General features: G+C 35.8%; 3 protein-coding genes across 4 annotated transcripts in view; all 3 read left to right on the forward strand.

Moving 5' to 3' along the window:
• Positions 1–3,198: 3,198 nt before the first annotated feature.
• On the forward strand, positions 3,199–13,479 carry LUM (lumican). The gene is made up of 3 exons (XM_005147936.4): positions 3,199–3,615; positions 6,533–7,429; positions 12,504–13,479. The coding sequence occupies exons 2-3, from the start codon at positions 6,553–6,555 to the stop codon at positions 12,656–12,658; spliced, it is 1,032 nt and encodes a 343-aa protein (XP_005147993.1). The 5' UTR covers positions 3,199–3,615; positions 6,533–6,552; the 3' UTR covers positions 12,659–13,479.
• Positions 13,480–24,792: 11,313 nt separating this feature from the next.
• Positions 24,793–31,979, forward strand: KERA (keratocan). Of its 2 annotated transcripts, none has more exons than XM_031047959.2 (3): positions 24,793–24,851; positions 26,359–27,251; positions 31,782–31,979. In XM_031047959.2, the coding sequence occupies exons 2-3, from the start codon at positions 26,366–26,368 to the stop codon at positions 31,952–31,954; spliced, it is 1,059 nt and encodes a 352-aa protein (XP_030903819.2). In that variant the 5' UTR covers positions 24,793–24,851; positions 26,359–26,365; the 3' UTR covers positions 31,955–31,979. The 2 variants fall into 2 exon arrangements, with proteins under 2 accessions (XP_030903819.2, XP_033919007.1); XM_034063116.1 differs by lacking the exon at positions 24,793–24,851 and adding an exon at positions 24,909–25,067.
• A 21,676-nt stretch (positions 31,980–53,655) lies between these two features.
• The window catches only part of EPYC (epiphycan), a 25,447-nt gene continuing 7,013 nt past the window's right edge, over positions 53,656–72,089 (forward strand). The window contains exons 1-3 of the mRNA XM_005147934.3: positions 53,656–53,674; positions 55,756–55,931; positions 70,164–70,317. Coding sequence (XP_005147991.1) covers positions 55,764–55,931; positions 70,164–70,317 — 322 coding nt within the window. The 5' untranslated portion in view covers positions 53,656–53,674; positions 55,756–55,763. The remainder of the gene's footprint in view (positions 53,675–55,755; positions 55,932–70,163; positions 70,318–72,089) is intronic.

Here is a 72,089-nt window from a genome sequence, read left to right on the forward strand (position 1 = left end):
TAGTTGATGTAGATAATATCTGTTAGATTTTAGTAACTTAAATATTTTTTGAAAAAGGGGATTAAAAGCAAAAAAAAGATTGGTAAGAGTTTCCATTCCTTCAGCGTATAAGTTATAAAGAAGGTTTTTTTACAGGAGAGAAAAAGCAGAAAGGGTGTCACTTCTGAGTGAAGAGAGAAAACTGATGCTGTAACTTGACAATATCTGAATTCTAGAACTGGTGACTACAAAGTGATATACAGATGCAGCAATCTCTGCTTTCATATATTTTCACTGTAGCCTATCAGACTTCTTGGCCATCTCCAGCCATGAAAATAGGAATCAGCAACAGCAGAGGTTTAGACTGGATATAAGGAAGAAATTCTTTACTGTTAGGGTGATGAGGCACTGGAATGGGTTGCCCAGGGAGGTGGTGAATGCTCCATCTCTGGCAGTGTTCAAGGCCAGGTTGGATGAAGCCTTGGATGACATGGTTTAGTGTGAGGTGTCCCTGCCCATGGCAGGGGGGTTGGAACTAGATGATCTTGAGGTCCTTTCCAACCCTAACCGTTTTATGATTCTATGATTCTAAGAAAGGAGCTTTGAAACAAATAAAATGAATATTTCTGTTCATGTCTCACAAGCTGAAGGAAACTAGACATGAATAGGTCTTGATCACATTTTACATCAAATAAAAATGAATAAATAAGTAATAGGAAGAAAATTAGTTTTAGATAAAACATACTGAGATGGCTTCATTGGGAGCATAGCTGCCATAAAGGTAAAATATCAACTACCAGGTGTGAAGCATATTCATAACCAGCTTTCAACTTAGATGTCATAGGTGAATTTACATAGTATTTTGTGTACTCCTTGGAAACTAGCCAGACTATGTTCTCATGCTGTTTAATGACTTTTGAGAGCTACAAAAAAAAAAAAACCACACACACACACAAAAAAAAAAAAAAAGAAATAAAGCCAGAAAGATGAAATCACCTACTTGCTTTCCTACTTTTTGCTGCAGAAGAAGCCATACCTCCCTTTATCGGGCTCCAGTTCCTACCTGATCTCCCATACAGAGGTTTAGGAAGTAAGTGCTTCATGATTCAGAACAATAAGATCAGTAAAGCATATACAATTATGCTGAAGGGACAGTATTAACAGAGTGGAAAGATTAAAAAAAAACTTGTTAAAAAAGGGAAAAAATCTATTGTTTAATATTTTATCTTTGGAAGACATGTTTCTTCATCTCAACTATGCAATTCTTCTAGCTAATTTAAAACATTTAGCAACACAAGAATATTATGAATGAAAAAGTCTCAGCTGAAATTTATGTGACCCAAACATTTACCATATGTCAATTGCAAAAAAAAAACCCCTTCTGTTTAATAATATTTTTCTACAATTTATAAATATATGCATGCTTTGTAATTCTGTTAATATGAGAAAAAGGGTATATATTGGACCTACAGAAATCAGTGTAATAAAAAACTGCTGAATAAATATAACAGTGCCAAAAACACATTAAGCCTGCACTATCCTGTATTTGCAGCCACTGTGTAGTTACACTGTAAATATAAATCTACATCTATTACTAAAAGATCAAAATATGTATTAATTTATTACAACGTTGAGCTTGTCCTTCAAAACAAATCTTTATTGAGAGAAAACACAATGAATGTTTTTTACAGGGAATTTTAAATTTCTCTTTACAAACTTCGTGCTCCATTGCTCAGCTTGCTGCACCCTTCTTCAACAGGGCAAACCTCAGTACTTCCTTAATGGGAAAATACTTAAAAATATCTACTTTATCCCAGTTGATCTTTTGCTGAATGCTTCTGCTTGTTGTCCCATTTGTCAAAGCTACAGTTCAGCCCTTCCTTGGTCTGCGGAAACTAATGAAGGATTTTTCAGATAAGAATCATACTGTGCATGAGAAACTCCATCTGGTCTCTAGTTGTCCACAGCCAGAACAACAACAGCTTTGTCCACTTCTACATGTCTAGTTCTGATACCACACACACTTCTTCACCTACTTAACTTAATTCACCATCATAATCCCAGTGTTTCACATTCACTTATTCGCATCATTCGGTAGTTATAACCTGTCATCAGTGTGTTTTCTAATGTGTAAATGGTTCTCCCATGATAGGAATAATGTCAGAACATCAAAAGAGTAGTTTTCACTCCCTATGGGCTGCACTGGTATTTAGCACTCTTGTCTTGAGAAACTGCTGTGTTATTGCAGAAGCACAGGTCTGTAACTGTTTGGTGCCTTTCCTGTTCTCTGTGAAGGGCAGTGAGTTATGCCAGGCCTTTCCCTGCTCCCAGTAACCTGCACTGACATGGAGGCCCAAATGCATCAGCAGCAGATTTTGGAGGAAGCTCACATCCAGGCTCCTCTTCTTCAGGAAGCTGCTAGGCTTCTCCAGCCCAGCCACATGCTGTACCACAACTTTTCATAGATAGCCAGTAGATAACAAAGAAACTTAACCTGCCACCAGAACTAAACTTAAATACAGTTAAACAGACAGGACACTCTAAAATGGCTTTCACATGCTTTCTATATGTACATTTCACATTTGTCCCCATCCAACTTTATAAGAAAGAGCTTGCCTCCCATAAAAAAGGAAGACATCCACCATATAGAGATAAGGGAAGGTTCTCATGGAAGTATTAAGACTCACTTTAAACAGTTACTTAGTGCATTATTTTTGGCATTGCCTGGTGAAAATAACATCTTATCCAAGCCTTAAGATGCATTCTTGAACTACATCCATGGAATAAGAGACAGACAACATAAAGCTGAGTAGTTCCAGATTCTGAAAAGCGGGAGAAAGCTGTAAGTGCAAAAATGAACAAATGTATAAAGTGAGTTTACAGTAACTGCTGAAAAGCTGTTTCTGGGATGTGTTTTTATTAAGCAAACATACATTAAGTCATCAAAGAAAATCTCCAGACCAAATAAATTCCAATGTTTTGCAGAAGAAACTTTAAACTCAGTATTTAGCACTGTGGAAAAGGTTATAATTTAAAGATAATCCTGCATTTCTGGTTCTGATCATTAAGCTAAAAATTTTGTTAAGAATGCTTTACTGTGGACATAAGACAGTTAAAGAAAAAGGCAGAAAAAATGAATGAGTCACTTGGCTGAAGAAGCCCAGCAGCATTGAGGTCTGAGTGCTATTTGTTAGTTCATGTCTAGCAGCATAAAATAAGTTGGAAAACAAAAGTCTGTTTGTAATTCATTTTACAATCTAAAATGTTTTCCCTCTAAAATACAAAAAAATCTTGTATAAGGTTATGGTTAGTGGTCTAAACTTTCTCAGGTTTGTGAAACACTGATCATTCTTTCATCCCACAGGAATAACAGATGGGTTGTCCTTGTACAAAATATGGTATCCACCTGCACTTCATTAGAGAGCTGCATTTTTGTACATGCCACACCACAAGATCACCATGATGACATAGCAGCTTCAGAGAACAGCGTGACTAGGGCTTTTTTTTTTTTCTCTTGTAACACAGAGGGTCTGGCAGACTTGTACCTCCTGACACTGTTTACAGCATATATTGGTCGATACAGTCCCTTATTGCATCTGCTCTGGGAATTGAGGAAAGCAGCTTCAAGGCAGTAAGGTAAGTGCTGCTGCATGTTTTAACTGTAATATTCAGCTATTTAAAAGTGGCTGTAATGGGAACGTGAAAGCATGTGAGGATAAGTTTGCCAATTTGTAAATTGAACACAAATCAACAGTTGCTTAGTGGATTCACTTTCTCTGTTTCCTTAAAACCTCACATATTTTGTGCATCAGCATTGGACTGTTGCACTTTTTTTACAGTCTGTTTGCTCAGTTTCAAAAGAGGAGTTGATGTACAGTCCAAAGACATTTTTAAGAATACTCACTGCTCATTTATTCATTCATGATTTGTTAAATCATTTTGTTTCATATAAAAAACAAAAGGTATCCTGATATTTAAATAATTAACCAAGTAAACAATGAGAAGAAAGTGATAGGTATTTTGAAATTTTGTGTTAAACTTAAAGCACATTTTAAGCACACTATTGAAAAATTAAATTAAGGTATATTTACCTTATGGCTGATTGAATGATATATTCATTTTTATTTTGTTTCACAACAACTTTAGCATTAAAGTGGCAAAGAGTAGCTCCAAAATAGTTTGAATAGTTTGTCTATATTCTAGTAAGCATTTCCCACAATCAGGGATTTGTCATTTAGTATATTTTGGCAAGTTGCCTGAGCAACTTCAAAAATATTTTCACAGGTATTTTACAGCATAACTGGTCAGAGCAAACAGAGGCAATTAGTTCAAGCATGTTTATGTTACAAGAGAAATGCCTAAGAATGTGTTGTGATTTTATCTTTTGGATTCATGCAGTTCAATGCAACAAACAACTGTGTGTACCAAATCTCTTTACCTTTTACACTTCTGACACAGAAACCCTTAGATACATGAATGAGAAATCCACAAATAAAACAAGTTAACCATGCTACGTATGTACTTTACTGTACTCTTTTATGTTACTCATATGCAGTTACACTACAGAATTGTCACCCACATTTTCAAATGTTGCTGATAAAATAATTCAAAACACTTGATATTTAGCTTTTTTAATTTCTTCCAGTGTTCTGCAGAGCAGTTAAACATTGTATGTTGCTTAAAGAAGTGTCAGCCTATGATATCGATAATAAATTTTAGCATTAAAAATATAATTTGAAACTAGAATAACAATAGAATTTGAATTTAAAATAGGGTGTTTATGCTACTTTATCAGGAAGACTATAAAATGATTCAGATGTCTAAAAATGTTATTGTGAGGCCAGAGTGTAGTCTAAGATGTTCATTACATTGTACTTTGAATACAGAAGCAGTAGTCCCCCACCCTTAATGTTTAGTACCTAAGGACCAGGTTTTGAGCTGAATTGTGTCACTGTAGTGCCTTTGCTTACAGCAGAGCTGTACTTAGTTATACCAGCAGGGGACTGAAGGTTGAGTTTGCATGTTCTCATGCAGCAGTGAAGAACAGACAAAGGAAATTATGTTGATAAATCATATTTCAATGATCACTATATTCTTTGCTTTGTGATGTAATGGGAGCACCACCATGGTAAAGGTATATCCCTGTTATTTAGGGAGCAACAGCTCAATATTCAGCAAAGTGACTTTGTGGGTAATTGACTGGAGATAGCATGAGAACATATTTCAGAAATGTTGTGCTGTATTGTATGAGATCAATAGGCCCTGCCCACAGGTACCTCAGTTGAAATTATTAGCTAACCAGAATGTGATGTGGCTTTTAGCAAGTCAATAAAAGCAAGAAAATTTAGAATTGAGGAAGACTATCTAGCTATGGTCCTGCATTTTACCACTATGTACTCTGTGTAACACTGAACAATGACAATAGCAAGACAAACTTACCCTGCTGGAAGATTGCCCAGACCTGAGATTAGTGTCTGCTGGTCTGTTTACAGGCTTTGCATGCTTTCTGAAATTACTTGAGAATAAGAAGGTTCTAAAGATTTTCCTAATCCTCTCACTCTTGAAACAGTAGTTTTCAACACAACAGCTATCTAGGTAGTAAGAAGTAAAAGAAAGGTTTTTTTGCATCTTGTGGAGTATCTGATGAGAAATGCCCTTAAAAAGCAAGGTGAGATGGCTCACACTGGATCATAGCAAAACATCTCCAAGGGCAGTGAACATTCTTTTACTGTGATGTGAACTGGAAGACCAACTGCATGAAGCCAGAGCTTTATGGCTCTATTGAATGAAAATGGTTCTGCAATAATGATCAATACATTTATTGTTGCATATAGAGTTTGCAAGAACACTTACACTATCTCAAATTCAGTAATTTCAGATCTGTGGTAAATAGAGTATACTCATGCACACATAGGCAGTGCTGATTGTTTGACATGTCCAGGAGAGTATGCTATGCATTATTATTAGTTTGTTCTTTAAGTGAATATGAAAATGAGCACACCATGCTTTACTGGATGTGATCCATGAGAAGATATTTCAAGCTACAGGCATCTTAATAGCACACTGTACAGTACAACATTACCCTCAGTTTGTAACTTCCCTAGCTTTTTAAAACTTCGCTAATTTCACCAAATATTATTTTTATATGAAGCAATTTAGTACAGTAGGAATGCTTGATACAATCTAAATGGCAGAACTGCCTCTGACCATGACCTTCAGAAAAACTCTTCTGTGCCAAGTTTAAAAGGCTTGGATTTTATCATCGTTCTTGTGGCTTAATGAATGAATTCAGGAAGTTGTAAAAAACAGTTTACTTACAACAGCAGAATGGCCTGTAGTTTTTCATTACAAAAGCAGATTATAACAAGACAGGGAATGTAAGTTTATAGTAGTAACAATGTAATATTAACAAACTAATATATTTTTTCCTTAATAGTTTTAGACAGGAAGTCTTAATTCATTTTTATTTGTAATATTTACTTGGTAAAATATCAAATATCGCTGAAAGAGGAAAATAAATAAAGGTTTTTTTTTTATTTCCTTTTCCATACAGGTACAAGAAGCATTGCAAAGATGACTTTAAACTCCTTACCCATCTTTCTGTTATTGATTAGTGGCATTTTTTGCCAATATGACTATGGTCCTGCAGATGATTATGGTTATGATCCTTTTGGGCCATCTGCAGCAGTCTGTGCCCCAGAATGTAATTGTCCACTAAGCTACCCTACTGCCATGTATTGTGACAATCTTAAACTGAAAACCATTCCAATTGTACCAAGTGGAATAAAATACCTTTATCTTCGAAACAATATGATTGAGGGCATTGAAGAGAATACATTTGATAATGTAACAGACCTACAGTGGCTGATCCTAGACCACAACCATTTGGAAAATTCAAAAATTAAGGGAAGAGTCTTCTCTAAACTAAAGAATCTGAAAAAACTTCACATTAACTACAACAATTTGACTGAAGCTGTTGGACCACTTCCCAAAACTCTGGATGACCTGCAGTTAAGTCACAACAAGATCACAAAAGTCAATCCTGGTGCACTTGAGGGGCTAGTGAATCTGACTGTCATTCACCTCCAGAACAACCAACTGAAAGCAGATTCTATTTCTGGAGCTTTTAAAGGCCTGAATTCACTTTTGTATCTTGACTTAAGCTTCAATCGACTTACAAAGCTACCAACAGGACTGCCTCACTCCTTACTCATGCTGTATTTTGATAATAACCAGATCGCAAATGTTCCTGATGAATACTTCCAAGGTTTTAAAGCCCTGCAATATTTACGGTTATCCCACAATAAGTTAACAGATTCTGGAATACCAGGCAATGTCTTCAACATCACCTCATTGGTTGAGTTGGATCTCTCCTTCAATCAGCTGAAGAGCATTCCAACTGTCAGTGAGAACCTCGAAAACTTCTACCTCCAAGTCAACAAAATTAACAGTGAGTTAAAATTGAGTATTTTCATTAGCATTTGCCACAGTCTAGACACCAATGATCAATGCAAGTATCTAAAAAGGTAGATCAAACAGTCTGAAGAAATGGTACTGGTTAGATTATTTAGTACACTGACATTTCTCTGTTGTCCACATTAATGTTAAAAGAAAGAGGCTAAGCTGTTTAAATTATCCTTAAAGAGAGAAATTTCTGTCCTTGTACTACTGTGTGTATTGGGCAAAATCCCGTGTAAATTGGAGTAAATCCATAGAAGACAATGGGGTTTTATTATACAACTGAGCAAAAAAATCTAGGAAAAGATTGATCAGTGTGGAAGAGGTTCAGGATTAATAAGTCAGCAAAAAGAGACATATATCAGCGGCACATCTGACTGTGGCATGTGTAACCTTTCAGGAGGCTGATCAAGAAAGTGCTGAAGGGAGGAAAGAGGGAGAAGACAAATTCATAAGTTATCAGGCACAAGGCACAGTGAAAAAGATACAACAAAGTAGCTGCTTTTCTCTTTCCTCTCTTCTCTCACACAGAATTGCTCCAAATCCATCTTGAAATCCAAAGACCTTCCTGGTTTTTTTTTCTTTTCTTTCCCATTTCACACATGGTATCATCAGGTGGCAAGCTTTTTTCCAGCTGTGATGTGAAAAATGTTTCTCCTGAAGTCAATAAATGTCACACCTTGCGTGAGATCATGGAGATTTTTACTGAGATGAATTTTACAAGGTTGTCTTTATCCTGAGGTGGAAAGAAGGTGTTGGAGAGTGGCAGAGGCCTCAACATCATGTCAGAAGCACTCCAGCTGCACCTGTGTCAGTGGTGGTCTCTGATAAAGAGGCAGATCTGTCAGACATAGCAGTGTTTCTGCAGGAGGACTTACATTATCATGCTAGCTGTCATAAAGCAAACCATAAACCCCTCTCTTCTGTTTGCCTGGTTACACCTATCAAGGTTTTAGAATGTCATTGTTAGCTATTCCATGCACAGCTAACTCCTGTAGCCTTTAAAAGACAAATGCTTTAGTGTAGCTCATACTAGAGAGAGGGCAAGATCTTTCAAAAGGTTTTGTATTTACTGAGCTTCACATTTTCTTCAGTGTTATGATTCTTTTTTTTTCCTATTATATCTCAATCCCTTGTTTTGCTGAGGGAAAAAAAAAAAAAAAGAAAGTATTTCTCACCTAAGGCAACCATACACAGTGACCTGAAGAACTCTATCAGATACTCCTTCTCCCCTAAAAGAGCTAACAATGATGTTTAATTTCTCATGGGATATGTAAGGCAACTTTACGTACTTAGAGTAGTTGGTCTGAGCCTCCTGCAAGATACACACGTATTGAAGTTTGCTTTCCATTCACATTTTCAGGGGCTTCCAGGTCAAAGACTGAGACAGCAATTTAATTTTGCAATGAAAGCCATACTTCCAGAGTAGTGGTGAGCAGCAGAGCGTGTACACCAGCTATTGCTGCACCATCATTGCTACCCTACGGACTCACGCAAGCTAGCATAAGACCATGAAAGGTTTATAAAAGCCTTTGATTTTTCCATACCTCAAACCTGAAATGTAACTTCAAATAGAATCTCCCTTTTTAAATATTTCTTATTAGTACTAATTTAAGGATGGAATTTTCTGTTTAATAACAATAGTGGTTTGCTACCGTGTTTTAAGATGATAGGATTATGCACAGACACACGTACACACACACATACAAATACACACACAGAGTCTCATTTTACAGACTCCTCAAGGTAAAAAGAAACTCTGTAGGATGGAAAAAAGTGTAGGAATCAAAGAGAATCAGTGGTACAAGAGCATCAAAGGCAGACTTTACCATATTTCAGTTGTAATTGTAGGGGATTAAGAAGAGAGTTGTTGCTTCCACATGAAACCCCAGCAAGAAAACACCATGTGAATGAAGGATAACAAGGGGGAATGTGAAAATGTTCCACAGAACAGTTAAGAGGCCATGTATTCTGCTCCAGTCCATTGCCTGGATCAGTACCTATACCATAAATCATACTTATTCTAAACCAGGGTTAGTTATGGAGGTTCTTTGTGGTTTTTCATCTGGCTCACTCCACCAGCCCAAAAAGGATTATTTTTACAAAGGCCTGTGAAAAAATGACTAACGTATGATTATTGTGGGACCACAAAACAGCAAAGACGACTATGGAACATGGAACTTCAGATCCCATTGGGATTGCACACTGTATTGCACACCTGAAAAAGGAAACTTTGCAGTTAATCTTCCTCTCAGCTAAAGGCTACTTACACTGCTGGTGTAAAAGAGGCAGAGTCTCACGTAGCATATAGTAAAGAATTAATTCTGAGATATGTGTTTCTATACTCCCATTTTGTTCTATAGTCATGGAAGAGAGAGAAGAGGGGAGGAGAGGAGATGCCTTTTCGTGTTTCCCCCCACACACACACCAGATATTTCAAATATTCAGGTAGCTTGTTAGAATATCTGAATTTCTTATGGCAAGAGACACTTTTCGTAAGAAAGTAATTGTTCAGATGAAAAATCCAGTTTTCATTCAATCCTTCTTATCCTCAGTGTCTAGCTCATGCAGGAATTCTGTGTTGGGAAAATATGAATGCTACACTAGTGGGAAAATTCCAGTTACACTGTCTCTGAACCCGGATATTAGAAAATCAGGAAGAGATTTTAACACCTGCAACATTACTAAGTGTAATAAAAGAGGAACTAAACTACTGACATATTTTATGCAACCATGTTGTAGTCTCACAGACTGCAGTTTCCATACAGACCGTGTAAGTACAGTACATTAAGTGCATTTGCCAGATCCACTTATTTCCTGCAAGTAGAGACTGAAATTAGAAAACAAACATTTTTAATACGCTTCTAACAACTGAAAATTATATGGGCTATGTAAAAATTTAATCCCTAAATGAAAACAGTGCGCATGAAATACTGGAGTCAAATCCCTCTAAAGTCTATGATAGAGTTCTTTTGAATTCTGTGAGGACTAGATCCATATTCACTTCCAAAGTGGTTTCAGTCTCAAAAATAATCAGCACAGGTTAGTATTTGGGGAACACAGAAAAGTTCTGTCATTTACAGGCACAAAGTTTACATCCTTTGAGTGGTTAAACGTCTACCCAACTTCTATAAACATACCTTGGTTTGCAACCAAATGCTAGCATTTTTGCTGAAAAGTAACAATATGTTAAAAAAAAAGTTTTTAATGCCTAATTTCAATGAAAATTTACTTGCAAGGTGTTGTTGAATTATAAGAAAAATGAGAAGAAAAAAAATCTAAATAAGAATTTGCATTTATTTTAATATCTATAAATTACACTCCAACAATCTTCAGAAAACTGGATCTAAATAGTTAATGGTATAGCCAGTAAGCCAAACAAACAAGTTCAAAGTCACAGGAACTTATGTTTTCACTTAACAAAATTCCACATGGATCTAATCCTATAAACACTTCTCAGATTATTTGATCCTAACTCACAAGAATCATCAGTTCACTTCAGCTGGTACATTCTGAATCTGAAGAGTAATTATTATAATTATTGTAATATGGACTGCACCATAAATGTGCATTAAGGATACATTTTATCTCTCACCCTTCCAAAAGAAGACTGTACAATATACAAACCCTAGGAAGTTGTTATGATTTGCTTTAATCAAATTGGTGATCAAGTTCTAACATTTGAAATACATTTCCTTAATCCCTACTCAAAACAACTTACTTTGTGAAAGATACAATCGTTACCCATTCTTCAAATTGATAACTCACTGTCCAAAAAATTACCTAAGCTCTCATACTTTACAAAGCTGCCTGTACAGATGGGCATAAATTTTTACTTAGTTTTCACAAACCATATTTCATTAACGATAGTAGATTATTGTAGTGCCTGAAAGTATCCAACTGAATTTAAAGTGGAGATATAAATATACTTCCTCCACTTCCTTTAATACTACAATATGAAGCAGGTCATCACATTTTCTTAGATACATGAAATAGTTATACAGAAAAGATATACGAGATGGTGCTTTCAAAACTCCATGAATGCCCTATGATTAGTAGCTAAAATGGCATTAGATTTTGAGAACACTACCTTGGTTTCTCAGAATTTATGAGGGCTAGTCATTTGCAACATAAAAACAACTGAAGATATGAAATCTGGCTACATACTGGTGAATGGGTTCATTAAAGGACTCCCTGTAAAATCTTTTCTATGATGTGAATTCAACGGATGTCAATGGCCTGAAGAGGAAGTCTCTCACACTGCTTCTTTAATAGTGATGGAGCTTTACAATAGACTAATCTTCTGTGACTCAAAGGAAGCACAGGTGACAATGAAGGATCATCTTTGTAGAGTTACACAATGTGGTATGTAGGACACATCAAGTTTATTCACATATATTCTCTGTTGAGAATAGATCTCTGCATGATACAGGTGTATAATATGTATATTATATATGTTTATGCAAGCTGAGTACAGAACTTTTCTACTTCATGCAATTTCTAGCTTACAGTTAATGCTGCTCATAAGTTATAAGACAATTTTACATTCAAGACTGGTCTGTTGTTGTGTGAATAAAATAAAGCTTCAACTGAATAAAGGCTACATATATCACTACATATAAGTTATGATAAATACTTTTATACATTTTTTTTTACATTTATACTCAACTTCCAATACTGATGTTCTGGAAAAGTTCAACTGTACAATTTAAATAGAAAATTCTTCCCTATGCCAGCCTCAAATTTCATTTTGAAAGTAGTAAATTGAAATGACACATCCAAAATAATATTTGACAAAAACACCAATCAAACATAGCACTTGAAAAACTCATTCTTGAAATTCTGACCTCTCACAGCTAATGGAAAGAACCTCTCCTAACAGAAGGCCCTCAAGTTCCAGTAAACTCATGGAGAATTACATCAATGGACATGCAAAATATTGAAAAATATTTTAATAAATTAAGGTCACATTCCCCAAATAATGTAAAAAAGTAGAAAAATAGTGAGTTTACCATAGTTGTCCTCCTTATTAATGCTTTCTCTTATTCATGTCCCTTTTGTTTCAGAGTTCCCATTGAGCAGCTTCTGTAAGGTTGTTGGGCCAACAACCTATTCCAAGATCACACATTTGCGCTTGGATGGAAACAATATCACTCGGGCTGACCTGCCACAAGAGATGTACAACTGCCTCAGGGTGGCTGCTGAGATATCACTGGAGTGAGATGGCTGGGAACATCCAGATCCCTTCTAGGGGGAGTAACTACAGGAATTACATCATAATAGCTCTTTAAAATTATGATATGCCTTTAAAATGTGTCAATCTGCATATTATCCATGCTGTTTGTTAATATTTAGCATGCACTTGGCAACCTTAAGGAAATGTGTGCATATTTTTACAAATGGTTTTATTTAGGAAACACAAGAATAACCAAATGTGGTGTAAAATGTGCCTCCATCTGGATAGGCAAGCTGATGGCAAGCATTCAGCTTCATTGAAATTGATGTTCATGCATGCAGTATATGCCAGCTGGTAGCAGGCTTACATGAAATCAGGTGGGTTTAATCAGAGTGCTAAGCTGTATGGGCTAGCCTGTGTAAATACAAGATTCTTCTCCAACCGGCCCAACTTTCTTAATTATTCAGTTTTTCATACTGCTATAAATCACAAAGGAAAAAAAAAATAAGTTAACAATCTAAGAACAATTTGTGAAAATATGTTTTCAGAGACCATGAATATTAAATTAATGAAATATGTGAAAGATAACAGGGAAACATTTTTCAGGTTAAAAGTTTTTTTAGTCTTCTTTTTGTCATAGTTTCATTTAAACTTTCATGGTAAGATTTTTATCCATTACTGGTACAATTGTTATGTTGAAATAATTCATATATACGACTATTTTTATTCAATTATTTGCATGCTACTTTTAACTAGACTGTAGAAAAAAAAACATAGCAAATTCAGGTTAAGACAAGATAAACTAAGCTATTCTATTATTATTAAAATTTATTGTAAGGTTAAATAAATTTTTTTCTCTACTTTCAGGTTTCAAAATATTTGTAAACATATAATTTAACATACTCCACTGCACTTGTGTCTGCCTTTTGGTTGATGCTTTATGGAGTTTGCAGTATGGGAGTCACAACACTATGAAATAGTGTGGGTTAATTTCTCAGTATTGCCAAACAGAGAATGAAGTCTCCAGAAGCCACAAGCAATGAGTAAAATGCAACCCTAGCTACTCATGATAGAGAGATGGTAGTATATTCTATCTGGGAATGGATAGTCCAAATATTGTCAGCATCCTGGAACACACAGTAAAATAAATGTGCTAGTAACTGAGAGACATACATGGTTTGCTTGCAAACACAGATCATCCCACAGGTACTATTTTCCTTTCAACTACTAGACTATTAAACCCTCAAACAGAAACTCTTCTAGTTCTTATTGCAAAACCAGAAACAAACACCTCTGAATAAAAAAGCAAAACCCCACACCAAAAAATTTAGTTGGCACATTGCGGATTCCATATGTTTAGAATCAATACACAGTTCACAGAAAAACCTGGGACTGAAAAGAAGAGATGTAGGAGACAATAGAAATATTTCCCTCTTGTTTTTTTTGTTATTTTGGAATTCTTAAGTGTTATTTCTTTTATTATCCAGATACAGGAATGACTGAAAGTAACCTTTGTAAGTAAGCCAGAATTTTTATAGAAGAATAAAGTCTAAATCTGGAGCTTCCTGAACACATCAGGGTGGGAATCATTATGGAGTAGTATTTTAGGGATTGTAATATAGGAGAAGAAGAAATAAGTTCATGCAAAAAAAAACAACAACCAAAAAAACATAAAAACCATAAAAAGATATGGGAAAAAAATTATATTGAATTGTGCCACCACACAGCTGTGATCTAGCAAGCAGGACATAAATGTATTGTTTGCAGCTTGTTTCAGCAAACCAGTTATCTTTATGCAAAATAAAAGAACATGAATAGTGAAACTGAGAACAGTCCACCTCAGGATAGACTAAAACTTGCTGATGAGTGTGTTTTCTACATACCTGTATGTTGCAAATAAAACACCCACAGATATTCGCAAGGCATTTTGAAGTTCTGCTCAAGAGACATAGTGGAAGGAAGCCCTCTGTGAGAATATCCGAAAGTACCAATGATCTCTCTCTGAAACTGGGAAACTTGCACCTTAGAGTGAACACTTGGGCAGCTGAGAGAATATGGTATTTGGCAATGCAATTTTCATCTTGAACACCTCTTTCCTGTAGTTCAGAAATTCCCAGTTAGCTGGGGAGAGATAACAATGCACAGCTTGCTCTTCACACTCTGAAAAAAATATGAGGTCCTTCTGGTAAAAAAACTGGGACTCTGTAAATGTGCTTTCAGGAGCCACAGAAACATGGGTTTCTACTTCTGAAGTAATGAAACGGTCTAAACCATTGTAAAGTCTACATTCCCAGTCTCTACATATCTTACAAAACAAATAGGCAGCAATATACATGCATCTTTTTTTCTCAGTTTATGAAAGCTACATGAATTGTTTTCTAGGCACTAGGCAGAAAGGCAAGTGCTTGGGAATATTTAACAGAGCTTGACCCTGGGAAATTCATATCACTGCAGCTTCCAATTTCTGCTCTTCATGGAAAGGAGGTGATTGAATTTGGTTAGAAAGCCCTCAGTATTCTGCATACTGAAAAACATGATGCATATATGCCTGCTCCCACCTAACCTGATCATATTATAAAATAGTTACATGTACAGGTGCAAACATTGCTTAAATGTAGGCAGACATGAACAGATAATAACACAGCTGCAGTAGGATGGAGACAGCTGAGAGGGTAAATTAGCCTGAACTAAACTCTGTTTAGGGCTACATAATGTGCAGTCTACAGTATAGCTGTGCAACCTCTTTACAATATATTTCCCTCTTCCTTTCAGGTCAAAATGTATAAATTTGCCATGGCATGTTCATGGGAAATCTCATATGGAGGAGTTGACAAAAATCAAAATCTTTTGGAAAGACTTGAGTTTGAAAGTAGACATTAAAAGGAAAGTTTGCTACTAGTGTAATGAAAAGCAGTATTACAACAATATACAAATTAAACAGACAAAAAATTTGTGTCAAATTTCAGGAACTGGTCTGCAAGCATGTTCCACAGCCATTCACAGAGTCACCTTTCATACAAGTTTTGTCTGCTTTAAAAGACATTTTCTTATTAGATTAAATTACAGACTTTCGCTAGAAGGAACAAGCAGGAACTTGTGAATTTCTGGACATACACTGGAAGTAAAAATCCTATGTGTCCTCCACTGCTTTATAAAGTCCAGCATAGTCTAATGAATCAAGAAAGGAGTGAGCTGTGGTTGATCACAGCTGTACTTCTAGTGCAAGGAACCTAACAGGGTCCATTGCTACTCTCAAATCTTCAGTTTTACTGAAAGGTGGTAAATAGTAGTTGTTTAGTAAAAACCAACAAAAAAAACCCCCACAAACAACAAACCCTGGAACAAGAAGATAAAAAATCATTAAGACAGGCAGACTGAATTGTTATACATACAGCTGTGACATGCATAGACCAAGGACAGTAGAGAAAGAGAAGATAGAAAGCAAAATTAAGTTCAGTGGAGAGCCACTAAGATGCAAGGCTGCAAGTAGTTCTCTTTAGAAAGGGTTTTAGAGAGAACATTCCCCAGCCTTCTCTTTTCCAGGCTATGCCAAGTCACTTCCCTTAGTCTTTCTGAATATATCGTATGCCATGATTTGTTTCAGACTTCTACTGCCTAAAAAGCTCTGTAGAAAAAGGAGCCACATTCAGGGGTGAAAGGACAACAAGGCAAAGGAAAAGTCCCCAAAAGAGAAATTCAGTCTGGTCATACAAAGTAATTCCTCACAATGAGCATGTAAAACAATGACACAGATTACCCTATAGATTGCAACATTGGAAATTTTCAGAACTTGCAATGCCAGTGCCCTGAGGAGCTGAGCTGGCTTTGAAGTTAACCATATTTTAGGAGAAGGTTGAACTAAATGACCTTCAGGTGTTCCTTCAAACTTATTTATGATTTCTGTGAACCTGTGGTTCTAAGAATACTAGTAACCAGTAAGGGACAATATAAATTTTAATTTTAATAACCAGTTCTACAGCTAAAGAATTTTGAAGTGAATTCATGTGTAAAAATTATTGTTTCAGATTCCAGTCCATAATTCAGACTCCCATGATACTCACAAAATCATAACTTAGCTAATATTTGGATATAGATTCCATAGGTAAAAACTGCGGAAACTTTCCTTCAATGCCCAGATGTCTGCAGCTGGATTGTGCAAATCTGCTCCCATTTTGAAATGTGAGAGCTACTGAGTGAAATCAGAGATCCATCCCATCTAACTGCCCCATGTGGGACAGCACAAGACAAATATGCTTAGATGTCTACACAAAATAAGGGAAACAGTCTATTGCAGTGGGCAGAGTGCTAGTGGAGGACATTTTGGTCCTGAAGATTTTGCAGATTCAGATATGGATAAAAGATTCAATCTGTAAAAAAATAACCTAATCAGTAGACTATATAGCTTTAATGGGTAATAGCTCTTAAATTCTTTCTATTTAGTGTGAACAGTTCAACATCATTTAGCACAGAGAAAGAAAAGCGGTATTAACTCTGTGCTTCCAGACATTCACCTTGAATGTAGGAATGTCAGGTTCAAGTTTCTGGGCAAATGATTGCTTCATCATGCAAAGCAAAACAGCTTTAAAAGAAGAGGCTGGAGCACTTTAACTCTGTTCTCTGCAGCATCTGAGGCAAAATTGTGCATGTGGGCTAGATAGGAAATAATTATGCACCTATCTCCACATGCTAAAATCAGAAGGATCCCACCAGACCTCTCTGAAAGGTAACCTGCCTGAAGGTCTCAAATGAGTACAGAGGTAAGGGTGAATTGCTCAAGGCTGTGCTCACTGAATCGCATGAACACTGCACTGAAGAATTCAGTTCTAGATGTTTTTGTTTTGGTTTTTTTTGTTGTTTTTTTGTCAGCCCTGGATCCCTCCAACAATGTGTATGAAAGTATAGACATATAATCAGGAGCATGCGATTTCAGTTGGCAGCAGCGTACCTGAGAAGCTATATATACTCTTCGGTATTATAAACTATGATTCTTTGTGGATGTTATCTTTCTTTTCAGATTTGAAATCTTAATCTGCAGATCAGAAAACACAGCATTTATAACAAGCCTTGATGACCTGAATAATTATTATTTAACTACAATCCCCCTTATGCAGTACCTCTGTGGTACAGCATACCTTTTCATTCTGAAATTGTTAAACAGAAAATGAAGTCTTAATTAGAAGCTTGTGAAGAAATGAGGTAAATACATGAAGGAAGAAATGTTATTTATAGTTCAGATGATAGTGTGGAAGCATAGGGATTTGGTCAAATGCAACCAAATTCTGAACCAAGGAATTTTGGAAAAAGTGCTACTGCTCTGGTAAAAGAAAGAAAATCAAACCCACCTCAAAAGATATAAAGGATTGCAGAGTTTTTAATTCCTCCAGGAAAGCAATCTTTAGAGACATTTTGAACAATAGTGTCTAAACCCACTGTTTAAGATGTTTAAAAATATTTTAAATATTCATGAAAGGAATCCCACATTATTTAATATGGTTTATAAGCGCTGCCTATACCTTCTGTCAGATCTGATTGTAACAGTGAAACCACTATAAGGTTATTCTTATTAGCATATAGACCGTGCTTTTATAGTTGCAGAGAGATCCCTACTATAGTATCTCAGGTGGGAAAAATCATCCAAATGTTTTCTCAGAATCATGGCCTGAAAGTGTGGAGTTTTTTTTGTTCGTGAATGCTGGTGACAGAAACAAATGAAGTCTGGGATATCAATGTGAATTGTAGCACATTTCTTTTCCAGAAAACATAACTAGCTGCTTAATATTATAGATTTTACAGGCTTTAGCCTTACATTTTTCTCTCCTTCATCTGTGAATCAAAACCTCGTGCATCTCATATCTGTTGAGGAGCTGCTTGCCAGGTCTACCTCTGGGCATAGCTGAACTGCCTGCAAGGCAGATAATATGCATTTTCTTAATAGATAGATGGACTCCTTACTGGGGTTGATGTATCAGCACTCAGCAGAGAAAGATATTCGTATATCATTGGCCTGGAGAGCTTCCATGTCAAGAGTTCTATGCTGGTACAGATGTTGTGGCTCCTGTTATCTTTCCTACTCAATCAGTTCTATCAACTTTCCAGTACCTCCTTGTTCATCCATCTCACTCTGTAGTCTGGTTTCCAAACTAGATAAACACATGTTTCCTGAACTTCACATTTGAAATTCAACATTACAATCATTTTGTTATCAAAAAAAAAAAAAAAAAAGAACCAAAAAAAAAAAACAGTAAAATTAATAAGGTCTCAAAATTATGTGCAAGGTCATGTAGTTTTCAAGAAGAGCTTGTGATACCATGTGTAAAAATTAGACATTTCTATTAAGGTTCCTAAGTTTGGGTAAGAAAAATAACTCCCTGCAGTGTTTTCATTCCCACCCTAGATTCAAAAGGATGACAGCTATGTTGTCCCTAATGAAAACCACAGCCCTGAAATGAGGTGCATACTATTTACAGAATGTAGAAAGGAGCTGGACATTCATCTCTAGGATTCACAACAGCCACCACGATAAACAAGGAATCCTTTAAGTTAAGCTTAGGCAATGCAGAAGCACAGCCCTATCTAGAGTTTAAGGCTTCTGGAGTGCTTCATGGTAACTGGAAAGGGATGGATGCATGAATTCTCCCTGGAGCTGGGTTCCAGAGCTTCCTTGAAGAAAAAGGTGGTGTCAGTTAGCACCAAAGTGCTGGGTATTGAGGACTTTCATCTGTAGTATAGTTTCAATATGCTCCATCTGAAAGGATAATTAGTGACTGGAGTATTCATGGTCAGTGAGATTCTAGCTTCAAGTCAGGACTCTGGAAGAAAACTTGAGTGCTTTGGGAAATACAAACTCTCAAAAATCATGACCAACATGACAATTTAAGAAAACAAAATCACAAATTCTAATGCTTAATTTCAATATATTCCAGGAGTGTCTGCATTAAAAGATAGACTAAACCCGCTACAATTAATGGAAAATAAAATATGGGCTGAGTTTTCATATATGCTATTTGGCTTTTCTTTTTAAATAGTAAAAAATCACCTGAACTTCTAATTTGGCAGAATCACTATAGCAGAACTTATTATAGGGGACTAAAATATTCTTTTTAGTTATGTTGTGGGAATACTTTTTTATGAAACCCTTGTCTTGTATTTTAGAGGACAGATCTTTCTACAAGTCTAAGCTTCTTGGAATTTATCATCCTATTGTGGGAATCTAAAATACAGCAGAATTAAAATATTTTTGGACTTTAAAAACAGAAATAAAATAAGGGAACAAAAGTAACATTAACACTTCACAGCCTGTTTGTATGCTATCTTAGAATACTTAAACCACGATTTTTTACTTTTCAAAGCTATGTATTTACATAATGGGCATCAAATGACTAATTCATATTCTAACTTACAATTAGTTGCCTGGAAAATATTAATCATCTAAATATCAGGTGCAAGAACCCAATCTATGTGTTTATTTGATAAATAAATGCATGTGTGTAATTAATAAATGCATGTCAGCTATTTAATTTAAAATATGTTTGGTTATACATCTAGCATTTTAAAATTGGGGTCCCTGTGTATTACAATATTTTTTTCAGTGTTGAAATTGTTGAAAGCATTAAAACAAATTCAGGGAAGAGATAGTCAGACACATTTACATAGTAGGTATATTAAACCTAGCTAGCCAAGATAAATATGAGATCTTGGCACTGTGTTGTGGAACCTTTATGGTGTCACACTGGTAGTGAGCTCAAAATAGAGAAATGAAAGAGACAGCCAAAAGGTTCCTTAATGAAGCATATTCAGGAGAACGGTATATTCCCCATAAAATCTGAGTCCTTTTCTATAGTTATTCTGTTCTGAAATATTTTGGTCTGCAAGGGTCTCTTCAAGCTGAGTGATTTTTACAAGGGAGTGAAGGTGTGCAGAAAGCAAACTGACAGAATCTTACTTCTGGACTTTTAGAAAAGAGTCTCATCACCCTAAACCCTATAGAAAAAAAGACCTCAGATGACATTTACATTTCAGAAATCAAACCAGCCCAACTATTTTCCAGGGTTTCTTTGAGCAATATCTCCTGGTCTTACCTGAAAGCTCCCCAGGTAAATTCACTATGCTTTAGCTGCCTGTGTATGCAGCTATTTGAGTAAGAGATGCAATTTCTCCTACTGAGTAGTCTAGGCAGGCAATTCTAGGGTTTTAGGAGAGGTTCAGAGTTCCTGCTCCTAAGTCTGTTTTGTTTTTTCACCAGGAATGATGTAGACTAAGATCCATCCATAAGGGAAGAATCTGGAACATCTGTGTTGGCCCTTTTGATCTGTCTGTACTGTCCTTTAGACTAGCCTGAAGGGATCTGAAGCTCATCTGTTTTATTTTAGACTCTTTGGACTTGCTCACCTTTTATGGCCTCTTTTTAAAAAGCAGTAGCAGATATTAGTCTTTAGTATATATCACTGGCTGGTGACCAGAGACCTGTTTGTAAACAGAAGTTTTGGTTTTGTGAGTCTGAGTAAAACTCAGAACTTTTTCCTCTCTATTTCATGCAGCAATGCCAAACAGAGAGAGATCATTGTTGCATGACAGTCAGAAGCAAAAGGGGCACACTGAACCCTGAGTAAATATTAACACCTGCTTTAAATGGTCTGCATGGCTGCCCAGAGGTGCCAGTAGAGTATACGGCTAGGGTTAGGTACATAACCTGGAATTACTCTCTTCTTCAGGTTTTGAAGCATCAAAATGTTACCTTTTCTGTAGTCACCATGAAATGGATTTAAGTGTATATTTTAGATAAACTGATTGTTCTTTGGATCAAGACATCTAGCATTTCACTAAAGTAGCACACTAATTGGGCACACTGGACTGCAGCCTTTACTAAATGGAGCAATCCACAGGGCCAATGAATCAGTCCTGCTTGTAGTATACTCCTGGGTTTGCTGGTGATGAACTATACACGTGCTTGATGGTTAACAGACCTTGCCTTGTGTTAAATCTGAGACATATGGCAGCCATTACTGAAAGAAAACAGTGCATTTTTTCACCGTCAGCAACTTCAATGCTGAAAGAGAACAACAGCTCTTACAGCACTCCCAGTTGTCCACATCTCCTCCCAATGAGTCTTTCTAGTCTTTCTCTTCAGCCATTCTAGTCCTAAACTTGTGGGCTGTTCTAATCTCAAGCATGAACATCAGTCTGCTCAAGGAGATGTTACCACCCTCTGTGGTTCTTGGTGCTTCTTAGATTTTGATATTTTTTTTTTCCTAATACATATTCTTGTATTACACTAATTGACAGCGTGGATTGCCAGGAGACATATGGAGCAAAAATCCTGTAACAGCTTGAGTTATCTTCCTCAAACTAGACTACTCTTAACAGTATCTTTTAAAAGGTCTCCAAAATTCAGAGAGGGCTTTCACAGTATTTTTACTGTAATAATTTTTCTACTTCCTTTTATTTTTATGCAAATACCTTGCATACCATTACTTTTTGGGAGATTGCTCATGGTCTCAGGAGAAGTTTATGTTTCAATGATATTTGCTTTTGACTGCCGAGCTTCACAAGCTAAAAATTACCTCATTACTCAAAATTCCTAATCTTCTCTTACTGAAATAATTAAAAGAAATAAAGCCCTGGCAAGTGTTTCAGGTTGGATACTCAAAACAAAAACCTCCCAAACCACTAGTCACTTTTTTAAAATCCTGGCTGTGGTCTTTATTAGCCTGTAAAACTTTATCACCATCTATTGCACCCTTTAAATAATAAAAAGTACACCAAATCATGGAGGACTGAACAAAACAAATGCATGACTGAGTATATGTCTATAATATTAAAGGTTTTGTGGAAAGCAAACCTTTCTGCAAAGTCTACTTGGGCACCCAAGCAACCACTTGTTTCTGCAGAGATCTTTTCAAAGTTTTTGAGTGTATGTAAGAATACATGTTAGAGTAATTGCATTGCTTTTTCCTGATTTTTAAGACATTTCTTGTCATTTTTTTTTGGTCTTTGTTTACATCAGGAGAAATGAAAACTCACATTATTGAGAAAGCCTTAACAAATGTTTTTGTTGTTTTCTTTTCCTAGTGAAGAACTGCTTCTTTGAATGGGATGACAGGCTACGTGCTTGATAAGGATACCTGTCCTGTAAATCCACAAAGGGTAGACTGTGGTGTGCCTCTCTCTTGCTGGAGCGTAGTACATACAAAAAATCCCACTGCCTATCACAAGGTGACTTCTGTGTTAATATAATAAACATCTGAACATGATTAGAAGGCTAAAGGGTAACTTCAGACCTCCATGAAGCAGAAGATAAATCACCCTTTTTTTTTTTGTTAAAAGTGCAACATCTGGCAACTTGCATTTAAGTGTGTCACAACATATCTACCACTAGAACTCTCCATTTTAAATCCTTCAATGTAACATCTGTGAATGTTTCAGCTCATTCTTTAATGGTAAACAGACCTGAGTGCCTCCATATTTCCTCTACACATGCTGAAAAATTAGTATAGATGCAAAACAGTTTTACATTGCACTGCCTGGCTTTTACAAGAATCATAGATGCACTTTTCATGGTGAAGCCTCCTTAAATTGCTTACAATTTAACACACAAGTATTTTAACCTTCATAAAGGGGTGCCTCTGTCTCTTCCCACCTCTCTTCTGCTGACTCCAGCTGAAAAGCCTCTTCATTGATGTGTGGTACCACATCTTCTGTAGGAGGTCAAAGAAAAAGTTTTAAGCCCTAGGTGTTTAGAGTCACACAATGGAAAGGTTGATACATCACATCTAATTTTTACGCTTATAATTAGTACATCTGTTTAAAGCTAGAACCTTTATTTTTAGATATAAATTAATTTAATCTAATTTAATTCTTTTGAGTATTCAGTTTAGTATTCATGAAGGAATCAGTTTTAAACCTGACTTATATGACAGCTCTAATAATCTCTAAGAAATGTTGAAGGGTCTATAGTTCTAGAAGAATGAAACACCTACTTAAGCACTGGGGTTTTTAAGCACACACTTAACCAATGTAAAAATTACTGGTACTATATATTTCCTAAATAAAACCCAAAGTAGTACAAATATACACTTATCAAAAAAAATATTATGACTTATTTAACATTAGACTTGCTGAAGTCAGTGAAAGTTGCCCATGTACTTAAGGATTGCTTTGCTTCTTTTGATTACTTATCCTTTTGTTTATTTCTAAAATTCTTCTGAGATATTTTTAGGTTAGGAAGCAAAATATTAAACATCACAAAATACGCGGATAGAGATTTTTATTCCTAAAATAAGTTAGACAAAACTGAATTAAAATAATTATATAATTTAGTTTTAAAACTCATATAAACTCATAAAAGGTACCAAGACATATTTTATGTTTTCAATATCTTCATTAGCTTTTTTCCTTAAAACACTTAGTCCATTGTTCTGACTTTGAACATGGCTAGTTTTCCTGATATTAAGTTGTAGCTTTAAGTTTGGATTAAAAAAGAAAACAAAATTCCTCCAAAATACTTAACATGAGAAATATGTGTCTTTGCCTTGAATAGCAAGTTGGCTGGAAAGGGTTTACTTTAGATCAATGATAAGCCAAGTTCATTAATTTGTGCCTTGGTAATTAAAACCAGACCTTACTGCAGGAGGCACTGGAGAGTATGAGAACTTTGTAGAAATTTATGTAAATCTCTCCCAAGAAAAAGGAAAACATATGGTTTAATTTCTTAATGGAAAAAGTTTATTAAAAAATTCTTAGCAAATGCTTTTGCTATCTCCTTCTCCTAATCAAGAATTGTCTTTAAATGCCATGGCAGCATCTGCATTTGATAAAAATCAAATAAAATATTTCCGTAGAAACAGATGGCACTGTTTTTAATTCTTTGTGGCCAGTTCAGATATTACGAAAATGAATTATGATGTAAGTGAGCTTTGCATGTAAAGTATTTTCTGACAAAAGTTTTGAATAAAGGTACATTTTGTGTTACCTGTTTCATCTAGACTAGTTTATCTCATCAGCTAAACTGTAAAAAACAGATATCTTCAGCTCTGTGGCTGCTTATTATTAAAGTCAGGTTTTCCTGTCTTTTCCTGCCTAGGTGCTGAGGTGCCTTAGTTATTTTAGGGGTTAAAAGCTGTAGCCACTGATGCGTATATATTAGGCTGTATTCATAGAACACAGCTTGTAGCCTGACTCAAGCTATTACAGTCTAAGAACAGTGACCAATAGAAAGAAACGAAGAACCAAGAAAGCTGAGGTAAGCCCAGACTCTGAAGCAATGTCAAATTAGAAACAACAGCTAATAAGGTGTATATGGTAATACATCTGGGAATACTAGCATGTGTGTCAAGCTTCATATGCTATTAATACTTGGGAGGACAGGAAGCTAACATAGAGGTTAGTAGCCAAAAAGCTGCAAATTTACAGTGATTTCTAACTGGCTTCAGATAGCTTCAGGAACTTGACTAACAAGGTAAATTACTTTATATTCCTTTTTTAAAATGCTATTAAAGTTATGAATATTTACATAGCAAGAAGGTGCCTTTTCATTGTGTAAATTGGAGATGTTATTCTTTAGAAACATTTTATTTGTCCTTTTTTGGAATGTTTCCAGATAGCAATTTCTGAGGCTAGATCTGTAGGATATTGCACTTGTTACTGCTAATAATAATGTTGAAAACTATAAAGTGAGTACATATATGCATCAACTTAAATGAGCTTTTAACTTTACTGGTTCATTAATCCTTTTAATAATTTTTTTTTTTTTGCCAGAACTAAACTCCTAATTTTGACTAGAAATTTCAGCTATCAGTCTCTTGCCTCTGCATTGCAAAATGCTTGCTAATCTTCATCAGGAAGCAAGCAGGTTAACAGAGTTTGTGAAATACTAGGTTTGTGCTGTACAAATATTACTTTCTGGAGTAAATTATCATTGATTATTCTGTTCAGCCTTTAAGGGTAGAACAAGCTAAACAAAGCAAATAATTAAGTAAGTAAAAGAGATACAAGATGCATGAGTGCATATGATATAATTTAGCTAGGACTTACTTTTTGTGTCATTTAGATCAGGCATTTGTTTTGGCTGTTTGCTTTAGAGAAATAAATTTGTAACTTCGGATATGAGAGTGAATGCAGGAGGAGAATGGATTACTCAAACATATTCCCTCTAAGCTTTTTAAGACCATGTCCAACAAACAGCTGTTAAAACAGTCTTTGATCTTTCACTTCTCTGTGATGAGAAAGGACCCTGGAAAATCTGATCCAGATGACATTAGAATTTGAAAGGAAAAACAGAAAAGAGCATATGATTAATTTTAAAAGAAGAAACACTGAGTATAATGGTATTTATATCATCATGGTATTGATAGCTTTACTGAAGAAGGTACATTATATAGAGTAATGTATAGCTCTATACAGGAAAAACAAATTTATAAGAAACACTGATTTAGTGTCAGGAAAATGATCCTTGCTTTCATGTTCTTTGAAATGACATTTGCATGAATATCAGTTAAACTGGAAGCCAATGTGGAGTCTAAGTTGAATCAGGAAAATGTTCTTCAACATATAGTACTGAAATTTGTATACCTCTTATATTCTTAATCAGTTTTTTTTCTTAGCATACTATAGGTAATATCCCAGAGGACAGAATTTGGTTGTTTACAAAGTACTATTTTCTATTTAATACTGGTTTGTTAATCTAATCTAGCATGCTGTTAGAGAGTTCTGTTGAGAGTTGGCTAACTGTTTTTTTTTTCCCTTCCAAGGCAAATAATGACTCTAAAAGTCTGTACAAGCCTTTTGATTTTATTTTTATTCAATTCTGTGTGGACTCGAACTGTGAGACAAGTTTATGATGAGCTGGACCCTGAGCACTGGTCTCACTACACTTCTGAGTGTCCACGAGAGTGCTTTTGTCCTCCTAGTTTCCCCAATGCATTATATTGTGATAACAAAGGACTTAAAGAAATACCTCCAATCCCAGCAAGAATTTGGTACCTCTATCTTCAAAACAATCTAATTGAAACAATTTCAGAGAAGTCTTTTGTGAATGCCACTTATCTGAGATGGATAAATCTGAACAAGAATAAGATCACCAACAGTGGAATTGAGAGTGGTGTACTGAGCAAGCTGAAAAGGCTGCTTTACTTATTCCTTGAAGATAATGAATTGGAAGAAGTGCCTGCCCCATTACCAGTGGGCCTGGAACAGCTAAGACTGGCTAGAAACAGAATCTCCAGAATCCCAGAAGGAGCCTTCAGCAACTTGGAAAACCTTACTATGTTAGATCTGCACCAGAACAGTTTGTTGGACAGCGCTCTTCAAAGCAACACATTCCAAGGACTCAACAATCTCATGCAACTCAACATAGCAAAAAATTCACTCAAGAAAATGCCTTTAAGCATCCCAGCTAACACACTACAGTTGTTTTTGGACAACAACTCCATTGAAGTGATACCAGAAAACTACTTCAGTGCAATACCCAAAGTGACTTTCCTCAGGCTGAACTACAATAAATTATCTGATGATGGTATTCCCCCAAATGGGTTTAATGTTTCATCTATCCTAGATCTACAGCTGTCTCACAACCAGCTCACTAAAATTCCACCAATCAATGCTCATCTAGAGCACCTTCACCTTGATCACAACAGAATCAAAAGTAAGTGTGTATTGTCAATGTGGGATCCTACCAAGACAGATATTTTAAAATGTTTATATAATCACAAAAAGTGCTCTTTGAAATAAAAAGTTAAAATGTGCTGTAGATTATAGGAAGAAGACAAAGAGGACCTCCCACAGTCCAGTTTTCACGTCGGGTCTAAAATATGACAACCAAATACGTGCATGGAAGTAATACCATATGTAAAAAATGTTAATATGCATACAGATAAACCACTTTGCAAGCAGATCAGAAATATGTGGGGATTAAGGAGAATTTGTGCATTCACATTTCATTGTATACATGCCAGTAACCATTTTATAGAAACAAATTAATTATGCACAGAAGAGCTAGGAACAAATAAGCAAGCAACAACAACTAAAAAGTGGGTGCAACAAATGAGGATGTTCAATCCACGTTTGTATTGACTGTTAGATTTTCAAAGTTCCTGAGCACCTCAGGGTCTCCATTAAACTTACAGAACTGCTGTATGCTCAGTTTTGAGTATGTGTCTGTCCACCTAAAGTAGTAGGGAGATTAATGTGATGCACACTTAGAGAGAATACAATGTTGTCTGTAGTCAACAAAATCTATTTTAAATATGAATAATTAGAATGTGGATATTGAATATTTTAGGCTTGAATATCTTCCTCATATTTTGCTTACTGTGCATAGAATGCTGGATTTTTCATGAAAAATGTACCCATGAGCATAAATCAGAGTAGTTTTCCACAAGTCTCATATTCCTTAATTAGTTTACCACTTTTCAAAATTAATCACTAACTTAAGCACAATACTCCTCTTAATTAAAAAAATTATGGTTTTTGTTAATAACTACATATAAAGTAGTACAGAAACATTTTAAAAGGCAATCTGACACCTTAAATGAAATACAGATATTATGTAATTTACATTTTACCACATAACATATTTGTTCAAGAGGTAAGTGATAATGACACCGTCTCCATGAGACACTGCTCTAATAAACAATATCTCAAAGGGCCATCAGGACTGCAAACAAGGAATGTAATTTCATCAGGCAAGAGTAATAAGATGTGGCATTAATTCTGCAGATTGGTTTTATCTTCTTAAACCCTGGAAGTTGTTGATCAGTCATACTTTAAGATAACCAACATAAATGATTTGAGATAAATAACTGTAAAATCCTAGGCCTGGTTTCTCTACAAAGGAGTCCTCCTAAGAGCTTACTTTTATGTGTGCAGAACAAGCCCTTTTTACAGTGCTAATTGTCAGATACCCCTACACACCTGCCAATTGCTGCTTTATTTTCTCTTGGTGGTTCACAGTTACACTGCTGACACTGATCTAGGACAACAAAAGTTCTATGTTAATTGCATTTGCCTGCTTTAAAATCAGTTCTTCACATAAGTCCAAGGCCTTATTCCTCCAGAAAAAAAAAATATATATATATAGATATAAGGCAATATCTTGAAGTCCAGTGAAATCAGTGATAGCCTCATCACTGGTCTCAGTGGAACCAAGGTTTCTTCTGTGGTCTCTACCCTAAGGATCTCAATGTGCAGAGTTAAAAAAACAAAAAGCAAACTTAAAATTTGGAAGCAAAATTAACATAAGCTTTAAATTATTTATGGCTACAACTCAACACACTTGCTGCATCTCATTTTTTTTTTAACATTTCTTCTTAAGCAGGAGGGTGAAGGCAATCCATCTACATGTTTACAATTCACCCTACTTATTTATTTATGAGATACACAGATGAGACTATAGGGAGATGTCAAATAATGAAAAAGGGAGTGTTAGAGGAAACAAAAAGAGAAGGCATGAAACGATGTGGAAAGTGAGCAAAGGTAAGCAGGTGGTATTACAGTGCTATCAAAGGAGTGGTAAAAGGAAGCAAGCAGTAACTTCCCCTAGAGGAACACTGAAAGTTTGAGGTATGTCTTCTGAGATAATACTATACTATTCTACAGAAAGGGAAAAGTCATTGGGAGAAGTAGCAGTGCCAGTCTGTCAGAATCCATTATAGGACATTGAAAAGAAATTTAAAGGTTACAGATCCTGACTTACTGTCAGACCTCTGCATTATTGGATGGTACTACCTTCTTTGCTAGAAAAACCCAGAAAGATAAAGATTTCCTGACTGTTCTGTGGCTGCTGCACTCAAATATTATGTGACAAGGAGGAGTCCAACTATTTGAGGTGGACTACAGTAAGTGCAGCTAGATGTTGCAAGAATAGAACAGAAATGCCCTCCCCCTCGTATGTCAGAATGTATTTACCTTCTTGATGAACTTACTTTCTGAATGTTTCTAAATTATGACTTTTATTGGAAAAGAAACAATATCTTCTGTGGTTCTTCAGCAGACATGCTGTTAGTCATTAACGAGAATCTCTTCTGCAGTTTTCCCCTTCAGCAGCTCAAGTCTGAGTTTTAGCTATTACACCATTTAACAGTACTGTTGACAACAGGTGGAATTCATCTTATTTGAATTAATGATCCTAGATTTTTACATCTAGTTTGGGTTAGTGATACAGACTATCTATTCAACCCATCTTAAGGAGATGGGAATCACCATTTGGAAGTGTTCATCTCTCTCCAGAGTTTATAAAAAGAGTCTAAATGGTTTACTTATACTGACATTTACCCTCTACATAGATCAGTCTAAGTAGGGTGAATTGTAAACATGTAGATAGGTTTCCCTGACCCTCCTGCTTAAGCAAAATATAGCAGTCTACTTATCAACAGGATAGCAAGGGAAGAGCAGAGTGGGAGGCTTTCACTCATCTGGTAGTTTGGGTAGGATTCACTGTTCATGGGAAGAGAATAATAACCCAAAGTACTTTATACCACACATCATCAGGAAGTAACTTCTTCATAGGTGGCCTGTGGTTACATAACTGCTTCCTCACTTTAAGATTGGAGTAATTAACCCAGTGAAAACTAGTGCAGCGGGATAGCTTTTTGGTCAGAGAACACAGAGCTTTAGAACACATCTTGTCCCCTAAGGAGAGTAATACTGACCTGAAGAGGCAGATATTGAGTCACTTATAAAATTTTAATAACTGCTTTAATAATAAAACCTCACTCTCTAACTTCCTGCTTCACACATAAAAATAAGTTGTAGTTTGCTTCTTCCAAGAATATAAAATAGTTTACAAACACTAAACAAGTTTCACAACATAGACAAAGACATTTTGATATCATGGATATAATGAATGTTTTAGGTCTTGGCCAACTTGATGCATATATCTAGTTTCCATGACAAAGATAAAGTCCATTTCCAAGGTTTTTCAAGCATCTTGTCAGTTTTTCAAAATAGGATGGCTTTTTAATGTTGAGAAAAAATAAATCAACCCAACCCAAATGAAACCAATCAAACAAAAACTAAAATCATGGCAGTTTTTATTTATCAACAGTTAACTAATTTGTAGTATTGTAATCAAAAACTGTATGCATATTATAATTTCTAAATATATGGGGAGAAATTTTTTTGTAAAAATCTTTTTGTAAAAACTTTTCTTTTTATGAGCTTAAAAAAAACAAACCAAAGCTGTGCTAAAAAAAAAAATCTGTTATGCACACTTTATTCATGCACCCACTTTTTGCAGGTGGTCTGGACCCAACAAGATCCTCAGGCAGTCAGACCAATAAATAAATGTCATGATTTTGTCAAGGGGATCTGACATCTTTCATAATAAAGCACCACTCTAGTGTTTTGTAGAACAAGGCCATTTTAAGGCTGGAATAGGGCAGCAGCAGCCTCACTAAGACAAAATATGGGAAGAACTTTAGGCAACTGACAGTGCAGAAGTAACTTAAGGGACACCATGTAAAGAACACAATCTATTCAACTCTTATAAAATGGGTAACAATTTAAGTCATAGTTTCAAATTTTATCTGAATTGTAACAAGCTTTGTGTTATTTATAAAGTATTTTAAGGACTTGTTGGCTTACAGATTAGGAAGAAAAATATCCCACTGCACTCATTATATTCTCACAGTTAAACCAACTGTACTGAAGAATTTGAGAGAACAGGAAAGCACAGATATTAAAAGTTTCAGACATTATATAAAAAGCTCCTCTGATTCAATATTGTTATTATTTTGAATGCAAGATATTCAGTGGAGAATATTATCTGCTAAAATTAATGCATTGTAATTACAGTAAGATGTTCAAAATCCCTCAGCATTAACCTTGTTTTGCTCTTTCTGAGAGCAGAGAGCTATTTCTCAATGAATAGTTACTCAGTAGTTGTCTAAATTAGTCTCTTTTCTCTCCAAGGTAAAACTATTCATCCAGCAGCCTTCATTCGCCATTGCAGTATGTTAAATACTGTGATTCAATGATCTAGATTGCACTATGCTAAGATGCTCTCCTGCTTTATCAAAAAAGCAATTTGTTATTGGTTCAGTATTTTCCAACTCTGATAGGAGAATTTGTCTCCCTTACAAATATCATTGGAAGCCTGTTTTATTTGTTTTCTTAATGCACTTTATCATCATGAGCCTTTCCCATGAAAATTACCTAACATGATCTACATTTTCAGGTGTCAATGGTACTCAAATATGCCCAGTCTCAATTGCTATAGCAGAAGACCATGGTTTTTATGGCAACATCCCTCGCCTCCGATACCTTCGCCTGGATGGTAATGAAATTCAACCTCCAATCCCACTGGACATCATGATATGCTTCCAACTACTTCAAGCTGTTGTCATATAAAGTTATCACAGTGTCAGTCTTGTACTGTAAGAGTGCTAAGATACAAGATACAAGTTTTGCTGGAATTAAACTCATCAAGAAGTAACAGCTTTATTTTGACTTTAACATTTTCCCTTGCTCTTACCTTTTCTACAACTGGAAAGATAGTTCTTTCAGAAAAGATTTTGGATGTACATGAAATATGTGCTTAATGCTTTACCTAAGAATTCCTAATGCAATTATATTGAAAGTCGTCTGCTCAAGACCCCAGATATTCCAAAGCGAATTCTTGTCTACTCCATCTTTTTTGTGAAATGTTACACTATTCTGTTAATATCATTGTTACAGACAAATTCTATTTCCTCATTTTCTTACATAGTAACTAACACAATGAATTTGTGTTACACTTGGCTAAATACATATGCTAGAAATTCATGAGTTGCATGACTACTACTTATCAGAATTGCCACTGTCTTTTTTAAGATAGTGACTGATGGAGAATACCCACTTAATATGTTAATAACTCATAGATTGTTGTCATCTTATGAAGAATGATACTTTTAAGGCATAAGTATGTGAGGCTCAGAGTCCAGAGCAATATACCGAATATATATATTGTTGTATGAATTCATTCAGTGTATGGTTTCAGAATTGCAATACACGTATCAAAACTTAAATCCAGGGACAAGGGAACATGAGATAAAATCTTGGTTTATCAAAGTGGCAATTTTCAGCTCTTTCATTCTTCAGTATTTAATTTCTAATTTTGACATAATTTCTTCCTATAGCTTTGTGATAGTCATTGAATATTTGGTTTATTTTAGTTTCCATAGGTATAAAACCAAGAACAGTAATGATTACATATTTTGCAGACTAGGTACTTTACAACAGTTGGAATGGCTACTTAATATAATGGTCATAAAGAGAAAATTAAAAAATTAAGAAGTACATCTCCTCCCAGTTATTTACCGAACGGGTCATATCTCTGCAAAGGAATTGTATCAGTTTAACCAAATGTAATGAACTCAGGGCAGTATTTAGCTATCTGCTGACTCATACACATGCAAGTAATAACTGCATTTTAGAAAAGTCCAGGTATTTAGAATACAACACATTCACAATTCACTAACAAGGGCAATATCAGCAGGCATCTTTCTATGAAAACTATTTTTTTTGTGGGTTTGTTTTTGTTTTGTTTTTTTTGTTTTGTTTTTTTTTTTCTATTTTTATAGAGTAACATTGGTATTTCAGAGCAGAACTTGAATATTAGAATCAACTATTCACTGGGAGAGTATGACATTTCTGATAGCACAACAGACTATCCATCAGTCATACTATTTTAGTCTTCTCATATTTGTAGATAGAAGCAATTAGTTGGTCTTTGATAGCTTGTATCTATTTTTGACATTTTAAGACTGGCCTCAGTAGCAAGCATTTATAGACTGCGCATGTAGTAAAATTTTTCTTTGAAGATGAAACATTTTCTTAAACATAGATTTTTAAAAGGGTTGAGAACTTTAATTGCTAATATTCAATCTCTTTCACCTGAAAAATCAGGCCTTACTCTGTTCCACTGCACTTGTAGGATTAAGCCAGTATAGAAACCCAGCATAGAAATAACCCACTTAGAACTCCTATCACAAAAACATTTATTTTTGCAGCTCTTTTTATGTGATTGCTGAGAAAATGCTGCCTTTTTAACAAAATATTTTCTGTACCTCTGTGTTCACCGTATATGAAAAAATACAGATTTTAAAAGTCTCTATAATATGAATGTGTGTTTACCTGTATTCTTTACTCAATAATAGCATAGTAATTATTTTTTTGAGAAAAAAACCCAACTAACAATGTTACTAATTAAATTATAACAATAATCATGCTTGTATTTGGAAATCAAATTCTTTAAAAAAAGAACAAATATACATACTACAAAGTGAATATTTACAGGCATATATGCATATTATTAACATTATTTGCAGTTCTAAGTGTATAGCAAAGTGTCTTGACATTCCAGCGAAAGATTATGACCCTTTTAGACATTATATAAATATTAAAACAGAAAAACCTTCCCCAAAGAGATGTCAAGCTTATATATGAAAAGTGGTGATATGCAAAATCATATAGGAACACTGGAGCATCAATGTTCTCAATTTTCTGGATAGGGGCATTATATGATGAAATTAAGGGCATATAATCTGATGAGATCACTTTTAACAGTTATTTTCCACCAGCTGACCTTACAGTAATGGATTTTTCCAATCCACTGTAGGGTGAAGAGCCTCATAAATTAGTTCTTCAAAGGTCACTACCATCTTTGGACACATGCAAGTCGATGCTTAAGACTTGTCCCTGTCAAATCCCAGTTAATCTGAGTGAAGACAAAAATTCATGATACATCATTGGACAAACTTCTATTGGGCTGAAGTTTTTGAAGTTATTTACTGCTGCCAAGTGTCCTGTTTTCTATACTTGGAACGCAACCTGGTGACTCCACATTTAGTAACTGTTTAATAAAGAGAAAATCCTAAGTATCCTCATTTAGGCAATTTGCGTCATCTTGATTGCCTCTCCCAGAACCAGCATAAGGTAGAATGAAGAAGAACTAAGTTACTGCAATGACCTTCACAAGATAAATGAACCTTGGTAAGGGTTTGAGCTGCTTTACTGGATGCATGTGTTTATTTGCAACAGTCTTAATATTCTTAAGCTTTCTGGGAAAGCTGGTGAAATTTCCCATTAGGTTACAATGGCAGGTCTAAATTGCATTACTGTGTGGAACTAAACAATGTAGGCTTTCAGCCACACCTCATTCAATCCATTCATTAAGCCAGAGAACTATTGAGGAAAATGTAAAACACAATGTCATTTTCCCTGTGAAGAGGGCCCCTAAAACAATGTAAAAAGCATCACTGCATATGAAAGTCTGATGTTAACTCTTCATAATGTGAAGCTGGTCTAAGACTCTGCCAAAATTTCCTAGTTCAGAAAGAATTGCGGTCTCTTCTATTGCAAGGAGGAAGGAACAGGCTTTTCAGCTGTCACATCAGAACCCACAGCTGCTTTCATAAAGCAGGCATTCGTTTCATTTAATTGCCACAGCACATCACAAACAGTTTTAAATGTACAGAGACAAAAACATTTGCAAGTGTGAGCAGCTGAGAACAAAGCAGGTCACCTTAAACACACTGCAGTTGTGGTCAATCGCTAACCAACCCATGAACAGCTAGCACTTTGCCAGAAAGGTGTATTATGTATGAGTTAATTTAGAAATCATGGTCTTTAACACAGATGTGCTACCAGATCAGCCTAGGGTATAGACAATTGCTCAGTAAAGAAAAACATTAAAACAAAGTGAGAGAGGCTCAAGAACTGAGAAAGACCCAGACATTTCTGACATGTCTGCCAGTTTGATTGCTTGATGTTTATCTATCAAAAGACTGTGTATTTTTATAATGCAGCTGGCTCTACAGAAAGAAAAGTCCTTTAGAGATGCTGCCGGTATAGTTAAAAATTCAGCCATATGCCTGAAACTCCCTGTTCCATACTCTGGCATTTTCTGTTTCTTTCTCAATATTGCAAACAGTTTGCTACCACTTTCTTCTTCAATGTTTTTAATGAAAACCACCACCACAACAATCATCTGCAGATGCCAGGGACCACAGCAGCTTGTTTGACACTAGAAGGAAGAAACACAAACACTAAGAGGTAAAAATCTGTAAGACAACTAGAAAGCAAATTTGCATGATTGTAATTACCAACTCCCACACAACTCTTGTGCCTTGTTGCACCCAAATGGTTCCCAGTGTTTGCCATGAATGCTTGCTATCACTTTTCCTGCCTAGAAAAACTCTTTGCTGCTTTTCCCCTTCCCCAAAACTAGATCTTTTGTTTTCATTGACTTGAGAATTGCAGCTAGTTTCATTAGCTATCTGTAATCACAGTATTCTAGCTTTTAAACTGCAGTCTTGGTTGCTGAGCAGCTAGTATCCCACTTCTACTGTTCGTGGCAGAGAATCTCTGGCATTGTTGAAGTCAGCACATAAACATCCTCCTGTTGCCTGAAAGTCTCCTAATTCCATCTTTTTCCTCCAGAATTGCTTACCCATTTAAATATATAAGGTAACTCCACACGCACCAAACTGTGTGGAATGATACCCAGGAACAGTACTAACCACTTCAGGTCAAGCATATGAAGCAATATGCAGCATCTGTATCATGTTTTGCCTTAGCTAATTTACTTTTTTTCCCCATTAGTATAGGTAATATTGCCTCTGAGTCCTGTGCTTGCTCCGTCACTGCTGGTTCAAACAATTCTATACTGTAATGAATTTGAAACCTTTCCCAATACCATTATTTCTTACACCTCTTGCACTGTTGCCAGCTTCTTAATGTTTTTGCCTTGGTTTCTGCAGCATACACATTTGATCAACTTATCTGCCTCTCAGCTTGAATTAGTTTTGTTTCTTCAGTGTTTTTCAGCTTCAGCATATTTACGCATGCTGCACTAATGGCTGTTCTGATGTCCTCAATTTCAGATGCACTTCACTTGCTTCTTGCTTTTTTCCAGGGGAAGTGCCATCCTGACTACCACAGCTGAGCAGCACTCCCTTTTGCTCACAGCATTCACACCTCCTCCTGCACACATACATGGACTCAAGCTAATGCTGCTGTATAGATGAGGTATACCTGGAAACCTCTTTTCCCAGGCTTTCTCTCCTGTCCCATCTTTTCTGTAGGGAAATTAGTGAAGAAACTGGAATCACATCTTCCACAAACAAAAGCTGTTCCTAATTAAGGGCTGGAGTAATGAAAGTTACATGTGGAATTAGCAGCTCTCAGTGAAGCTAGGCTTCTTCAATAAATCATTTATTCATTAAAATGCTCTACCACAGTTTTTACGATCAGTGAATTCAGAAAAAAATATACAAATGCTTTCAGACATGGGAAATTAAAAGAACAAAAACAAACCACCTCAAAACCAAACAAGAAATCATTGTTCATATCATTATTTAAGAAGCCTGTTGCTAAGACATACATGCAGCATTACATATCCTTCTCCAGGAAATGAAACCCCTGAATTTGTCTGAAATCATATTACTACTGCTAGGAAGAGTATTTCAAGGAGGGTAATCTCCTTATGATTCTCTGCTTTGTTTCAAGGCTTCAAATAATCACTGATTCTCTACCCTGGCAGTGAGAATAGCCTTCCTGGTATTATAGGATCTAGGCTCAAATCCTTGTCTGAATCAGAAGCACTGAATTGGAGCGTAGATTTTTTTTTTCTCTGAGGAGGCTGTTTTGAGCACCAGACTGGAGGTCCACTATGTATTTTGAATCCTAATATTTGTTTCTTTTAATGACAGGAACTGCTTCAAATTAGAAGACCGGTAGCAAGCCTTCCCAACATTGCTTAGCAGCAGAATGAGCAGGCACAGGGCGGGCCCCCAGATTTCTTGTCTCTGAAATACTGGCCAAATGGGAAAATGAAAGCTGTTGATGAGGATTTTCTCAGAATGTCAAGGTGTTATGGGTCTTTAAAAAAGCTAGTCATCTATATGTTTGTTTTAGTTTGATAGGAGTTCTTCAACATTCAATTTAAAGTACAATATACAAACACCGTGAGAGGTTTCTTTTCCATTTCAACAAGATGAAAATATTTAATTCTTAGTCAAATAGACATAAATATTTTTATATTGGCCTGACAATCAAATAAACATTTTTGGCTCTGTTCTTGAGCCAAGATTTCCATGCTTTCCTTTTTTCCTCTGTTCTTTTTTACAACAGCTACCCACACAGACTGATCTGAATGTCCATAAGCTACCTGGAGAAAAGACACCTTGCATTTCCTGAACTTCTATTCCCAAAAGGGAGTCTGGAGGTTGAGTGAAGGCAAGGGAAGGAAGGATCCTGAGTTGTCTGAGGAGATTTTTATGTCAGCCACTGTACTGGAGACATGAACCAAGCCTCTTAGATTAGGACAACTAAACAAAAGGGGAAGGCAACCTGAAAATATGGGATTCTTCTTAATTAACTTTTGGAATTTAAGTTTTTTATAGGGTTTATAAAAACATACATTATCCATGTGAAACAGGACTAAAAATTTTACTTTTCTTTTTAAACCAAAGCTGGAATTCTCTATAGTCAGTAACTTGAACTAAGGAACAGAATTTTACCATTGTCACTACCTCACCCTCAGCTGGTTCAGTGTCATTTGTCGCTGAGTGCATGTAATGATTTGTTGCAGCTGCCTTGAGTCATGCTAGCTTAACTCATGGGTGCAGATGGGAGAGAAGTCTTTGGAAACCTATTCATGAAGCTTGGACAGTTCACTGTTGAGGCGTAAAACCGGGAAGACTGTTCAGAGAGAAGAAACAGTGAAAACTTGTGAATGTAGAAATGGCTTTTCCTCTTCCCCAAAACTAGATCTTTTGTTTTCATTGACTTACTTGAGAATTGCAGTTTTCTGATAATGCACAATGATTTGTCCCTTCTCGTTTACCTTCTCAGGGTTTAAGAGTATATTGGTGACAAGAATGGGTTTGTGACTATTTTTTTTCCATACTGACCATTGCGATCAGGTCTAAACCGTCATCAGCCAACTCTCCCAAGACTGCAGAAACTGTTTAAATATAACTGTGCAGGAACAGCCCAGTTTTCCAATTCAGAAAAATGCCTGAAGAACTGGAAACTGCCTGAGCTGGTGACTGCAATCTACTTGCTTGCTGGGAACAGAAACTTCTGTTCTCTCATGAGAGTAAGCACTAGAAGCAAAGCCTCTTAGCTGTCTAAAGATGAGTGGGATATGCTGAAGCTCTGTGCTTTCTACAGCTAAAAAAAAGCTGAAAGCACTTCAAGTTGGCTAACTTACACAGCCCTTGACCAGGATTAGGTGCTGTTTCCCCATCCGCATCACGAGATCATGGAGTTATGTTATCACTTGTTATCTGTGAGCAAATACAAACAGTGTGGAAAAGGAAATTATGTAATAAAGCCAGGTCATATGATCAAATTGGAAATCATTTATTAGATAACAGCTAAAGTGTGAATGGTATTCTTTACTTAGAAAGGTATATTAGCTCTTGTCACACTGATGGTCTTCTCCACTTAGAAAAAAAAAAACCTCTTTACAGTATTGTAGTTGCATAAAAATTCCCTGCTTAGGGATAGTTCTTAGAGTTCTCAAAAATCTGTGCTAGACCTCCAGCCACTGTTGATATCAATTTTAGGCAAGACTTCCAGATACATGAAAAGGCTTTTGTTGGAGCAAACATCTGGCCAAGTAGTTAAACAACTGTATTTATCATTTGCCATGTCACCAGTATAACCACAATTTGACAAGGAAGGAGACAAAGGAAGTCAAGTACTTCAAGAGAGAATATACGAGATGTGAAAGAGTAGGGAGGGAAATCAGACATTTGGGATATAGGATGAAAGAAGAAGAAGGAAAATAAGACTGATTTGGAAAAGAAGGAAGATTGGGAAATGTCTTTTTCAGCACCCCTTTACTTGAGAATAAAAGGAGAGGAAAGGAGGCATAAAGAGCTCAGATGTTTTTTGGGAGAAAAATTGAGAGCCTGGAGGCTTGGAAACTACTGGTTGACAATTCCTCTTATAGTAGAGCTGTGCTTTTTCCCTAAAACCTGAGACTTATAATGACTCAGCCTAGTCTAGTGTTACTTCTTTTGGGAACTGGCAGGACAGCAACAGCTAATAGTAAGTGTTTAATATTTGTAATGCTGTCTAAAGTGCTGTGATTAATATATAATCCAACATTTGAGACCTGTCCAAGCACAAAGAAACTGTGCCAATGTGAAAATAACACCCATGAGCTTTCTTCAGATCATACGTTACTATATTCTGTGCACTGTTTCATGCTGATGTGGAGTTGCCTTTTAGAAGGAATTCCACACGGAATATGGTAATATGCCACAACCATGAATTTCTTTAAAGATTTGTTGGAAACCACATGAAGATGCAAAGTCAGCTGGCAAATCAACTCTGCAGTGTTCTCAGGCTTAACCTTTATCCTGTAAAACATGTGCTTAGTTTTATCAGCTGATGTTTCATATTGGCTGATATAAGGTCCATTAATTTTCAGTGGCATGCTAACTTGTTAGATTTTCAGAAATGCTATGGTGTTTTTAATACTTCCAGGTGCTGAATACTTCAGGTGCTCAGAAGTACTACAAACTCAAAAGCAAAGTTTTGCTTCTTGCCAGCTTCCACTTAACATCATGCAATGAAAAAGCCCTCATTTAATATGAATTCCAGATAAAAGGCTGCCCACGCAGATGAAGAAAAGTCAACAATTATTGGTTATAGAAACAACGTTTAAAGAAGTTTTAAGTACAATCACAATGCTGGTTAACTATGAAATCTTTGACATCTTTGCTTTAATAAATGACTTTGTAAATTCAGCTTATTCATGACACATACAGAACTGAATAATTAATCCTGACATTATGGACCAAATTCAAATTTAAATTCAGATTGCAGAATATCAGAAAGCCAACTCACAGGAATGTTTTCACTAAAGAACATGTTAACTTTCCAGATAAATATTTTTCAGCTATGTTAATTTTTTTTTATTTGTATTTTTTTTTCTTTATGCAAGTAATCCAAGAATGAATCACTTACTACATAGATAGATTAGGTTACTTTAGTCCCAGATAGATTCCTGTTAACAAAGTGACAGTGAAAACAACAGCATTGTTTTGATACAGACAAAATTTAGCTGTTCCTTCACTCTGGACTATGAAGTCAGCAAAGGAGTCATACCCAGATACTGAGGTATGTGTTCCTTATGTGTTCCTATTAAAAATTAAGGGAAAAGAAAGGGGCAAAAGGAAAACTGTGTGAATTTTCTAAAGTCCCTTTCTACTTTAACAGTATCTAGAACAACACAAAAAGAGATTAACTTTGAGAGCTGAATTTCAGTGACAAGTAAGAGAGAAAGCTGAGAAAGGACTTGATAGCTCTTGTATCAAATCCCTCTACCCACAGCATTGCTTTTTTGGATCAACCTTGGCATGATATTTTTATTTCAATACATAATCTAACTAAGAAAAAAAAAAGTTGTTATGGATCATGCATTCCCTCCATATCTACACACCATCTTGTCAGAATCCCACAGTGGTAGGGTTGTTCTTTATGTCAGTACCACGTGATTGAGTGATACGTACTCTTGTTTCAGTATGTTGTTTTCCAATTCAGTGCATGTGTAGCACACAAAACAAACACATTGCATACGCATAAGACCCTGGGTAGAGGCATGGGCACAAGACTGAATAAAAGATATTATGAAATTAACACTTTCATTAAACTGATTTCAGCTAGAGAAAAATGAACTTTTAACCATAATCAATGCTTCAAGCTGTTCAGGAAATAATCCAAGAGAAATTAAATAAGATACATGAAAGTTTCTAGGTCTGTAATAGTAACAGCTGTGTCTAGAGAACCTGGGCAAGGGGGGTTGTTATTCAAATATGTCTGTTTTAAATAGTATTTTCAAGCATACGTCTAAGTCCATTAAAACAAAGAAAAAGCCAGGACAAGCATGCAGGACACAGTCTTATAATCAAACACCATGTAATTAGAGCAAGAATTAAATGCCAAAAATATATTGTGATTCCATGAAATGTACCCTTAAGGATTTCTGAAAGAGAATAGATATTCTAGGACCTGTGCCCATTTATCCAGTTCTGTTCCACATGAAAGAAATTATATTAAATCAACTGAATATCTGGAAAGAATTAAATCATAGCCTCTCATTGGCAAGCCTAAAGGAAAAAAATCACAAGAAAGCAGTTTAATATAATAAAAGTTCTCATGTTTCATGGAGTAAAAGGGAAAAAAATAACTGCCAAAGGGAAAGTTTTTGTTGCTTTTGGTTATTCTTCTTCTCAGACAATATATTATGGAGTTCTCCTCTGCTCCTTTTTATTATCTTTATTCAACAGTCTAAAGTTGCAGACATAGTACCCAGAGTTATTTAAATGAAACCATTTCAAACTCTACCATAGAAAATCCTACAGGAACTAACTTTTCTCTCTAGCAGCTGATACGGTGACAGTCATTGGCACTATACAGTAGCAACCAAAACAGAGCAGTCCCCTCAGCAGGATTCTTTTTAATGATAGAAATGTCTGGCCTTTTTACTGCCCTCGAGTTCTGTTTAAAGTAGCATGTGGGCAAGAATCTACCTTTATTAAAGGTGTTTCAGAGGTGTAAATGAAAGCAAGAACTTTCTCCAGCAGACTAAGCTCACCACGGGCTCCAAATGATTTATCTCAGATATGCCTTTAGTTCGGTAATAGAGTTTTACAAGTCACACTCCACCATTGTTAATGTATATTTAGTTTTGGCATATCATGCCTGTGTATTACCCACCATTAAAACACCATAAAATGTTCAGGGCTCAACTTTCATAAACATGAAAATCTGGTGATTGTCACCAGGTGAGGCTGTGTGCCTTTGGACCTTACTAAGTAGAAGACATAATCATCAAAATACTAGAGATAACAAAAGAGATGCTCACTTATATGTCTGCATAAAAGAGAGAAGCTGAAATTTTTCTCTTTACAGAAAAATGGTCATGTGAGCAACTGGTGATTCAGTGCCTTATTTATGGTTTTTGAAGCAACATCCATTCCTAGGTGTCCTCAGGTCATTCTTCAGTAGATCTTAGCTCTAACCTTACTCTCTTCCATGCCCTGCTGATCTCCCATTGATCATGCCCATGGCAGGGGGCTTGGAACTAGATGATCTTAAGATCCTTTCCAACCCTAACTATTCTATGATTCTATGATTCTATTTTCCTTAGACTACTCAACTTATTCACACTATTTGATCTTTAATCTCTGCGATGAGGATTCCCCAGTCTCCTGCTGAAGGCTATGTTATAGAAAGTAGAATTTAGAATGGAGAAAACATGGAGCAGTCTCTTTTTCTTCTGTATTTCTCCACAGTGTTAATTATGTGTCTTGCTGCTATTAATTTCTCCTTACCTCTTCTTTTGAACTCTCTTTCTTCCTGCTGTTGCCTGAATTTTGTCACTACGTACTATATTGTTTCCTATGCCTGAACTATTATTCCTATTCATGGCTTTTGTCAGTTGCTCCAGAATCTATTGCTCTTACAGTTAGAAGACATTTGAGTTCCCACCTCAATTTATATGTGGCTGATGTAGGCCCTTTTGCCATGGTGCCAACATATTTTCTTTTTTCTGGTTATTTGCAGTGGACCAAGTAACTACCAAAAGGAATCAGCAAAATAACTGTGGGCATCTGGGCAAACAGCACTATAATCACCACATTGCTCATCAAAGGGCAGAAACAGGAAGCACCATTAGTACAATGAAACTTAACACTGTTTCCCTTGTGCTTAGATGGAGAATTTTCCTCTGCACCAGAGCTGGAGTAATTCCCTCAGTCTAAAGCTGGATGAATCTGGGTTATTCTGACTTTCCTGATTTCAGGAGACTTGTATAAGCTGGAAATGTTCATCCACACAGATTTGTGTGAAAACAAGGTATTAGGAATCTTGAAATAGCACTGAGACACACTACATGTGCAGTTACTTTGAACCTTAAAACTTTCCTTTTCCTTTCTATGTCTTATCCAGTCCTTGAGTATTTTCCCAACAGCTGCTTAGAGCCAGTGCTTAAGGTTTGGTTTGTCTCCTTTGGACAATATACACTAGTGAAATTTCAGTCAGCAAAGAATTTTACCTGTATTTTAGCTATATTTGCTGTGATAGATAAAAGGCTTTCATCAGCTAACTCTGATCCTGTTTCTGTTAATGGCAAGGCAGAGATGACGGAGCTCACAGAGCAGAGACCACATGGTAACTTGTTGCAGATGGTGAGCTGAGCTAGTGCTGATTGTAGTTTAATTTTAAGCAGTGAGAGTCAATAACACATTGTGAAGGCAATGAAGAAAAAACAAACAAAACCCCCCAGAAGACAGTCTCACAAATCAGACATTTTGAGGCCATTTGATTGTACTAACTTGAGATCCTGTGATCTATCAGGATCTGTCTGTCTTGTGTATGTGTGTGTGCATAAATTAGCAAAAACATTTTTGGGAAATACCACATATATCTCAAACAGAAACGGAAAAGCAATGTCTTAGTACTTCAGTTCAACCATAAATAAACACAAAGTATCCATTTATATATTTTTCTTGGGTATTTGCCTTTATAAATCTAAGCAATGTCTGACCTGTAAAATAGTAGAGAAATTTACATGTTGCTCTTCAACCCGTGAAGAGTTATTCAACCCATTTACTGTCATACTAATAAGAATCTGCAGTTTTGCTGAGCTGGGTTGATATTTCATATAAGTTAATATTTTTAAAAGATGTTTTCCAAATATTTAAATGATAGAAATGGAGTTCTGGCTAATGTTGTTATCTCATTCTTCTTTACAGCCACAGTGTTTTATAGATCATAGATAAAACACTATGGTAATTTTAATAGCTAAAAAAAATTTCTTCCTTAAAGCCTATGAGAAAAATCTAGAGCCTCACATTCTTTGTGCAATAGTGTCTCAAAGGATATATTCCCAAGTCTACTCAGGAAAAAAACAGTTTAAAGCAGAAATTAAAATCAAATAAACAGAAGTATTGGCTGAAGGGTGGTGTGTCTGTCATTTACAGTGCCAGAGGTCCTGGAGTCAGGCTGTGGTTAGAAATTGCACAGACCAGCTATGTCTGTTTCACTCTGTGTGACTGGCTCAGAGCTCTGCCCCATACTCCCTGACCACATCATCCACCTCCCACATTCACTACTGAGTGCCACAGTTCCTCCTGTGCCTTTCAGCTGTGCCAGTGGAAGCCTGGTGACTGCTGACAAACTGGAACCATGAATCCAAAAGACAGGAGAGCCTGAAATGCTATATTATAGTCTGAGTTGGATCATTTAACAGGACCTATACTTTTTCAGAAACTCTACTGGGAAATACATCTTTGGTTTTAGCCTGGTCACTCACCCATCAGATGACCTAGTGCTGATGTGGGTATAGCCATTGTATCACTCGGGCCACCTGCCTATACCTGTGCAGCAGACGGTAGTCTTTCTATCACATGAACTAATCTGTGAATTCTGTCTTTTGCTAGAAGGAGCAGTAAGGAGGGCTACTAAAGCTGGTCCATCTTCTCCCTTCCCCCTTGCTCCCTCTCTGATGCCACAAGTCATCCTGTGGGACGTGATGGTAAAGCTGCTCCTCTTCCCCACAGTTTGTCTAAAACTGTTAGTAATATTCCTGCAACTGTGGAGCAGGCCTGGATGATGGCCTTTTTCTTTTTTCTTTTTTTTTATTATACAAAATATTTCAAAATTAGAAACTGATGGTTAACAGAAAATAAAACCTGGAGACTGTAATGAGGGGGAGGGGAAGAAAAACACTCTATGAAAACATATGCAATTTCAAAAGATTATTTCCATGTTATTAGAGTAATGGTAAGAGAATAAAATGTTGACAGTCAGTTGGACTGGCAATAGCAATCTTGTTGAAATTCATCTGTACTGTGGATACAATAACAGATCTATTTTGCTACAATCACTTTCAACTATCATATGCAGTTATAATCCACAGTGTACACACTTAAATTAATTAGAAGAATAATCTGCTCTTGAGACCTGCGTATTTTGAGAACCTTAAACTTAGATTTACAATCGTCATATTTTATAAATACATTTCAACAATATACACATTTTGTTCCTGGCTTTTACAATGGGATAAAAATGATTTTTATTAGAATTTAAATAACCTTTAAGATGAAAGACATATTTTTTGTTTGTTTTGTTTGAGAACATCTATAAAAGTAGTTGAAGGAAAAAGGGAGTCATTTTATGGTTCATACACCAGCTTTATAATGAGCATTTTTCTAGCTTTTTTCTTTCTTCCAGAGGAAGACACTCTTCTACTCAATCCTTGATTCTACAATAGATTAAGAGAATAAATATATTTCCCAAACACCAGATCAGAGCAATGTAGGTTAATGTCAGTAGAGCTTTCCTTGAGATGAGTGCCATCAAAGATGTTAGCATGGCTACTGCTAGAAAGAGACAATCAAAAGGAGACAGTGCATAACTGGCATTGAAGGATGTAACTGATCATATGGTAACATGAATGCCAACTGCATATCTGACACACTGGTGTCTGAGCGAAGTGGGATAATCAGTAGTTTATGCACTGCACTAATAATTCCCAGATTATGCTCTACAGGTTTCAGTAATTATAATTTATGTGGATCACTGTAGGTGAGAACTACTTGCTAATGAGTTGCGCTGATGTTGTAAAATTTAAGATATTACAAGCAATTAATATTAAATCATTTTACAACAAATTCAGTGAAAGCAGAGCTAATTTTTATGTTGCAGCTATAGGATTACATGATGGCATTCAAATGCAATCATGTTATCCTCTTTATAAGCTTTTTTTAACATTTTGGAAGCATAGGTATTAATATAATTATAAACTCATTATGCTAACATAAAATCTGTTACAGTCTCTATTCATAAGTATAGTGTAATGGTCTTCACAATTTCTTTTGAAAATATGAGTATGTCAACATACAATATACAATACAAAGCCTGTGCTTTGTGGGTTCCAAATCCTTGTCTTATTGAACCTTGTTTCTGGTTTATTTTCCCATCCCAAGCAAAACATCATACATCTTTTAGCGATAAATATGATAACCCTGTTCTGAACTGTACTTGTTTAGTTAAGCAAAATACAAGATGAAGTTTTCCATCTCTGGGGCCAAGAACTGTATTTTCCTGAAAGGGCCTAACAACACCAGTCAGCAGCCTGGGCTGGAACAGCAGACAATAGCTCTGGATGTTAATAAAAAACATTCTGAAATGCCACATGCTTGCATACTCAGCAGTGTTATCTTATGGTCAGCTATGATTAAAGAAAGAACAGAAATTTCTTTCCCAACTCCTCAAAACTGATGCAAATTATACCTCTTAAACAGCAAACTGTAAATTTGGTTTTAGAATGGCAGTCTGTCTAATGTGAGTAGAATATAACTCAAGTATGGGAATCTGAGGCTCCCAGTCCTGTTTTTGGCTTCAGTGGGAATTCCTGATACTGCCTTCATTAACAAGCAGTATAACCTGCATATATATGTGTATGTGAACATAGCTGATAGGCCAATGAAACACAAAATGCACATTTGTTGTCATTCAATTAATTTCAAAAGTATGAAAGGATTAGAAACAAAGTAAAAAAAAAAAAAACCCTGACACATTATTCTCCAGCAAAATCTTCAGAAAATATATCTCTCCATCTCTCTTATATCCATTTACATGACACAAGAAGAAATATTATCTATCTTAAGGATCTACTTCTATTTAGATTATATTTCAGTATTACCTGCCAATTGTGTGCAAACCAAAATTACTAAATATCCTGAGAAAAACATTCTCTTAAAAGTTCTGAATCAAATAAAGAGAATAAGTAAAAGGAATATAATTTATTATAAAAGCTGTTTCGGACCTGTTTTATCAGAGTTTGGATAGTCAGAGCTCTCTAATTTTCTAAGTGCTTTACTAACTTAACCATATGGTTTATTCATACATAATATATAGTAATAATCTGACAAGCTTTTCATCTGCTTGAAAATTTATAACATACAGAAAGAGTGAACAGCATGCTATGATGGATTTTACTTGTAGGCTGATTATACAAACAAATGTTAGAGATGTAAAATTGGAAGTGTATTTAAGGAGAATCTTTGAATTTCACAGGACAGTCATGCAAAAAAATCGGGCTAAAGATGATTAAAAGTAATACCTTTTGGATGATGCTCATAGTTTGCAATAAAGTTTAATAATTTCAGAAGCAAAGCAGACATTACAGGTTCTAAATCATCCTTTCCAGAAGAAAAGTTGGAGCCACCTATTCATGTTGCTGTATCTATGGATTTGTTGTTTGATTTATTTGTAAATGTGCGCTGTCCCTGTTAATACTTTAATCTTAACAACTAAGAAATTCAAAGTGTATGGAATGCAATGGTGACTAAGAGTCTAAATAGATATAGGCTTTACATATGCAACAAAACAATGTCCTGGGTGCACATTTAGAAAAGTATCATAGTTTGGTGGACCAGACTGCATGAAAATATTCTGAGATTTTGCTGTTAGTAAACAATATTAACCAGATTCAGCATACATCTGGCAAATTTTACACACGCAAGGCTATTTTTTTATGGAAGATTAAACAAACCAACCAAGCCAAACCATACCGAACCAAACCAAGCCAGAACAAAAAAAGACAACTGGACAGGCAGTACAAAAATTGATATTTGAATTACAGGAAAAAAGTTATACTACAAGATTTGACATTTTAATTTGCCTAATCAACCATAGAAGTAACAGGTGACGATAAAAGTGACTTTAAAAGCAAAAGAATAACAGCTTTTAAGGGTATGTGAATTGAAAGAATTAATCATGAAGAGCTGAAAATCAAGCAAAATGAAGTGTGAAATAAGGCTCTCGAGCTGATTCATATGTGATTGATTTTTTTAGTTATTTCTGTGACTCACTAAAAAGCTTTTTCTCTTTCTTACATTCACTGTTTATGCAGAACTAACTAAACCTAAACAAGACTTTATTAGTAAAAACAACTGTAGCTATCTCACATTTTCTGTTTAACTCTCTTTTTCCTCCTGTTTATAGTGATTTTAACAGTTGGAACACTCTAAATCCTTCTTTTGTATTTTGTTTAACTTTGATGAGCAAAATGGAAATGCTAATCCCTTCTGCAGACACATGATTTCCTTCCTTTTTCCTTCTCTCTAAGATATTTGTTTTTCTGTTCTCTGGCCTTTGTTCCCTAGTCCCAGTGAGGTTCATATGATGCGCTCCTTTTCCCAGGATCCTAGGGTGAACAATGTTCCACAATCCAGCAATTCATGAAATATAAATGATACTGAAACAGGCAAGGACTGTATCAAAGCAGCTTCCTACCTCTCCATCATCTCGATGTGCCTTTAGAACAAACAAGAAAACAAACAAGTAAACAGAGTCAGGGTGTTCAGAATCTCAGAAGAAAAGACTAAATATTGCCCTGAATTTTAACTCTGAAATTGGCTGTAGCTAACACAATTATTCCAGGATTTTACATTATGGTTTCTCTTTGTTCAATGTAATTCTGACTGCATATTTAAAATTGGAAAATAAATAATAAGTAATGATACTGTAAATAGTAGCATCACAAGAACAAGCTGAGGTAAATATTTTTTGGACATAAAGCAACTCTTGCACAGTATATAACATTTCTGAAAATGTTGAAAGATTCCATTATTAAAGGCCTGAGGGAAGTAACATGTCCAAGAAGATGGATCCAGGTGCAAAAAGGGAAAGCTCTTTGCTACGAACCTTAGTGAAATTCTTCATGAGCATTCAGTGGACATAGGTTGGAGTGCTAAATGCTACTTTCATTTAGAAAACTAAAACTCATCCAGTTGGGTTAGACTGGGTATATATGCAGGTTAGAGTATATTGCTTGAAAAATCATAGTTTTAAGTTCTAAAATAAAATTGTATAAGTTCACAATAATAGGTGTCTTTACAAATAGATTAGAATGTCTGTAAAAGGAGTTATGTCTACTTTGTGGTCTCTGAGATGACATTCTTATAACAACTTTATTCGGAATAGATGGCTCTTGCCCCTCTTTGCTGAGCCTCTCATATAGTCTTTAGCTCACACACAATATACGAATTCAACCTGACTGCTTTTTGCTGCCTTCTTTTTTAAGTGCCTCACATTCACTTCCTCATACTAAAATTAATGTTAAAAATCTAATGCTAACATTAGCATTAGGTTGTTAATGTTATCTGCATTTTGGTTGTGAGACATAGCATATCTTGAGAAATTAACACTTACAGAGCTTCTGCAATGGTCCCCTGTCACATAATGCGAGTGACCACATTTTGTTCATCTGGTGGATGCATTTCTGGTCACAGAATGTAGAAACATGTTGAAGGAAACTCAATGCATCTTTTTAAGAGTCTATGTAGCCCAAGCAGCTGCACTTACTGTCACAGGTATTGCAACTCTTATGTATTTCCTCTGTCTTAGGTAGGCTGGTTCCTTGCCAGGAGAAGGAGATCTTTCATTTTGCTACTAATGTTTTATAGGAAAATACATCAACATCTTCATTTATTGCTCTCACTCTATAGTTTCAGGCCAGGAGCATCTTTTAGCCAGGTGTCATGTAAAAACAACCAAATGAATGACTCATTTTGGGACTCCCCTGTCACTCTTTCCAAAGCTGGATATTATCTAGCCCTCCTTGTTAAAAAGCACTAGGTCTTCCCAGAGCTGATGCAGATGACTAAAGACCTGTAATTCTATTCAGGCTGGCAGACCAAGAAGGTGCCTATTGGGAAACTTGGTACCATACACAGATTCTTTCTGAAGGACAGACAGGATTTTTCATTTAATGGCAAAACTAGTATTTTTGGCACATGTTCTTTCTTATCACAAGTTCCTAGGGGTGAATCTGTGAGGCCCAAAAGAAAGCAAAGCAAAGAAAAATTATATTTACATCAAGAGGATGCTGACAGTCTGAATCAAAGGCTCAGTGCTTTATAATCAAGGTTTGGAAAAACAAGAATAGGACAACCCTGAAGTTTTGGCACTGAGTTCAAGGACACAGTTAGGAGTCATTGCACCTCCAGGAACTGGGAGAACTGAAATGGAAACAAAGGCCTCTCAAAAACAAGGGAATAATTAATATGTTTAGCACTGCCAGCAATTATACAATGGGAATGCATTTTAGCTAGGAATGTGTTAGGCAATGACCACAGCTGGATATGCTTCCAGCTGAAGTCAAGTTCCAAAAACCACTGAATGCGATGGAACGCTCCATTAACTTTAGTGAGCTTTTAATCAAGCTCAATTTTAGTAAGTCAGACAGCAAGATTTAGAGATAACTGCGGAAGTTTTCAAGGCAGTAACTGCACGGCCAAAGGATCTGGAGAAAGCCCAAGTGTCAGTGAGGGGACTAATTAGAGGACATGAAAACCTCACTCCCTAGCGTCCTTTAATCGGGCTCAGGAATTTCGTTATCTTCTGTGATAACAGGATTCAGAAAGCACAAGGCAGTGATCTGAATCAGTCCCTAGCTCAAGTGCAGCTTTTCTGTGAGCTTTTTTAGATGCTTGTCTTTCTTCTCAGCAACACCACAGCGCTATAACTAGTCTTTCTTTTTAACGACATAATATTCTCAAACTGCTTAAATGCTGAGTCTCTTGGATTTCTAGCTAGCATGCTAGGCTGCTAGCATCAGGACTTTTAACATCCAAGCTCAAACGAAAAGCCAGATATTAATTTCAGCATCAACTAAGGCATGTCCCTTATGGATATACCACTCAGTCTCCAAGTTTTGATTTTTATAGCATAAATTGAGACAAACAAAGCAATTTTCTTTGTTTAACCCTTACTGGCAAAACCTGTGTGCCATATGAAACATCATGCTCCAAAGCTTGTAGAATGCTTTGTATAAAATATATCTTTTTTCAGATAAGTTTCCATATATCTAATAAAACCATAGAACAGTTTTAATGCTTGCAAGCTAATATTTGCCTTCAACTAATTTTACATTTTTAGTGTTTCTGGAAAAAAAGACTAGTGAAACATATCATACTCTGACAAAAATACAGTAAGCTACTAAAATCAAGATTAAGACCCAGATCCAAAGTACTTTGAACTTCACTGATCTTTATAAAACAAGAAAAGCAAGCCCACAGACCAAAAGGTAGAATAGTTTTAGGTCCTAGGTCACAGTATGCCTACGTCAACTTAGTTGTGTAATAGTGAAGAAAAAAACAACAGTATAGATACAAAGAATTTGTTGTAGATCAAAAATTTCCTTCAATAAAAAATACCATTTTGAGTTCTTTTGTACATGTGAAATAAATGAATACTAGATCTATCTAGAGAGAATATGTCTTGTAAATAGACATATTGAGACTGAGGATTTGGTAGAATAAATCTTAAATGACCAAGCATAGCAGAAAATAAAAGAATTAAATTTTAAATAATGCTAATAACAGGTGGAGCAGCATAAAAATTACCAGTAACAGTAATAAGGTGAAATGATGCATTTTGCTTCAGAAGATGCAGCTATTTTTTTTTTTGCCAGGAAGCACATTGAAAGCAAATAGGTCACTAACTTAAGGAGTAAACTGAGGCCAAAGCTGCTGACCTGCAATGAAAGAATAGCAACAGAACACAGTACTATGGTATTCCTATTGTAATTTTTGCATTGGTTCTTCATAGAAGAAGCTGTTTCTACACTGGGAAGGGACTGTGAATAAGGAAATTTTAAATATCTGATTTAATGATGCAAGACCTCCACCTTCAAAGAAGCAAATCATGCTGAACCCTACTTAGAAAGAAATCTGTAGTCCAGGAGCAGTCATAGTACTGTAAGGCACTGCAGATTTGATTCTATTGCCAAAATAGCATGACACCTAGTTTCATTTGATATGTCCAGGAATATCAGACTCTACTTATCTGCTAACAGAATTGTTGCGCTTCTACAGTTTGACCTAGATTTCTACCAAACACTTTCAAATGTCTTGGGTTCCATAAGCTAGCACTTCAAATTTGATGTTGGACATTCAAATTATTGAGAGATGGCTTAAAATTCCTAACATGCTTTCAGTACTTAATACAAATTTTGCCTTCTAGGATGGTTTTCTTACTGGAAAAATTTTGATGAGGAAATTATATAAAGTAAAAGGAATAAGGTTTGTTAGGTACATTCTAGTCTTCTACATGAATTTTATATTTCTCTGCAGATAAGGAATGGGTTCTGCCTTTTCTTAACAGGTAATATAGGACATTGACAATATTAGGAGGTATGTTTCATTGAAGAGTTGAAGGAATGATGAAAAAGTTTAGAATTATGGTTATATTTTGTATAAAACACTGGTAAGATAAAAGTAAGCACCGAGTTAAGTAGGAACTGAGAGTAAAGAAAATACCATCAATAAGGAAAAGAGCTTGACTTCTGCTGGCATTGTAAAACCTTTTCCTGATGTAATAAAGCACATGATACTACAGTGTATGTATATCATTTGCAGAATATTATAGCAGCCCATATCTATTAAAGAAGTGGTGTTTCCCCTTCAGAAGGAAAACATACTGGAAAGAGTATATCCTATAGTATTGCCTCATAAGTATGTGCAGAAAAGTAAAGGATAAAAAAGTACACACCAGATAATACCCACAGCAGATGTAAACACATTAAGCACTATCACATATGATAAGCCCCAAAATAGAAATGTTACATGCAGGAAAAAAATATTCATTTAAAATCTAATTTCCTTACGCCTTGATTTTGGGAGCTGGAAAATATGGATTTCTAAATTGTCAGGACACTCAAAAGGTTGTTTACAGAATGTAACTGAGAATGTTATTGCTATCTGTAAGAGCAGTAAGAAATTTTAAGGGAAGAGGTAGAAAGCTGTGACATGAAATAAATGCCATTTGCTTACAATCAACCTTTGTTTGACCTTCTTAAAATTCAATTCAGCAAAATCAAATATAAAGGTGTTTCAAGAACGAGAAACTCCCTGGGCTGAGGTCTCCAATTGAGGGTAGAAGCTGTACCACCTCCCACAGTCCCAGAATGCCACTGCCATTGGTCAGGGTCTAATACCACTGGCTCTGCATTCTGAGTAACTCTATCCTATTTGAGAGATTGGAAGCTAAAGGTAAGTTTTGATACTTTCTCTTGGAACAGTTAATTTGATTTTTAACTCTGGAAATATTTTTATACTATTTGTATTATTTTATCATGCATAATACTGATTCACAGGCTGCAGATTGAGGAGACTGTTTATTTTTCCCTGGGTATGTCTTAGTTCCTTCCTGTTAGAGGAGTACATAATCTTTATCAAAATATTTGATCTTACAGCTACTGCAGATGCCAATATCATTACAGTGTGTTCCAATGTATTACACATAAGGGAAATAGAGATGTGCAGATTCTGCAAGTTGGTGTAGATACTACAGTCATAGGTATTTTTTTTTTCACCAAGATTATTATTATATTTGCTGGTTTTCTCTCTCTATATATACAAAATTAAATACTATAACCTTTAAAAACCTTTATTTCTAGACAATGTGCAACAAGACCAATTTTGAATTATAAGTATTTTTTTCTTATTATTTACGAGTTGTTTATTCAGAGGAAAAATTACACCAGACAGGTTAGCATTACATTTTGGGTTAATAGATAACATCCTCTAAAAATGAATCATCTGAGATAAATAAGATGCAAAGGGAAAGCAAGACCAGAAACAGTCCTGTCAAAAATAAGCGGGAGAAAATATAACAGCAGAAAAAACAAACAAACAAACAAACTCCAGTATACTTGTTTTTTTGCTTCTTTTTTTCAGAGTTTCGTAGAATTTTTATTTTACTTTATTCTATTTCATTTTTTGGTAGCAAAGTAGAATGCCTTTACTCAGAAAATAATACTAAAAGGTGCAATTCAACTAGGTCTTCTCAAAGACAAGCCCAAGTGACTCTAACTTCTCTCAGCAGCAGCTGACGTTTTTCTGAATAAAGCAAATGAGGGAAAAATGAACGCCTTGTGTTGCTGACCATCCCCAGAGGAATTTAATATCCTCATGCCTAAACCAACTTCATAAAGACCTCCTTTCATGAAGCTAAAATTCAGCTTGTTCCTTAGCATACACATTAAAAAATATCACATACATTTCTTATACTAAACCTATTTTAAATAAATACAGTTTAAAAAACAAATATTTGAGTGTGTGTAATATGGCATCACATCAGAAGTACAATTTAGTGGACTTATGCACTGCTCATTACTGCCTGTGCTATTGGTGAATTTAGTGAGTGCTTTATCTAAATCAAGGTATAAGTAAAGAATGCTGAATAAAGCCTTCTGTCAGGCATCTTGTAGGATAATAGTGAATCACTTACAAAGAATAGGGAACATAGAAAAGCTTATATTCAAGCTTAACATGACTTTTCTACTATTTTGCTAAAACAGAACATCCAGATGGGTGAAAATTTGATTTTACAATTCTATTCTCAAAGGAAAACAGGTGACTGTTATGCTGCCATTTCTCACTACTTTAAAATGGTGCTGATTGAGTAATGAAGGAATGAAGATTAGTGCCATTTACTGGGCTATGGAGGACACAGATTAATTTTTATTTTGCTCCATAGACATTTGCAGAAGTCATGGTCCACATATGCCACACCATTCAACCAATTAAAATTATATTTTGGAAAAAAACCTACTAGGTGACATGTATTTTGATCATGCTCATCCAGAGGCAGCAAAAAAACACAGAGGTCTTAATGTTTTCTAATATTTTTTTGGTTTTTTGGTGGAGCAGAAGGCAAAATTACATCGTACATTTCAAAAGATTATTTATTGTGATAGACAAAATAATAAGTTAGCTTTTGGCTAGTTTCTCAAAAGCTCTTTTCAATGATGTAATGGAAATAAGTGAAGTTAGATGAAAAGGGAAAAAGATTAGTATATATCACCCTTTCATCTTTTCAGATACTTTCTCATTGAGGCCATTTTATACCAGTAAAACTCTATAGATCTTTCTTGTTAGTATGGCCAAAGCAGTCTGTAGAATTTCTTAGATACAGGAACAGAATAAACCATTGAGTCATCATGAATAAATGAGTTATACATCAGTAATACTGTTTCACACATAGAAGTAATGTATTTGTGAGATTAAATTTTCATAGATTCTTTGCAAATGCCAGATTACCTACAATTTCCATATTCTTCTTTTTCAGAAAAGAAAGCAGTATGCAGACCTTTCTAAACATTTTTCTGGGATTTTTTATCTTTGAGTCTGTTGGAGCTGCACCTATAACAGATAACATAATTTATGATTCCGAGTTCTATGACATACCACTTGGAGAGCTGCCTCATGCATTTGTCTATGATGAAAATGAGCAGTCTGACCAATTGGAGGTAATCAGAATTTCACTTATTCTATCTTTCCAAAGTGCACAAATGTAATGGTTACTAATGTTTTTTTCTTGGCCATGAAAACAATTGTCAGACGTATCTATTTATGTGGTTGCTATTGCCTTATGTTGATCAACGATTTTCTGTGCTAATAAAATGCCATAGCTCATTAATATTTTCCCTAATCTACAGATGTGGCCAAAAGATTTTCTGATTGTTTCTTCTTTGGTTTATTTATTTTTTTGGGGGGGTGGTAATCATTGAGAGCTGGTGAAATGTACCATGATTCCCTCAGGTTTCCTTGCATTGCCACAAAATCTGTTGGAGATTGTCCTTGTGAGTTGTCTGTCTGGATAAGACACGAACACAGCTGAGATAGGCTATCCAGGATTCCTCACTAAATGAGGTTGTAAAATGCTGTTTCCTGGAGTTATTTCTTGTAGTGATAGGTAATTTCTCGTAGTAATGTTCAATGCAAGTATTTCTTGTATTTATTCAAGGCTATAAATGCTAGTGGTTTATATTACTATTAGAGAAGTGGGCAAAATGAAGTTAAAAAGAAAGGGAAAGCACTTAAAGGTTACTGAAAAAATCCTATTGAAATTCTGTTATACTATGAGTATGTTGACTTAAATGCCTCCTTCTCCCCCTGCATTTCTGTATTTCTCCACATTGCTAAAAGGCTACATTAATTTTAATCTCACTGCTGTTTAGGGATGGGCATAATTTTCCTGAAGGTGATATATGCACTGTATGATTCAAGATTGAGTGGGATAGAAGTTGAGTGAAAAATATAATATTTAAATAATAATTTTGGGGTTTGCTATTACACATAATATTTTAGCACTTTTTCACATAGCAGTACATAATTCATATTAATATGTTCCTTTGATTGATTCATGACTGCAGCAGGAGGGACAGGATCTTTCATCAAGATGAGATCAAAACTGGGTAGCAGCCTTGAAATCAAAGGACAAAGTCAAATCAAGAATATTTTTTTATATATATATTACAAAAGTAATCTCAAAGTTTTCACTAAGATCAGAACCTTACAATGTGTAGAAAACAATTTTTCTCATTTAAGGACTGAAAATAACTTTGCTTTAAAGAAATTTGCTTTAAAGAAATTACTTTGACTTTAGCCTGATCCCCTGTGCCATGCAGAATCAAAGCTCTTTATATACCTATAAGCTAGAGCTTTCTTCTGATACAAGGAGCCACAGAAGCACAAAATGTAATCAGTTCTAAGTAATGATAAGTTTGATGGCTTTGTAATGGAAAATAACCGTGGTGCCTGAAGGTAGCTGACATAGTTTCAGGTCCTCAGAACCTTAGTACAAAAGGTGTGAGAAAAGCAGAATGGAAGAACAGGACCTGGGGGTGGGGAGTATCTGGGACTAGCTGATGGCCGGGATGGGAGCTCTTAAACTAGCTGATAAGTAGAAGGACAGGATGATTGCTATGTCTGTAATGTTAATTAAGATGGGAAAAGTAAACGACCCTTAAAGACCACCATCACATTTTTGTGTGCATGCGGGAAACTTGCTGGAAATGATGTAATATGCCCGGTGACCATATAAGGATGGCCTGCAGAGCAATACGGGAACACGTTAGGAGGAGCTATCCCCCGTGTGTCCCGGCGCCGCAATAAAGAATACCTGCTTGTCAACTTGAAACTCTGCTGGCGAGTTTGTTCATGGAGTTTTCTCCTTCTCCGAATCACTTCCCAGATAAAGTCACAAGGCTTCTAGTGACTGGATACTTGTATTCTATTTCACACTGACAAATATGTTACAGTTTCTGTCTTTCTTTGCTCTTTTGCTCTTAAGAATGAAGCCTTTATCAGTGCTACAAAAATGTCTTCCTTCCCAGAAATGGGTGAGGCTATTTGGTATATGCCTCAACACAGAGATTTTCTCATTGTATCAATAGATTTCTTAGGAATGCATTGAACGGTAGGTGGGACCCTCCTGTGCTGTCTTCTTTCTCTGTGGTCCTAAGGCAGTGAAGCACAGGGTGGCTCCTTCCCAAGTCTGAGTGAAGAACAGAGACAAGGCAGGGCTCCTGTGATTCTTTTCTACCTGAAAAGAAATTCAGGATGATCAATATTACACCAAAAAAAAAAAAAAAAAAAAAAAAAAACAACAAAAACCAAAACAAAAACAGAAACAAAAAACAACAGATCCTATCACAGGTTATTTTCTTTATGGAAGCATGGAATCGGCAGAGTTCAAAAAGTGTTTTCATTTCGTCTTATAATTTTCTTTTCTGGAGCAGGATTATGGCACATTACTTAGCTCTTCAGGCAGCCTTCTTAAAATTCAAAAGAAGGTCATCCATCATAGCACTTGGAATGGACGCTGGTTTGCATATGGATGGACCTCCCTGTGTGAGCCGTTTCTTTCCTAAATGCTTAGCCAAAATCCCTTTCTGCTTACATTCTCCTTACCATGTCACACCCAAAACAAACCTAAGCATTCACAATTCCCCTAAACCCGGGAGAGCTCAGAGTGGCCAGTGCTGTAGAAATCAAGCAGACTTTATAGCTGTGCATTCATTTTGCACATTGTCTTAGACACTGAATATTATTGATGCCATTCAAGTTCTAAACAGAATGAGTTTGATTTCTTGTTCGTGATTACAACTTTCCTCTCTGTAATCCTGTTATAAAGATGTGAATGTGAACTACACAAGTGGTTCTATGTGTAAAACCCAATATTTATTCAAGGTTGCAGGTTAGTTTTTATTATGCATAGCTTAAATGATGAGCAATACCACAGTGACCCAAACAGCAGACCTTCATTCACTCTAGCCTGTGCACAGTAATGCTTTAGGCTCTGATTTAAGGCCTACATTTCCTTTTAGAGAGCTCTGAATCAAGTTTTTAGTCTCCTGAAACAGTGAGAAAATAAACAAAATAGCATTTTCTGTTGTTGTCCTCAAGATTTTAAAATTCAGTTATGTTTAAAAGAAATCATTCTGTTTAACACATTTATAGATTTATTTGAGAAAGGAAACCTTTCCAAGGTTGTGCATCCACCTGATCTTCAGCAGGTCCAGGAGACTGAATGGTTCTAGGACATCAAATGTATTCTGTGTGCTGCTCCTGTTGATTTCAATGGGAGTTATGCAGGCACCTGTGCATCTTAAGAAATTATTCAGAAGTGCATATGCCAGTATGTCCTTTCCAGAATGTTACCTGTTGTGTACTGTAATCATTTGTTTGATGTATAACCACCAAAATGAGGGGTGATTGTTGAGGGATTCCTTCTATTCATTCTATCTAAAATTAGATGCTGCATCCCAAAATCATCCTTTAAGAGAAGTATGGATCATACTTTTGGATATTTCTGAGGTGCACTGACCTTGGCTGGCTGAAGGAACCCACCAAGTTGCCCTCTCAGAGGGATAGGGAAAGAAGTTAAGTTTAAAAACTCAAGCTGACATAAAAAAGACAGTTTAATGAAGAAAGGCAAAGTTTGCTTGCAGAAGGAAAGCAGTGCAAAAAGATATTTTTCTCTACTTCCCATCAACAGGTGATATCCAAACACTTCCTGGGAAATATGGCTCCAGTGCATATAGTTGTATCTTCAGAAGACAAATGCCTTAATAACAAAGACCACCCCCACTCCCCGTATCCTTTCTCTTGGTCTGTATTTCTGATCATGATGCCACATGATATGGAATATCCCTTTGGTCAGTTTAAGTCAGTTGTCCCAGCTGTGTACCCTCCCATCTTCTTGCCAACCCCCCCAGCCTACAAGCCTTAGGGTGGGTAGGGGTGTTGGAGAGACATCCTTGATGCTGTGAGAGCTCTGCTTAGCAGTCATCAAAACATTGGTGTGTTATCAACACCCTTCTAGCCACACATGCAAAGCACAGCACTAGAAGGGGGGAAAGTGAACTTGTTCCCAGCCAGACCCAATGCACCTACCTTCCTCAAATAACTTTAGATGGACCCTAGCCACCTGTCTCAAGCTTAGCACTAAAATTTCAGCTTAATAAAGTTAATTGAGAGTGACTGAAGCCAAGCTCATGAATACTTTTCTACTTTTCATAGTCTGGAAGTACATATGCCAAAAATGAAGTGTATGCATGCATATACACACACACTTTATTGCCTTACAAACATTTTTCTAAGAACGTTTTATATAGATAACAGCTGTTGATAACTTTCCACTTGAAATTTGTCTATTTTTCTCACAGATTTTAGAATAACTTTGAGGTTTGGAAAAGTTACGTAAGAAGAGGAATCAGAGGTTATCTAGCATTGGCTGCTAACATAGAATCATTTAAGTTGGAAAAGACCTTTAAGACTGTTGAGCCCAAACATTAATCTAGCACTGTCAAGTCCACCAGCAAACCATGTCACATCAACAGATCTGTTTCACTTCTTGCATTCTTTTCACTGTACTCAATATATGTACATTTTTAATGCAAATATTTTTCATGGGGAAAATACTTGTAGCTATGAATTACTTGGGAGAATTGTATTGAACCCTTAATCAAAGCTATGCACTGTCATGTATTAGATGGGTCATAGGCTATAAAATCTGTGGTTTTCAAGTTTCCAGGTTAGTGATACATGTAATGGGTAGCTGAAGCTCTGCATCCCAAAAGAAATCATTACTTAAAAAAAAATCTTATGTAATATATCAGTCAGAAATAAAATGTGTATGGAGACTTTAGGGAGAACGGCACCAACTCTGTTAGTTAATGGTTAAAAAAGGCAATGTAAAAAAGAAAAACTTATTACCAAGGAAAAAATTCCAAAGTCCTAAAGGAGAAAGGAGAAAGACACTTCAGAGAAATGTCACTGTAAGATAGTGTACAAGCTTTGTGTTGGCTTTATCTTCTGAAACTGTCAGTTTCAACAGTATAAACATGAGCTGCTGTATTGCTCCTTTTCTTCACAGTAAGATTCATTATTATTTTCAATGAATATTTATATCATGATAGGGATCAGAGGCCCCGTTCAAGACTGGGTCTTCGTTGTCCCAGCTGTTCTGCAAACATACACAAAGATAGAGTACCTTTTTTAAAATGGATACAATGAAGGCAGACTGTCAAAAGCATTCTTGTGTGAACTTCTTGCTAGTAAAAAAGAAAGCTCAATTTTTCACTCTGAAGTTAAAAATTTGCTTTGATATTGTGTGAGAAAAACAGATTGTCAAAAGAGACACTATGTATCAGCTACTAATGTCTAATAAATCATATTGAAACTTTTGATTGCAGTACCTGTTAAATATAACCAGTCCATTTTTCTTTATATAGGAAAAGCTAAGTTAGACAAAGAAGTGAAAATAGAGGGGCATCAGAAAAATATTTTCATCAGTAAGTTAGGGTATCAGTGAGGTTGAGAAGCAAAGGAGCTATCCTAGCACTGAATAAGTAGCAAAAAAAAAAAAAAAGGGATTTGAATACAGGTTGATCTTGGTTTTGTACACAGAAGTGAGCTAGAAAGTAGATACACAAAATGATCAGAAACAGACACTGTGAAAACCTAATATTTGACCCTTCATTATCTTGCTGAATTTGAATTAAACTGATAAAATTTTCAGGTGCCTGCACAAACCTCAGACCTTGAGTCATACACACCCCTCTACTTATACGTACGTGCACATACACACAAAGCATCTCTGCTGTTGCTATAACACACATAAATATGGGTTGTCTTGTGCAAGAACTCCCTCTTGACACTTTGCAGTGTTGAGAGATTTACACCGCCTTTTCTATCTTTGTGGCAGGTCTTTCATTGAATAAGAGACTTCAAGTTGGATATGCAGTGGCTTTGTGAAATGTGTCTTATCACATTATATGAAATTCCTGTGAGAGAGGTGACAGCTGAAACTTCATAGTGAGAATACGTAGAACTTTTACAGTAGATGCTTGCTCCCCTGATTTCCCTGGTCACTTAACCTCTCTCCTCCTGGACTCCCCTGAATTCAAGTTTTGTGACTTCTGCCAGAAAGAAGTAACGTGCACCATCCCTACTGACATGAGGTATGAGGCAAGGACACAGATATTTTAGAAAATTACTCCCATTTCCTAAATGGTACCCATGGCTATACAGGCTTTTTTTCCTGAACACTGGCAAGTTAAATAGTGTGCATTTCTATCCCATTTAGGAATCGTTTAAGATAAGAATAATTTTAGTGCAAATCAAAACAGAATACAGTGTGGTTTGATGCACAGCTCAGAAGGGGTTCTGCTCCAAGTCTGCTCTATCTTCGCTCATGTTTAGTGATTATCTAATTAATAGTCCTTTGAAAAATTCTGAGGTTTTTCATATTAGGCTAAATAATCATGTTTCCTTTGGTTTGTTCTCCTTTTCCCACCATGAGTTCTGCCTCCATACTCTGTTATTGTTTCAACAGCTCATCCAAACTCTCCTCTGGCCCCCATGTGATGATTAGGATATCTTCTGGAGTAGGTGGATTTGGAATGCCAGTCTACTCAGGCTAGCAACTAATGTCTCAGCTCTCTTCCTTGGATGAATGGAGAGCCAGCACCTTTGTCTTCATCTGAGCTGGAATAAAAAACTTGTGCCAATTTAGCAGATGGGTTCTTTGAATTACTGAAATGCAGAAGTGCCTCATTCCCTACACAAACAGCCTTAAGTGTGAGACAGTGAAATGAAGAGACATCTTCAGAGCATGCACAACTGTAAAGCTCTAATGAAATTTCTGCCTGAATCCTTAGCTGCACAACATGTATCAGGCACCTGAGTTAGCTAAGTAAAACTTTACTGAATTTATTTCCCTAAAGTCCTTGATGCAACTTAATACCGTGTTAGATGCTTAACGACTTAGTGGCTGTCCACCAGTATCAGCATAGCTGCTCTGTTTAATGACTGCAACAGTTTTTTTGTTTTGTTTAAAGAAAAAAATAGTATAGAAATGGTACTGTAGTAGTAATTGTACATATTTCATAGCATCACAATCCCTATTGTGACATCACAGAAATCTGGGGGTTGAAAATTTACTTTAAATATTATTTCTCAAGAATGGTTTTGGCTCTAACTTTCTTTATGGGAGACCTAAGCTTGAACCAACTTCAACTTCTTCTTTTCAATTTCCACTCCTGACCTAAGTCTTATTAATAGAAAGGGGAATAGTAGTTTTGGATGTAATAGCTGCAGCTATCTATCCTGGATATAGAGTTCAGACCACAAGTTCAAGGAAAACTATGAAGTACAGAAAATTAATGTGTAGAAAAAATGCTTTGTTATTATAATTCCTTTTTTTGATATTCAGAGTTGTGTAGCAATACCTGTCATTATGATGCAGAGTGTCCCTTCCAATGTCAGGAAATATATCACACCTATGCCCCTGTCCTCAGCTCCTTCTTCCTTGTGTACCATACTCGTGTTCTAGACCTGTCACTATATAAGTGTTAACCAATTTTACACTGACAGGATGTTTCTATATAGCATGGCAGTCCACACTGTGAAGACAAACTATGAGAAACTTCTCTAGTTCTGAAGATACAGCAGCTTGTGAGCACTATATCTGTATCACTGCAGGCTATGTGTACATACTGGATTGGATCAAATCAGACAAAACATCTTTGCACTATAAGCTGTAGAAATTTGAAGGAAGAGCAGATCTGACACCACACTTTGGCCTTAGTGTCTGGTAGAAAATATAGTTGCCTTTATTGTCTCTTACAGCCAAAAGAAGATGGACAGGCACCTTAGGGAGTTAATTCACAACATATGTGTGCTGAACCTCCCTCAGGAGGTGATTCTTCCTCCACTAGCTGCATCAGGAATGTAATGAGACTGAGCTTATATTCAATGTATGAATTTGAGTGAATCTAGTCTTTTTTGTTCATGTTTCTAATACTGATTGGCTTTAATTTGGATTTAAATTTAAAATAAAACAATCACAATGCATTTAGGAAAAGCCAGACTGGTGAACCGGGCAAAAGCATGTTCAGCTCCAGCAGTGCCTGGTCTGCCTGGACTGCAATGGGAAATATGCTTGAGACCCTGAACCCCCCTTTACAGTGAGCTCTGGAAATTGATCTGAGACAGCTCCTTACCACAAGTCTGAGGGCTGGCAGTGTTTCTGGTAAATGCTTTGGTCTCTGAGTGATGTCCAACTTTGGCTGTGTATGTGGCTTGGATTAGTGGGAACTCCTGTGGAAATCTTTATTAAATATCTAGGACTATTTTTCAGCTCTTTTGTGTTTATAGTACTGCAATTTCTAAAACTGACATATTTCTCTTTGAAATTTCGTGTCTGGCAAAACTTCAGCACTATTTCAAAGAAAAGTGCTGTTTGTAGGCTCAGATATTGCATAGATGTCAAAGCAGAATGTTAGAAACAAAACCTGTAATTTCAAATACAGTTCTGGAAGGAGACTTTGAGTACATTTGTACTCAGGGAAATACAAATTAGCTCAGTTTATATTAAATTTCTTTATTCTCAGACAACAGAATTAGTCAGTAAAATCTTTTTAGCAATGCTGTGTAGCATTAATTTTTTACTTAGGTAAAATCAGACATGAAATATATACACTTGCTTTTGAGACAAGAAGTTTTAGGATACTCTGTGTTCAAGGTGCTAAAAAGACTGTCTTTTTTTTAATCTGTCTAAGACTAATTAAAACCAACTGAGTGTCTACCTGTATTTTCCAAGGCCAAAGCCACAGAAACTAATTTCTAGAGAGCTGGGTTACAGCTCTAGTTTTGTAAGTTAAATATTAAGGTTGGTCTGACTGTATGTGTATGTGTGTGTCAAACCCAGCAGAAACAACAAAATAAATAAATTAGAAGGCTTAAAGGGTTAAATAGTGATCTGCATTGACAAGAAGGACACTGTACTTGACTGCACCACTCCCAGAACACTGTTCCCTGCAACAAAATTGAGAAATGTGTTGTTTATGCCAAAAAGCAAAGGTCCTGCACCCTGATAACATTGCAACACAGAGGACTTTTCGGTGAAAACACTTCATCTTACCCCCAGCAGACAGGAAATACAGTTGTAGAATACAATAACCATTCCTTTCCATGTGAGCCATCATGAAATCACATTCCCAATGAGGAAAAGGGGCAATTGGCAGCAACCTGGCTTAAGGTCAACAGATACTGGAGTTTCCATGAATCTGAGGAAGACAACTACCCCATGACAGCTAGTGAATCTTAAAAGAGATGACAAATTGTCCAAAGGTTAGTTTTCAGTGCCTGTCAAGAAGAATCCCAGAGGCACTAAAAGGAATCAGCAGCTTCTATCCCTTGTCTTCTGTATTGAACACAGGTGATCCTGGCCAGAGCAGTAGGGAATACACATTTAGGTATGTAGGAATATGTGGCTGTAAATGTACAAGGGATTAAAATCTGAGAGAATGAGTGTGAGTAGGTAAAATCACTATACTTAGGGATTTTGTAAAAAAAGAACATCTTCCCATTCCCCAAGATCTGACTAACTTTATTACACTATTTTTTTATTACACAGCCTATTTACGTAGCTCTACAAGAAAAGGACAATTTATCTGAGCTGTATCACTGCAGTTTAAGTGTTTCTTGTATTAACATGCAATGGTTCAGAGATCTATTTCTTTTTAAGATAAAACAATAGGATAAAAGAAGACCTTAAATGCAAATTCAAGAAGAAACAAGTATAAACCACTTTTGGAAAGGAAAACAAACCAAAAACCTCTGCCATAATTAGACATTTTCTTGTAAGCCTTTGGTAGTTTCAGAAGAGCTGTGGGGAAAACTAGTTCCTTTTGATGGGTCAGTGTGGTACAACCATCCCTTCAAGTTTACAGCAAGAGACTTAGCAAGTCTCTTCTTAAGTTCTGAAGTGTCATGTGTGTTTTTAAGTATATTTTTTTTTGCAGTAAAAGAAAAAAAAGAAACAGGATGCAGTTCAGATTCTCCTGTGGATTTAAATTTACTACATGTAATACATCAACTTTCATCCTAAAAGATGTAAGCATAAAACAATAGACAAAACATTTATCCCTGGAATTACACCACATTAGAAGAGAAATGTAGCAAGTGACAGCTTCCAGCCTTGCTGTTTTCCTCTTTAAATCTATTTATTTTCTGTATTTTACTACTTTGCATAGATTATGTGGGTCTATAATCCTCATATAGGTTACATCTGCCTACATTTCTATTCTGTTCCATCATATTCTGTTCCACCGCTACTGACTCCTAGTAGACAGATACTCTTTCATCTTACTTGTATTACCCATACACACATTTCAGCCTCCTGAGCTATTTCCAGTCTTAAAAACCTTTTCATTTGTCTCACCTTCTTTTCAGCCATTGGTGAGAGGTAGATACCTGAGGAGCCCATCCTAAAAGAAGCATCTGTAGTCAGTGGCAGGAGCTGCTTTTCAGAAGTTTTGTCTCATTCTCTGCTGACTGTGAAAGGATGCTAGCATAGACTAAATGCCTAGCCTACAAATGACTTAAGTTACAAGTTGACTTTTACCAACTGTATTTTATCACTCTTTGATATGTTCAGATTTCTGTGCTCTTGACTTTTGCAACTTCCTGATCTGAAAGTGCCTCTAAATTTGCCACCCACATTAAAGCAGTTTCATTTGTAAATGTAGTCACATTGGATAAATATTGGGCAGGGGAAAAAAGAGATGCCTCGTGCAACCTTAAGAAAGATATCAATTTCCTTTGGCATACTCTGTGGCTAATACTCAGCACTGATATCCTCTATGTCTTTTGATTTATTTCAAAGACAGGGGAGGGTAACTGTAAACCAGAGAGTTAGGTGTTTAAACGTAGGCGATGTAATCCCCTGTCAGTGTTTTCATATGCCATGCATTAAATCTGGCCTGGTAGGGTAGTTGCAATTTAAAGATTTGCAATTGTTGGCAAAACCCCCAAGCTTTATTGCATTTCTCTACAATATTCTTCCTGATTTTGATTTTTCATTAAAAATATTGCTTAGAGTAGCAAAAAAAAATACAACCCCAGCCCCAAACCCTCCAAAACCCTATGAAAAATATTACCATTAAGTGATATAGAATCAGTTTTGTTTCAATTTCTCAGTAAAGTCCATGTTGCCAAAAATTAACAAACATCTGGAAGATGAAGGATCCTTCTGTGCAGTATAGTCCAAGAAACATCTTTGTTTTGTTACAATCTTGCCTGATTTATCAAACATGCAAAAGATAGAAAGCTGTATGGATCAGATCACCAATAATGGAAAACAGACTTTTACCTTTAGGTTACTGGTTCCATATGTACCTATGTAGAGGAAACAAATACTGCTCATGCTCTGTGTCTGGTATATAGTACACATGTATCTGAACTCCTACTCCATTACCAGTGCAAAAATGGCAACAACATAAATTCACTGTAATAATTTGCATTTTTTATGACAGTCATAACTGGTGCAAGAGATTGAATTGATAATGCTAACTATTTCAAAGAGTTTCTCTAGAACCCAGATTTATCACATTGACAAGAAATTATGGGGAAACTTTCAATTGTGCATCTCCAAAATGAGATAACATCCTGTAATAAGAAAGAGAGAACAGTCTAGAAACAGAATGACTAGAAGTTAATGCTACTTCTGTGGTACCCAACAGCTACAGTGATTAATCAACTAAGAACATCTGAGATAACATAAAGCAAATCACAAATCCCAAGGTAGTTAAGTTCCATGAAGTTTACCCTCAAATATTCAGAGAAGTGGCAGTCAGTGTAGATGACCCAACTCCCATGACAAGTGAAAGGAACTTTATTTTAGGTCTAACTCCGGTTTTCAAACTGTATCTTGAAAATGCTTTTCTCCAGAATATTGTTTTAATTAGAACTGCCACAGAAAGACGCATACAAAGCTGATAATAGGTCTCAAAATCTCTGTTTTTTGTCCCCAAATTTGGGACAGTGAATCTTTGTTGATTTCACAGAGCTGGTGAAGAAGTAGACAGCATGTGCAAACACTTTAGTGCAGTACTACCCTGGGTCAACAAAAGTCTGGAATGCATCTCTCCCTCTAGGCTTCCTCCATTTGGAGAACATCTGTCCCATTTCCTTTGTTCCCAAAGTCTTTTTTTGATTTGTCCCCAAGTCCATTCCCGGTTAAGCTGTCCCACTTTCAGTGCTGGAGATGGGAACGTGTATTTGTGTGTTCAAAGCAACAAGGTACATCCTCACTCTTACTTACGTCAACAGGTTACTCAGAGTTCAGCTGAAGTTCATTTTGCTCAGCTGATCACTCTGCATATTAGTAACTGTATCAGGGCATTTTTATCCATGAATCCTACCAAGCAATAGTATCTATGGCTTATTGGAATACAGCTGCAGAATATACAGAGAAATTGAAGTGTGCTCAGTCAAAATCTGAGTCTGTGAGGTTCAGAATTCTTCCTGTTTTTTCATTGCTTCCTTAGTCTTTAATTTCAAAGAAACTAACTGAGGCAAAATATCTGAAGATATGGCCACTGTATAACTTAAACGAAATTTGCACAGAAATTTTTGCAATTTCTATGCAAAAAAAGTATATTTTAGATGGTCATTTAGATGTTCGCAAGCAGTCCAAGATCATAATATTTAATACTGCTAGTAATGATATGTAGCTACACCAAAGATCCAGGGAGTATATTATGAAGTGTAAGGGGCTTACTTCCAAAACCGTAGTAAATATATATATACAGACAAATGTACATATGTATTCCACAATAATATATTTAAAATCTACCCTGTCCAGAATAAAAAGAGAAAAATAACTACTTGCTGAATACTATATAGTTAAACCAAGAGATTTAAACAGTGATCAGAATACACCAAAAGCTTTGTTTGTGCTTGGGACCCAGACTTCAGGTGTGTAACTTTCATTAGTTTGCATAGGCTACATAGAATGCCTAATTTAAAAATCCTAAACACTTGTCTAGTCTGGATGCTTTTACAACTAGAATTTATGAGCACTAATGTGTGATTTCAACAACTGGTTTTCCATGGAGACAGCACAGCCAGCAGCATCTGGAGGATGATCTCAAGAAAGGAGATTTTGGTCAGGTGAAAAACTTAGTATTCAGTAGTTTTATGGAGGGGTTGTGCTAGATGGATGAAAATCTTTGATGAAGCATAATTTTAGGTTTCAGTGCCTTCACATTTGGGATAAGGATACTGTGATGAAATTCCTATTTTTGATCATGCCTTAGGTATAGGCTAAGGAGTGTCAACTGTAGCACAATGGTGAAGCACCCACAGAGGCGCATGTATTACTTAACTTCTACCTCAGATGTGCAATGCCCTATAAGGACATTAGTTAATTGTCTGGGCTTTTAAAATTAAAAAAGTGCATTTTCAAAGGAGGCCCTAGTATGGTCAAACAATATTATTGTACAATGGGAAATCAAGATGCAGTGGTAACTTGCAAATGTCACACAGCTAGGGTGGATTCTCAGTGTCTACAATAAAGCACTGGTGATCCCATGGTGATTACAATAAACCACTCTATCTTTTTGCAAATGAGGGCCCCTCTTTCGCAAACCTGGGAAGTCTGCAATACTCTTTATGGTATTTATGGGGTAATATGAGGAAAGAAAAACATCTACATCTTTATTTTTATCCTGAAGTTGTCGTATACAAAATAAACATAATTAATCTTTAGAATGAAAATTAACACAATAAAATTTACTGGTTTGACTAATTATGTTGATTGAAGAAGAAAAAATGTTTCTAGTTCCATGAAAGGGTCTGCAAGAAAATTGTCAAAATCACTGCCAACGTGTTAGTAAGAAGTATGAGAACTTAGACTTCATAATTCTTAGAAAAGAAGGTTTTTAAAGTATGTTAGTGTTCTTAAAACAGAACCTCCACAGCTATATTGCATTTAAATTTATGCTGGAACAATCTACAATTTTTATGGTCAAATGACTTACATATCTTTGATGCTTCACAGCAAGTTTTCATTTGTTACACAGAATATATCATTTTTTATCACACATCGAATTTTAAATAAATATCGAAAAAGCATTTTGTTAGCACATTTTCTCACTAATGAAGTATATACATGTATGCATGCAACAAAACATTTAAAACAGTGAGGTAAAAAGTGATTATGTTGGAGTTCATGAATTGTTTACACATCATCAGAATTCATTATAACTGTGTGATAAAATGCAGAACAAGCACTAAACCTTAGAACATATGTGACCTCTAGTGGGAGAATATGAATAACTGGAAGAGAAACAGCTGTCAGTGGAAATAAACAGAAATATTTCCTGTTGCCTCTTAATTTTCCCTAGGCAGAGACTGGGACAGCACTACCTTTTATAATTCAAGAGAGTTATTCTTCTGCACCATTGAGTGAAGAACTTGAAGAGGAAGCATCAACACCAAAATTAATTGATGTGTCTTCAGCACAGGGATCTGGGGTTCTTGGACCCCAAACTCAAGATGGTTAGTAGGAAGAAAAATGAGTTTTGCATGTGCAGAAATGCTTTTGAGTAAACCCACTTTGCTTGCTTATGCATGTAAAGGAGGTATATAATTTCTGTACCTCTTACTGAAGAGAGATATTGCATGCCTAGCTGAAGTCCGATAGGTGCCTAGTCAAAATGTCTTCATGCCATTTCTCTATGAAAATAAACAATGAAGTTTTTTTTTAGATAAAATTTTGCTTAACACCTACACACAATTTAAAAATGTTCAAACAATTTACAAGTGCTGCAAGTATTTTTTATTGACTTGGGTTTTAATATCATTACCAACTATCTTTATTTTATAGTGATTTATTACAAGACTTTTATAAATCTGTTAATACAAAATACAATTAATATGTTGACAAATTTTGACCATGAAAACAAAACACTGCAAAACTTAAGGAAAGGGAGCTATTTTGAAATTTTGGATGAGGCTGATGTTCTGTTCTTCTGATTAGCTGTAGTGAGATAAGGATTTTCTACATCTCACAGAGGAATTAAAATTTTAAAATACGATCTGTCCTTTTCCCACACAAACATTGTGATGTTAATAATTGACATTTGTTAGCAGCTACTTTAAACTCTCGTAGTTGATGCTCACTAGAGTTATCCATAGCTGCGATGGGTCTTTGTGTTGTATGGTGACGAACATACAACAGGAAAATACTACTTTTTACTATACCAAACACTATAAATATGTGCCATTGAAGATAAATGGAAAAAAACAAAAACAAAACCAAATCATGTTTCCAAAACTGTGTCCTTAGTGAAGGTCCTAGTATTGTTTTTATACATATTACTGGTGATCCTTGACCAGGCAAAAAACCTAAACCAAACCAAAAAATACTGATGTCAAAACAAATAAAAATGGAAACCAAAATTTGGAGAGTTCTGGGAAAAAAATGCACAATTTTCTTCATTTTTGAAACCTGCAGGATGTTACAAAACATTTCAAGTATTTTACATATCATGAATTCTGTATCTGTCAACATTTTTGAACACTGAATGCAAATCAGCTAGTGCATCAACTACAGACATACATGGGAGGCTCAAGGATGTAACATATCAAATCAGGTCTTTTTTGTGTCTTTATTTTTTTTCAGCAACATATTTTCTCATCAGATGTTGCTGCTGTTCTTGGCATGGTGCTGGATAGAAGACTACAAGGCTCAGGAACATTAAGCCAAGTTCATTTTTCTTGTTGATATCTTCCTGTATCCTCCCCACACGTCTGTCTTGTTTCAATCTACATCAGACATAAGTGACAAATAACACTCCTCCCAGACCAAAAATTGGACAGAAGAGGAAACTTTCTTCCTGTACTATGTTGCAATATTTCCAAAAAATGCCAACTATCCTAAACTCTACATCAATTTAGGCCTAGATTTGTTAGAATAGTTCAATATGTGACAATTTGTTTTCTCCCTGTGTCAAGCTTGCTCCATGTAGCTAATTTAAGCTGTCAAGTGGAGGAAGTTAGGGAAAATATACTAAAAGTCCTATCTTTCCAGTTACTCCTGGATGCCAAAATAGAGATATATAAATATAAGAGTACTCTGGTCACTGATTCTTTGATTTTGCCTGAAAGAACCCCACATATATAGCCCACCTTTCAGTTAGTTACTGCTGTCTGTTGGTAACTTGTACAGTTTAAAAAGGCAAATTTTCTATGTAACAACTGATCTGGAGAAAAATGTTTTCATACTCATTAATTATGCTGCAATTTTATAAAGTAATCAGAACAACAAA

Source organism: Melopsittacus undulatus, chromosome 5, assembly GCF_012275295.1.
Source record: "Melopsittacus undulatus isolate bMelUnd1 chromosome 5, bMelUnd1.mat.Z, whole genome shotgun sequence".
Classification (NCBI taxonomy): domain Eukaryota; kingdom Metazoa; phylum Chordata; class Aves; order Psittaciformes; family Psittaculidae; genus Melopsittacus; species Melopsittacus undulatus.

Bases quoted from the DNA above. Each gene is read 5' to 3' on its own strand.
- LUM (XM_005147936.4), top strand. From the start codon at position 6,553: ATGACTTTAAACTCCTTACCCATCTTTCTGTTATTGATTAGTGGCATT. The intron at 7,430-12,503 runs GTGAGTTAAAAT...CTTTTGTTTCAG, and splicing joins CCAAGTCAACAAAATTAACA to AGTTCCCATTGAGCAGCTTC.
- KERA (XM_031047959.2), top strand. From the start codon at position 26,366: ATGACTCTAAAAGTCTGTACAAGCCTTTTGATTTTATTTTTATTCAAT. The intron at 27,252-31,781 runs GTAAGTGTGTAT...CTACATTTTCAG, and splicing joins TGATCACAACAGAATCAAAA to GTGTCAATGGTACTCAAATA.